At 45.9% G+C, this 70435-nt stretch overlaps 2 protein-coding genes across 2 annotated transcripts; both read right to left on the bottom strand.

Moving 5' to 3' along the window:
* Window positions 1–1335: 1335 nt before the first annotated feature.
* Window positions 1336–5703, bottom strand: LOC140213352 (uncharacterized). Its single transcript, XM_072284601.1, has 4 exons — window positions 5581–5703; window positions 1963–2175; window positions 1654–1666; window positions 1336–1526 (listed from the first exon to the last, which is right to left on the bottom strand). The coding sequence occupies exons 1-4, from the start codon at window positions 5701–5703 to the stop codon at window positions 1336–1338; spliced, it is 540 nt and encodes a 179-aa protein (XP_072140702.1).
* A 22646-nt stretch (window positions 5704–28349) lies between these two features.
* LOC126529637 (uncharacterized) lies at window positions 28350–58005 on the bottom strand. Its single transcript, XM_050177151.2, has 5 exons — window positions 57812–58005; window positions 51185–51353; window positions 43423–43515; window positions 38167–38214; window positions 28350–29905 (listed from the first exon to the last, which is right to left on the bottom strand). Exons 1-5 carry the CDS (start codon window positions 57975–57977, stop codon window positions 29629–29631), a joined length of 753 nt encoding a protein of 250 aa, XP_050033108.1. The 5' UTR covers window positions 57978–58005; the 3' UTR covers window positions 28350–29628.
* Between the last annotated feature and the right edge of the window lie 12430 nt (window positions 58006–70435).

Here is a 70435-nt window from a genome sequence, read left to right on the forward strand (position 1 = left end):
GCCTCATACGCAAATCGTGGTTTCGACACCTGAAACCACAGAATTCAATTCAATTCAGTACAGAGAAGCTAAGCGAGAAAGAGTAGCCAATATCACCTATGGCGCCAACTTTTTCTACACCCCCGTACAATAAAAAGAAGCTAAGTTCAACTCTCTTTATGTACTTTGTTCTTGAGGCTCAGTCGACCAACCAATCAAACTTTATTTCAATTCAGTTTCAAACATAACTGGGGCTTGAGAGGAAAAAGCACTCTAGACCATTTGGCTAAGCTATCAAAGCCAAAAAGCAGGATTGACATTTGCGAGAAGCATCAATAATTAAGAGACAAAACATAGCACAACAAGCCCTATACAAGGAATACGATCTGTTGTACATTGAAGGGTTCGGTCAAATAAAACACTTCATTCTGAAAAAATAATATACGCTGCAATTTAGCACAGGTATAGTATGAAAAAGAAAAGATCTACGCATATAATCGTTGTGCACTTGAAAAGCATTGTTTTGTCTTCAATCAAACATTTATACAAAACATTTACTCATCATAGTTACAAAAAGAATGTAGGTGAGCTAACTGACAAAATAATCTCGGAAGAGAGAAAACGGCAATGTCTAAAGGGACTGACAACCAATTTTCATGGTACCAATTTTTTTAATGCAATAGAAAGCTTACCGGTCGGAGAGTCTAATCATGAAGTGGTAACGCAGAAAACGCCGTGGAACATTTTTTATCGGAATTTTTCGATCCGCAGAGAGGACGAAGTCGTTCACTGGAAACATGCTGAAAACGGTGATACGTGAGCGCGATGGCGATTATACACTAGCATTAGTGAGAGGCATAGAAGTGCGGCCGTTACTGTGAGAAAGTATTATTTTGTTTATCAACTCGACATTCGTGAATTTTATGTTTTCCGAAGTATTAAAGTATTTCTGCGATAATAGATATATGTTTTCGTGCTTTCCCGTCCAACTGCTTTGTTATTTTAACCAGTTCAAACGAAACAGTCGGATCGAAAACGAAACGACGCTTTTACGTGTGATGCGCAGTTCAGTGTGTTGCCGTAGCCATGCGTGCGCTTTTGATTTCCGAAGCATAGAATAAAGCGCAGGTGTCTAATAACATGGCAACTGCACTTTTAAGCAATAATTATGTTGTACTTAATAACAATCGACTTACGTACAGTAACCTCAGAGACAACATCCGACGTACGAATATTTCACTTCCAGGTCACGCCACTTACTGGTTTTTGAGATTTTACTTGCCCATCTAAATTTATAATTACAGCATGCTGGATTCTATCACTATGAATCATGGCCATTTCATTTCCATCAAGGTCTCACAACAAATTCTGGCCAGTTGTCAGTCCCTTTAAGTTGCCACACAATTCAGGATTCACGCATTTAGTTAAAATATATCTCAACATAATGACGCTGTAATTAGTTCTACATCGAGGTAAGGCAAACATTTTATATTTTCCAGTGTTGTACGGTGTTTTATGTGGGGTCAGTGTAACTATTTGAAGTGTAACTATTTCGCGTTACTGCCTTTTTGTAGAAGCACGCAGACCAGTACTCAAACATTCACTGTACAGTCACGCAAGCACAGGATGGCAGTATTGGATGGAAGCATCGATACTTCACTCATTATACCTTACTCAAAAGGATATGCTACGTGATAACTGCATTGCTTTACAGTAAAACCATTAGCTCCACGAGATGACGAAATGACAATTAATTTCTTTCATTGATCATTAGGTACAGCGTTTTCTTATTCGTTCTGTGCTTTATTCTTCGAAACAGTTTATCTACCACCCCTTCTATGATCTCTCTGCAATCGCAGTATTCATAAATAAATATAAATAAAATAAATGAACTCGATTCACCGATTCACTGGCAGAATTTTGTACTGCAAACGTATGGGATGAGTTAAGGCATTATGAGGCGTGTTAAGAATTATTCTGAGCGTTTTTTTTTTTTCTTTCGAAGAACGAGTAATTTATTATGTCTGATAGAGGGGTGTCACCCCTGAACAAAAAACAATAATTTAAGTAATGATAAAAGTAAGCATAGTATAAGGTTAGCTTAGTTTCAGTCGGTAAAATGTGTTTATTGTGCGCCGAAATTCTAACAAACGTGGAGATAATGATGTATATTTTATGCCATAGTAGCAGTGAGAACTATACCTAGGGAAGTAAATTTCTCAGCTTATTCAATATCGATTTCCGGAAGATGCGGCAGGTGCAATACTTGTTTGTTTCTTGGGTGAACGATGACAGACTTTGCCATTGCGTCATTTATTTTTAAAGAATTGTGCGATTACAATTAGGTTAAAGACGCAAGAACTCCATTATCTGTGCCTTTTAGCACGGTTATGTAATGGGAAGGAAAAAAACATGGAGGTGTCGTCCGCGTCCATGAAATATTTAACCTCCTGATGGGCGTTAAATCATTGACGTAAACATTAAACAGACTGCCTTGCGGAGCGCCATGTATAATGCGCAGACATCAGGATGAAAAATGACTGACCACGACATACTGAAAGCGAGAATTAATTTTAATTACGTTAAGCGCATGCCCTGCGTGTGCTATAGGGTTCAAGCTTTGTGAAATGCAAGTGTCGTAGTTGAGTGTATATCGAACGCCTTGCTAAAGTATAGTTCACAAACACGCCTAGCCTGAGAAGTTGTGACTCAAAGCTAGGTAATATTAACTTTTTTTATCGACCACAGCGTTTTCCATCGAGCTATTTTTGGTGAAGCCGTATTGGGCAGTGAGGAATTACGGAATGCTTTAAAGAAAGACTGAAGACTATAGTGCGAATCACTTTTTCGAACAGCTTAGTGAAAGAACAGAAATGTAGATATAGGCCTGTAAGTCCTGAAAATATTCTTATCTCCTATCTTGCAAATGGCTGCAACTGTTGCTAGCTTTATGTCGACTGCCGGGAAACGTGCACTGACCAGTACAGTACTATACGTATGTGTGTTACACATGGCACTATAAAGGATAATGCATGCTTTACCGGCCTGCTTTGTACATTAAGCGCGACAGAATCAGAAGTGTCTCGTAATCCATTAAACATAACATAAACCTCACTTTCATCGGTGGCTTAAAAAAAAAAGTTCCGAACGCGATATTCAATCGCCTAGAAAGCGATAGATTCCAGGATTATAATGGCTGTCACCGACCCGGCAAAACATTTTTGCAAGCAGCCGCTAAACTCTAACCACGTATTTCCTGTATAATTTTCATATTAAACTACACAGCACAATCAATATCCTGGCTTGTATCTTAACGGCAGAGATATGACCCAGCCTGAACCAGTGAAAAAAAAAGCGTACTTGTTGGCAAGCACATCACAGAAGTGAGCCAAGTTTTCAAAGCCGGCCGCAGTGCATTGTGCACGCACGATGCGGACCCAGTTCGGTTGCGAGCTCCGACAGTAGACTTGGCCGTGAAACAGGTGTGCTTCCCATGGCTTCCTGTTAGTGCGGATATGTCCCCTGTCAGTATTTCTTGAGGCAGAAATGAGTTATTATTATCATTATTAGCATTACGAGACATGTCGGAGCATAGAGCTCAGCAACAGTGATTATTTGGTAGGAATTGGCGTTGGCAGTTTATTTATTTATTTATTTATTTATTTATTTATTTATTTATTTATTTATTTATTTACAGGTTACCCTGTGCAGCGCCGAATCATTAAGCAGAGAGTGGGCTCATCAGACGAAGGGTAAACAGTTAGATACAGAAATAGACATGCAGTATTGCGTCAAAACTGCGAACGCAAGTACGAGGTAAAAAACTAAAATAAATACGACAAATGGGACAATCGGTTAACATGTGTGCATGGTACACTCAGAACAGCCAAGGAAAGTGCCAAAACAAGGAATCATTACCATGTGCATATAGTTACTGTTGAAGATATCAAAATATAACCAGTCACAGTCTCTCGTAATCCATTAAACGTAACATAAATTCACTTTCATCGGTTGGCTAACAGAAAAAAGTATCCAATGCGATATTCAATTGCCTAGAAAGCGATAGATTCCAGGATTATAACTGAGATTTACACTATAATTCAGTCACAGTTCAGACAGTAACGTAATAAAGGTACCGCAGATGGCTGTTATTACACGCGATGGAATGACATTCCTTGTGATTGCTGGGGTAAAAAAGAGAATTTCATATAACTGGCCCTGCACAATATTTACCGCAGTTTCTATTCATGACTTGTCGACACATAGCGCGTCAATGTCCTCGAAGCCTGAGGGCAATAAATACGATTATCCAGGTCACACAGCTCCAAAGCGGGCATCCGACCACGTAACAGAGATTAATATTTTATTTAATGCTTTTCCGAGATAATTTTTTAGTGATAGAAGGCGGCATGCATTCTCATAAGTGCACAAGGGGCCTCGCGAAAATACTGGCAGGCGGTCTACAGACCGAATTCACGAGGAGTTTCATTACAGCGCCGTTGTCGCAAAGAATGCCGGTAGTAGTACATTCCCTGACAGACGAAAGAGCAACTATGGCTCGGAACATCTGGTTTCCTACTGATGTAGAATTCTCTTCCCTGACCACTTTCTTGTTGTTTTTTTTCTTATCGATGCCAATTAATCGGTTTAACCTTCGAGATTTGAAGACCAACTGCAAGAAAATCTCACTTTCACTAAATTTGTTGAAATTGGTTGTATACTCTACTAAAGCAATCTTGTCAAAGCCGCAGGGCTCATGCTTGGCATAGTTTCCTTGTTAAGCCGACTCTAAACAGCACCTAAGCATACGTGTGCCCCAAGTGGTGGTCGCTGCGGGAAGCCGACCATATCTCGCAGGTCAAGCCATGCGTGACGCGGTCATGCGTCACTTCTAACCAGTGGTAATGGCGGCGTTTCTCTTTTTTCCCTTCATTTGCAGTATCAAAAAATGGCTGCTCTTGCCAGCTTTTAGTGACTCCTTCGCTCATATTTCAAACTTTGCATGGAGGCCCCTCTAAATCTAAACTATATTAAAAACTAGGCTATAGTAAAGCTAGGCTTTTTACATGGTCAAAAAATTTCGTTTCAGTTGACCTCTAATCTCAAAGAATGTGATCATGATGTACAGTAAGAACAGCGCTGAGAACCCGAACCCCCCCTCCCCACACCTCACCCCATCGCCCCAAAAAAAAAAAGTAAAAGAGGACGCTCGCAAAACTTACAGTGTAGATCGTTGGAAAGAGTTCATGTTTGATAGCCACACTTTTGAAGTCACGCAAGAGCGCAGTGGCCCTTTATAACTGACTTCTTCATCCGTACAATATTAACCTGATCGTTGGTTTACCTTCCTTCTTCATAGTCTGCGTCACGATGCGGCATTATTCGATTCGGCGAAGCACCGATCAACGGGCGTCAAAAGGGTCGTAGTAATAGGAACCGGCGAGCAAGACGGGTATTGACAGCCACTCGGACAAGTGGCCGAAAGAAGCCGAAAGCAGGTTTAGAGATTATTGTCTTTTTATCGTCGGCGCGACCGTGACGCCCCGACGGTTTTTTGTAGGAACCCCTCTGCCCCGCGCGTGCATTGATCGAGAAGCTTACTAAGAAGGCAGGGGTGCGAATGCTCCGAAGTGTGTGGTGTCTGTGCAATCCCAAGTCCACGAATTGCTGCCAGTGCATGTGCGCCGACAGCGTCGTATGGCCAGCTGCCGTAGTTTCTCCCATGTTTATGAACGGACAGTGGAGGCCCGGCACGGACCAAAGGGTGTGCGTGGGTGGCGCAATACGAGTGTGCGAACTCTACCAGCAGGGGGGAAGCACCCGTTCCCTCGCCCCTAATTAAACGGTGCGCTGGCAAGACCTTCGGAGGAGTCAGTAACAATTGGGTGAACTTGATTGGATCGTCACCAATATCTACCGTCCTCCCACCCAGGTCACTAGGGAAAGTAGTAGTTATTTAAGCGCAGGTTTTAGACCAAGCTAGGCAGTCTAGAGTCCAGAAGCTGAACCTACAATCTGCGAAATAGCGTCAAGGAGCTAGTGCCGCCCGGTATAGCCTGGGCCGCCTAGCCGCATCTGAACTGCGAGTTACTAGAATGTGCGAGTTAATAGAGTTACAGACGACAAACCCACGTCTGCAACGAAGCTCACGGTAGTTCTCCTCAAGTTAGCTCCAGCTGCTCAAGGGAAGACGTCAGACCTAGAGTGCCGGGAAACCCAGCCCAGCAATCACATCCATCGCAACAAGATCGGCTTGCCAGCGTTCTTCGGGAAAGCTCTCCCGTCGACTCCACGCTTGATGGACTTGCTGCTGCTGCCCGGCCATGCGTATGCAATCATTTGTGTGTGTTTTTTTTTTAACTCGGTTTAGTGGATAACCATTGAGTGTATTCCTGTGTAGCGTTAATTTTTATATCCACTGTTAATTGTTGGTTGTATTTCTTTTGTATTCATCATTGATCTAGATTAAGTGCATGTGTGTTCTCGTGTTTTTGTGTTTCATGTAATCTTACTGTCATTGTCAGTGGATAAATATATTTTTTTCTGTCTTTCTCCCGACTCTGATTCCTTCGCTGTATTCGCTTGAGTACAGAACGACCAACCCGTTTGTATACCCCGTCGACAATTTCGCGCCGACAACGAACGGGTGACAAGCCGCGACAGTCTGTATGTACTAATCATGATGGTGGGCTCGTTTGGGGTTGTCGCCGAGTCACTCGAGCTCAGTAATAGGCTGCCCTAACTGCTGTCGCGTACATTTACCTATAGATCAAGTGTAGTAAGAGGGGTCCCCAGAAAGGACATTATCAGACGAACGTAAATGGGTTGGGGTGCATACGGCAGGCATTTCCCAGTCATGAGAATGTTTACCACTATCCTTGAAAAGGAAAGTCTACGATCATTGCATTCTTCGATCGTCATTACACATGGGGCAGAAACGCAAGGGTAATAAAGGAAGATCAAGGACTACACAGCGAGTGGTCGAACGATTATTATTAGCGTAATTATGTCAGGAGACAAGATGAAGAAGCTTTGGATTAGACAGCAAACGGGGGTAGCTGGTATTCTATGGTTGAGATTAAAAGGAGGCAACGAAGCTGGCATGCCATGTAACGCGTTAAACAGTTAACCGGTGGTCCATTAGCGAAACGGAAGGGGTACCAGGAGAGGAGAAGCAAAGTCTAGAATGGCTGGTGTGATGAGGCAAACGAACGCAGCATACAGGTCGGCTGACTCACGACATGGGTAATTGGAGACGGCTGGGGGAGAGTCTTTTTGAGCACATTCACACCGGCGATTTACAGAGGTAACGTGACCGCTAGCGACAGGCGACCAAAGAGCTACTCGCGGATGCCAATGTTCGCGCCGATAAGCGCGACTGCCCGTCGCCACACCGAAATGTATACCGATCAGGCACGTACCCAAGGCGGGACCCGGGGGGCCCGGGGCCGCCCCCCCCCCCCGAAATTAAGCAGCATACCGCCCCCCTCCCCGCACACGCCACCACTCCTCACAAGCATTCATAAAGCGCCGATAAAGCAATCTATTTGGCGGTCAACATTTTGCTGCCTTTCGCAGCGAAAGCGGCATATGACTAACCTTCCGTAGTTTTTTCGGTGTCCGTCAACAGAAAAAATCGTCATGTGGGCCGATCCTGGTGATAGTGCAGAAAGGGTCCAAGCTCAATGGCACATACCCCTGTGGGCTCGGGAACTTTTAACGCGCCCTTCGAAATCTTCGGGATGGCCCCACGTATGGGGAGTGCTTAAAAGGACATTAAAGGCAAATATTAAGTTAAGCTAAAGTGATAGTTAGTCCTCGAGAATCTTTAAGGCGTCAATATTATCCCGAACAGAGCCTTAATAATCGAAAAATTGGGGTAAATGCAGGACATGATTAGAGACTCCCCCGGGGCATGCAATCACTAGCCTAATGACGAAAGCACTCCAAATTCTGTCACTAGTACTCAACCAGTCCTTGCACACAACATCCTTGTATCGTATTATAAGACGAAACAAAATGCCACTTGGCCAGTTCTATTTCACTTTTAGAAAAAAGAAATTGAAATAACCCTGACAATGACGCGGGTGGTTGAAAGGTCTCCTTTTCGCTCGACTCTGCGCCGCCCACGATTTCGCATTTCAATAGTCATCACGTAGTGCTGCGCTGGTTTTATTGGCTCGCGAAACTCGCACAAACTGCAAGTATTAAAGGATTCAATTTCCATGTGATGTCGCGGGATGCCCGAACGGTCTACGCCACTTGACCAAGAAGCAGCTGCAGAGGCGAATCCACCACTCTGTCTTGGCTCGGTGCCGCCGTGTGTCGGGCGCCGCTTTAATCACCGACGGCAGCAAAGAGAGTTGATGGCGTATGCAACGTCACCAGTCCCCCAGTTGGGTAGTGGGATATTTGAATTGTGATAAAAAGTATTCGGACCCTTCAGAGGCAATTTTCTCGTAAACTAAGCATTTTCTTGGCACGAAACAACCGTTGCGAGGTTTCTGGAATGGTATTTAAACAGTCGACGTCGACTTAGCATTTGCCTTTAGTGTCCCTTTAACGCCTGCTTCATTTCCGCCGCGGGTCCGCCCGGTATTGCACTATCTTCGGGATCGGCCCACGTAAGGGGAGTGCTTAATGCCTGCTTCACGTCCGCCGTGCGTCGGCCCGGCATTGCAATAACGTTGGGATCGGCCCATGTATGGGGAGTGCTTAATGCCTGCTTGCCCTCCGCCGCGTATCGGCCTGGCACTGCAATACCGTCGGGATCGGCCCACGTATGGGGAGTGCTTAATGCCTGCTTCAACTCCGCCGTGGATCGGCCCGGCAATGCAATACCGTCGGGATCGGCCCACGTATGGGGAGTGCTTAACGCCTGCTTCCCCTCTGCCGCGTATCGTCCTGGCACTGCAATATCATCGGGATCGGCCCACATATGGGGAGTGCTTAACGCCTGCTTCACGTTTACCGCGGGTCGGCCCGATATTGCCCTATCTTCGGGCCGACCCGCTGCGGAGGTGAAGCACTTTGCTTTTCATTTGAGAGCTGTGACTGTCGTCAGCTCTCGCTGCCATTGCATCTTCACAGAGTGGAATGGTTGTCAATTTTTTCACTCTTTATTTTTTGGATGGCGGTAGTTATCGGCATCTCCTGGGGTGTTAAGGCCAGTTTTCTCATCGATGCAATGTCTCATCGATGCAATGCCGTGTCCGCACGATTAACTCGAGATGAGTTCAGTTGTCGCCATCAATTCACGCGCATCACTGTTGTTTCGTTAGTTCAACTTTCTTTGTTTATATTGATCCAGGGACCAGGAAAGCGATTCGGTTCGTAGTGGGCTGGTCTGTATGCTCGTGGAACGAGTTGCGGTCGGAGAAAACGCCAGTTGCGTTTAACTTTTCCTTTTGCTTCATTATTTTCTCGAGTGACGGCTCGTCGCGTCGCTGGCAGACCCTGGGCACCATATATCCGCGATATCGGTTATATAACGTGAAAAATAGCGTAATGCGAAACAGCGCCCATCATCAGACCCTGCAATAACCATTAAACCCATAAACAATATGACTGTCACCCGTGACCTCGTCTGGTTTTTACATAACTGTACAGCAAGCACTTTTCGGTCAATATTGGCTACTGGAAACAAGAGTCGCAAGGAGTGGAGAAATTCAGTGATCTACTAAGGGAAAGAGCCAAGGCAACAGCGAAACAGGAAGGAAAAGCAAAAATTAACTAATGTAACGGTTGTTCGTAAAAATATTCATGGATTAGCATCTTTTTATCAAAAAGGAAGCAGAGAAAACGCCACCGGAAGTGGTGAATAATTTCGTCCGTCTTGAATGACGCTTCTAAAGTTATCAGTCTAGCCGCCTGACGTAGCCACTTCCCTGCTGTACTAATGTGGGTGTTTTCCTAACCTTCCGCGGTGGGCGCATTACGTCTAGAACCGCAGCATCTTGCGCTCTAAGCGGTTGTACGGGACTGGTGACCACGCATGGTTACGCAACTTTCCAAATAACAACACGAGTCGGTTTTGGCGCTTAAATTGGTAGAGCAGTAAACGAGGGATCCGAAGAACTCTGATTGTTCCGCAAATATATATATACATATACATATATATATATATATATATATATATATATATATATATATATATATATATTGTTACGCCCACAAAAGGCGTTACTTTGAAGCCGGGTAGAGTTAGAAGCGATGGCCTTGGTCAACTGAGCGCCTGTCGAGACTCAGCCAGCCAGCCACACGTCGTCGTCCTCGTTCACTGCCCTTCGGTGCCCCCACATACTGTTTGTTGAGGCGTGAACCCACTATGCACCTAAGCGCGTCACATTCGTGAACCCACTATGCACCTAAGCGCGTCACATTTCCCTCCGCGCAGACGAAGCCCGCCGGGCAAGTCAAACAGGCTGTCGAGAAATAAAGGGCTTTAAACGGGCGACATGCGAAAGTTCAGTCTTTGCTGACCGTCGGCCATTTGATGTGAGACGTGCTATGCGGTAGGTTAATTCGCTGATGCGCTCCGTAATAACATAGGGTCCAACATAGTGGGCCAGCAGTTTTTCACATAGTCCACGTTTCCTGGTTGGTTTCCAGAGCAACACTAAATCACCAGGGTCATATATCACGTGTCGGCGTCGGCGGTCGCAGCGTGCCTTTGAGCGGTCTTGTGAAACAAGAGTGCGTAACGAAGCAAGTCGTCGGGCTTCTTCAGCAAGACAGACTGTCTCTGATATACAAAGATTATCGTGGCTGGAAAACGGGAAGATAGTGTCTAGTGTATAACGAGGCGGACGAGCGTAGAGAAGAAAGAAGGGACTGTAGCCCGTAACTTCATGCTTTGAGGTGTTAAATGCGTACGTAATGAAAGGTAGCACGCTGTCCCAGTTCTTATGATCTGACTCAACATACATGGACAGCATGTTAGTAAGAGTTCTGTTCGTGCGTTCCGTAAGGCCATTTGTTTGGGGATGATACGGGGTGGAATGTCGAAACCTTGAAGCACATAGACGAAGCATCTCTTCGACCACGTCTGCAGTGAACTGCCGCCCACGATCGCTGATGATGACTCTGGGAGGTCCATGTCGGAGAATGACAAAACGCAGCAGAAAAATACACACTTCGGTTGCAGTAGCCGATGGTATTGCAGCTGTCTCACAGTAGCGTGTCAAGTGATCGGCACACACGATAATCCATCGATTCCCATCGGATGAACGCGGGAAAGGACCGAGGAGGTCGATGCCAACTTGCTCAAAGGGAGAGCTGGGAGGTGGCACTGGATGGAGTTGACCAGGAGGAGCACTCGTCGGACGCTTATAACGTTGACACTCGCTGCAGCTGGACACATACTGGGCGGTCGTCTGGCGCATTTTAGGCCAGTAGAACCTTTCTTGGAGGCGGTAGAGAGTTCGCGCAGAACCCAAATGTCCAGATGTTGGATCATCATGCATAGCGCGCAAGACGGAGACACGGAGACTCTCCGGGACCACCAGAAGATATCGTGGGCCTGTAGTAGAATAGTTCTTTTTGTAAAGAACCCCATCACGAACACAGAAACGAGTGGATGGTGCTGATTGCCTTGCAGTAATGAGCAGTGGTTCTAAAGTTCTGTCTTTTTGTTGCTCGACCTTGAAGGTATTTATATCAGGAAATCCCGGCTCCAGTGATGCGATATAGCAGTCGAAGTTGTCCGCGTCGCAGTCCGTCGTTGGAAGCGGCATGCGCGAGAGGCAGTCAGCGTCGGCGTGTCGGCGGCCGCTTTTATAAGAAACGGTAAAGTTATATTCCTGTAAACGGAGTGTCCAACGCGCAAGCCGGCCCGACGGATCACGGAGATTAACCAGCCAGCAGAGAGAATGATGGTCTGTCACCACAGTGAAGGGGCGCCCGTACAGGTACGACCGGAAGCGCTGTACTGCGAAAATAACTGCAAGACATTCTTGCTCTGTAACGGTGTAGTTACGCTCGGACTTACTTAAAGAACGACTCGCATAGGCGACGACGTGTTCTTTGGTGTCGACGCGTTGAATAAGGACGGCGCCGATGCCAATACCGCTAGCGTCCGTATGAACTTCTGTGGGAGCCGCATGGTCGAAGTGTCGGAGAATGGGATGAGACGTCAGACGAGACTTCAGCTCACGAAAACTAGCTTCACACTCAAGAGTCCACTCAAAGGGAACGCCCTTCTGGAGGAGGCATGTCAGCGGATACGCGATGTTGGCAAATCCACGAATAAACCGGCGGAAGTACGAGTAAAGCCCTAGGAAACTGCGTAGCTCTTTTACATGGCGAGGTTGCTTGAAGGCTTCCACCGTAGCAGTCTTCGCTGGATCAGGCCGTATACCGTCCTTATCCACTAGGTGTCCCAGAACGAGTGTTTGGCGCTCTCCAAAATGACACTTCTTCGAGTTGAGCACCAAACCCGCTTTGTCCAAGCAGTCTAGCACAAGATCGAGACGTGCGTTGTGCTCACTGAACGTGCGCCCGAAAATCACTACATCATCTAGATAGCACATGCATACTTCCCACTTCAAACCACGCAGAATGTTGTCCATGAAGCGCTCGAAAGTTGCAGGCGCATTACAGAGCCCGAACGGCATCACATTAAATTCAAAAAGTCCATCTGGTGTTACAAATGCCGTTTTCTCCTTGTCTGCCTCGTGCATAGGAATCTGCCAGTACCCCGACCTCAAGTCAACAGACGAAAAGTAAGACGCTGATGAGAGGCAGTCGATAGCATCATCAATACGCGGAAGAGGATATACGTCCTTTTTAGTGATGGTGTTGAGGCGGCGGTAGTCAACACAAAATCGCCATGTACCATCTTTCTTTCTAACCAGGATCACTGGCGCTGCCCACGGACTACAGGATTCTTGGATTACATTCTTATTTAGCATTTCGTGGACTTGGTCATTGATCACCTTGCGTTCGGACGGTGAGACTCTGTATGGTTTCTGTCGCAGCGGTTGGGCAGATCCCGTATCGATGCGATGGTGTATACGAGAAGGAGGAAACAATGGTGGTCCCTCTTGCAGGAAGAAGTCAAACAGTCGGGCATGTTTTAGCAGAATATTCGCCACTTCGTGACGCTGCTTAGTGCTGAGCGACTTGTTTACCATAGTCAGAAATGAGGAGTGCGCCGCAGGGCAGACATTAGCGAAATGGCGCTCATCCGCAGAATCAAGGGCCTCTGTAAGAATGGCGAGCGATAGCACGTGATCTTCATGGTAGGCGGCAAGTTTCAGACCCTGTGGTAGTATTGCAGGTTCACTCGAACAGTTTACGGCCCATAAGTTGGTGCGTCCCTGAACAACTGACAGCGTGCAATACGGTATCAGTACATTCCTCTTGATGCAACTCAGGTGAACGGGCTCCACGGTAGCGTCAAACGTTCCGTCGGTGGTGGGGAAACAGGCGACTGAAACACACGTTGCGGATAACGGAGGCACAACTGTATCCCGGGATACACAAAGCACACTTTCACGATACGGTGGGGCTTCCATAAACGCCGCAGCAAAGCTCGTACCTACACTGATTTCACCCGTTTTGCAGTCGACGGTGGCACCACACAGTTTCAAAAAATCAAGACCCAGGATTACGTCATGCGTAGAATGAGGTAGAACAGCGAACTCCGCGTTAAATATTTGACCACCCAAGGTAACGTCTACATTACATACGCCCACAGGATACAACAACTCCCCACTCACTCCGCGAAACGTATTGGCACGGTCCCAGCGAAACATCACCTTTCGTCCTAGCAGGCTTTTAAACGCAAGACTCATCACTGAAACGGTTGCTCCCGTGTCCACTAAGGCCATGGATGAAACCCCGTCAATTAATACAAACACCTTATTCTTAAACATACAAATGGTTGGAGCTATCTCTGTCGATATCGAAGATTGTCCAGTGACCTCACCTCCAACGGCCGCGCTGGCTAGTTTTCCGGAGGTGGCGACGGGTATCGACGCCGCGGAGAGGGCGACCGGCTTACACGAGGAGCGGGTGGTGGTGTCAAGCTGCGATCGGATGCTGGAGAACGGTTCCGTAGCGGCTCCGGGTGCTGGTGAGGCAAGCTCCCTAAATATGTGTGCGAGGGCGAATATGTTTCGCCCAGAGGAGCGCGGTACCGCCTAGACATCGTCGATCGGTCGAACCTCGGTGGTTGGCGGCGATTGCAGTACCTGGAAATGTGACCCAAGTCGCCACAGCTATAGCACACAGGTAAACGACGATCGATGAACTGCCCTTCGAAGCGCTCAGCCGTGGGGGGTCGTGTAGCAGAGCGGAGCGGCTGAGCCTGCTGCACAGGAGGAACGGTCGGTCTGCGTGCAAACCTGCTGGGGCGAGGGTGTTCTGCTGGTCGGTGTTCGGGCGTAAGTGTGTCCTCACGTGGCCATGGAGCACCTCTGTGGTTGACGTCTGTGACACATACCGCTGGTTGCCAGGAAGCGCAGGGTGCGGCAGGCGCCATGTGTTGCGGGTAATAAGCGTCAGGTTGTCGTATGACGTCGCGCGCAAGTTCCTGGTGCCACAGCAGTTCTTCACGCACGATCTGCCGTATAGTAGACGAAAGATCGGCAGACGGGCTCTCATCGACGCTGGCTATGGTTGTCACATTCGCCAGGCGTCCAAACTTTGGCACAATGCGACGTGTTTTCAACGTCTCAAACGTACGGCAATGACGCACGACATCTGAGACGGAATCAACGTGTTCCCGACTTATGAGGAAATTGTACACATCTTCTGCAATTCCTTTGAGGAGATGTCCGACTCGGTCTTCCTCGGACATCTGCGGATTTACGATTTTGCACAGCTTGAGGATTTCCTCTATGTATATAGTGCATGTTTCTCCAGGAGCTTGAGCTCTTTGAGCAAGTGTTCTCTCGGCGCGTTTCTGTTTGGCGTGGGTGTCGCCAAAACACTTCTTAATTTCCTCAACAAAGTGTTCCCACGTTGTTAGGGAGTCTTCGTGGTTTTCATACCACATCAGCGCTGTCTCGCTCAGAAAGAGTGCAACATATTCAAGCTGAGTGACAGAATCCCAACGGTTGTAGCGGCTCACCCTTGCGTAGTGCATCAGCCACTCGTCGACGTCTTCGCCCACTTTTCTCGCGAACGAGCGTGGTTCCATGTAGTGCCGCAAAGGTCCAACTGGCGCTGACCTTTGAGAAGGTGGAACTATAGCTGGCATTTGTCCACCTCCGTCCTGAGCCATAGGGAAGGTCGTTGGCAAGAGACCGGCAAGACGACGGCTCCGGCGAAGTTCTAGATGTTGCGACTCCGTGGTACGTTCTGTCGTACCCCGCACCTCCACCACTCTGTTACGCCCACAAAAGGCGTTACTTTGAAGCCGGGTAGAGTTAGAAGCGAGGGCCTTGGTCAACTGAGCGCCTGTCGAGACTCAGCCAGCCAGCCACACGTCGTCGTCCTCGTTCACTGCCCTTCGGTGCCCCCCCATACTGTTTGTTGAGGCGTGAACACACTATGCACCTAAGCGCGTCACATTCGTGAACCCACTATGCACTTAAGCGCGTCACAATATATATATATATATATATATATATATATATATATATATATATATATCTGTACCTTTTCCAGAGCTATTAAAGAAAACGCTACCAAAAATCTTTATTTTACACTTCCGCTTGTTTACTTGTTCTTGGCAGTGTTCTTCCTGAGCTTCTGTCAGGCGCGACTCCATTTGATGTGGTTCCTTGTTTGCCAAGTAAAGGAGAGGTGTATCTCACAGGCGTATCTGTGAGGTACACCTTATTTCAATTTTCTTCTGCGGGTTTACGCGTCTTTATGGCGAATGGTAAGCATTATTCACATTTGTACTGGTAAAGGGACCTCCCTCCCCCTCATTTGCATAGAAAAGTTACCTTGGGTTGCCCCCCCCCCCCCCTCCCGAAAAGAAATCCTGGCTACGTGCCTGATACCGATTAAAACCGCTCACGTCTGCTGACACCTCAGTCGCCACTTGTAAAGTAAGCGTCAGCGTACACAGACGTCCTGTACAGGGTTGTTTTAGTAGCTTGCGAGCCCGAGTGAAAAATGGAACATTGGACCAGTCGCTTTTCGACCATTCGATCTGCGACCAACATGTCGCGCGATCTCCGCGAGTCGCCGATGTGAATGTGCCTTCGTCCTGCTAGTACAGCAGGTGGGATGTAGTCCTGCAGCGGACATAAATACTGCTCGATGACATACTGTAGTCAAGCGCTCGACATTCGCGCTGAACCGCACCTATGTTTCGCCAGCCACCAACGATGTATTTCCACAGCCGGGCGAAGCTATCAGCTGTCACCCCGGGAAAAAGAAAGTCCATTGTTCGCTGCACGACGAACAACGGGCTGGAATCAATGGCGCTTCTGGTTCTCCAGCGGCACTGCCTGTACAGCATGCAAATGGCATCCGTGCGACGGTTCCACGAGAGCGATGTCATCGTGAGTCGCAACACGCACGCAAACGAGTGGCGCCCATGCAAACGAAAGTGGCGCGAGCAACTTGTTGAGCACCAGTTCTTTATTCGCTAACGGCGGAGGTTGAAAAGGCACACGCACGCACGTGAAATGGGTGCCCCACCGTCAAAGGACAAAGACATAACACGCCAAAAGGGCTCACGAAGCTACTTCTCCACAGATCAGGGATGCAGCGTTGGAGCTCAATGGGTTACACAATACCTTTTTTGTTGACTTAAAGAGACCATAAATATATATCCTTTATCAAGACAAGGTACAAGATCAATAGGCCAGATGTTATTTGAAAAGAAAAATATTCGTGGGTCCGCAACATTCATATGTGGGACGAATTACCCGAGAAGCTGTTGAGGATGCATACATAGGCTGCATACATTATGAAATCATACTCTTTTTTTTTATTACAGCGTCACACTATACGTCGAAACAAGCGCTGCCGCTGTTACCGCACCTGCCATGCATCTGCCGCAACTGCTGCCGCAGCCGCGCCGGCACCTTCGACGCGCGTGACCTTACAGCCACAGAAGCGCAGGCCACGTGTACAGGCGCTGTAGCCACACTCTTTCCTCTCTCATTATTCGTCAAACAGGATTTAAAACAAATAAAGCGCACGCCGGCCAACTTGCTACAATAAGTGCACTTTCTAATTAAATAAGTATTTCTCTTACAATGTCGAAATTATGCGGTTCTATTTGGACCCAGGATATTAAACTGATCTTTGGAAGTTAGCGGATTGCTTGAAGCCTGCTTCACCTTCACCGCAGGTCGGCCCGGTATTGCATTATCTCCGGCATCGGCGCACGTTCCTGTTGCCTATATGGACGTAAGCCGGGAACGCATGCGGGGGATGCAGACAAGGGCTAGAAGTAAACAGCTTCGCTGTAGAAAATGATGGCATCATGTAGGCGTTGACGTAAGCTAAAGCTTACAATTTGTTAAGCCAACAGTTTCCAGAATGGAACTCTCTTTGTCAGGGCGGGTTGAAAGTTTGAAACTTCCAAACTATCAACTTCCAGGTCACCGAGCGTAATCTTCGCGGGACACTATGATAAGAGACGCGCACAGGCGGGAAACCCGTTGAAGCTATGCGAACAGAACAGAATAAACAGAAGCTATGTGAGGCGGAAAGCATCACGTTTGCACTTGTTCGGACTTTCTTCGTATACCCAGTTTCGGTATCGGAGCGACAAAAGTCGAATTTTTCGTAAACGAATGCCTAACAACGCATGCCGTTTTCAAAATGGCGTAAGTTGTTTTTGCCTCCTGCGGCGTCTTCCTCCGATAGTATCATTGCAGTGTTTGGGTTAAACCAGTAGTTAAACAGTTGACAGCCACGGCTGCGTCCATCATGCTGAAAGAACGAATATCAATTATAACATCCTTAAATCGGATAAATCCTGCGTTTTAAAACCATTTCCATTAATAATGATCCCGTGAATAGTATAAAGGCAACGCTTTGAAATGTTATATAATTACACGCCACTAAAGTTCTTCCTTCCAACTCCTCGAACGGAACAGCTTCGCTGGAAATTGGGTTGTGATTATGTATGGTCGCACAAACCTGCTGTTTGTATTTTGCTTCACTTCAGTCATATTTCTTATCGCCACCCTAAGCCGACGCTCTAGAAAACAAGGTGGCGCGGCTGCTTCCCGTAGCAGCAGCCGACAGCTAAGACGTCGTGTTGTCATTCTAACGCCATATATGCGTAAAGGGCCCCGTGTCGCAGCAAATACGGTGTCGGCGTCGGCGGAGGTGTCCGTGAGCGAAAATTTTCGTACATATTCAGCATATCTATATGCCTCGCCTCCCTGTATGACATGCGGTATATGCGGGTAATGTTGCCACACCATTCCATCGCTAAAGTTGTTCATACGTTGTCTTACCTACAAAGTTATTCCTCGGAATGTTGAGATTGACAGCCCACAGACAAATGTCATGAAACAACACACCGACAGCGCTTGCCTTTTATGTTAAATCTTCTCAGACGTTATCAGAGTATTAGAAGTGCGAATAACGGAAACCTGAAAATGATGTAATCTTTTGGGCGCGGCTGAGTACTACCTCCAGGATCGGCCCACGCAAGAGGCCGCGTTTCTACCAGAAAGCTGGCTTTCGTGCATAGCGTTCGCTGCCAGCGTTTCGCGGTAAACGTTACGGTTACATACGCTGTAGTTGCCGGGAAGCGTGAGAAGCAGTCGGGGATATTTCAATGCTATCGCGTTCCGCACTTAAAGGCGAATTTAAGCGTCCTCCAAGTTTTTTTTTTCGTGGTCACCAAGTCAGCCACTGAGTTGATTCGTTGAAATTCTTGTTGAGAGCGCTGCTGTCGCGCGCAAAACGGGCGCGCCCGCCTTTACTCCGCATTCTGCTTCGCAGTTTTCGCCACAGCACTGAAACGTGAAAAAACGATAAAACCGAGGAAAAATGTAGAGCATTGTAAGCTGTTGAATATGACGTTTTGTAATGCGATGCACACGCTGACATTCAAACTTCCACAATTACGCAATTGTAAACTTGGGAAATTACTTGTGACTATTTCCGTAATCAACGTTAGCATAAAAATTTACTATTTACGTAATCAACGTTAGCATAAAAATTTACCAGCGTGCGCAAGGCGGCGGCAAACAAAACACCATTGTTCACATTGTCGTATATGTCGTAGCACTTCACTTTTCTGTTTTCTTAAATAGCTTGGCCAACGTTATAGTCAGGACTATTCCTTCAGACTCAGTGCCCAACACAAATCCAGTTATCCCCTTCCCTTCGTAGCAGCCCTTCCCAAAGCCACGCACGTCCTGCCGAAATGCTGACCAAGACGTAACAAGTGGCAAGGCCGCTGGATAAAAAAAACAAAAAAAAACTGTCTTATATCCAGCGGCCGTGCAAGTGGAAACACCAAATTTGACAAACTGTGCTGTATTTAAAAGAAAAAGTTGATATCTAGTGAATGTACGAAGCAGTAGTTTATTTATTTCGTCCATTCTTTTTATAAGAGGTTGTTCAAGATTACAAATTTTCGGGGGAAAAAGGACACTGTGACGTTTACATATGCAACACAGCGATAAAAAATATGACGATCCAAAGCAGATAAAGTTAATGCATTGCACACTGCTATAAAATATGCCATTACTATTTGAGTAGGACAATTGCGAAAATCCCGTAAAGGATGAAATACACTCACCTCAACTGCAGATTAATGTATCAATTCTGCCCGCTCTAGATGCTCTAACGGATACAGCTTACACACCTCCGATATCTGTTTTGCTGCAGAGTTACAAATTTGCAAAATTCGTGCTTCCTTTTTTTAACATACCGATTTTCGGCAGTTTTCCTGAAAAATTCTAGACTCTGAATCAAACTTTTGCTTCCTATTGTCAACTCCAGAATCCGCTGCTTGAGCTGGAAACGCTGTCCAAATAAACAAACATGGCTATGACATCTAGGTTCACGTCGGCTCTTTCGCTTGGTGCTGTGGTCCCGTTTCTGCTTTGTTGCGTCGAATCGAAGAGTTCCGTGGAAGCTTCGGAAGTGTTTGTGCATAGCAGTCCTCCGAAAGGTGCAAGCGCTTGTTCGCGGGGTTGCTTCAATGCTACAGTTGGGATACCTGACTGCTTTCGACCTTCACAGGCACGAGTGCATGACAACTAATCGGACCAAGTTGAGTTTCTACCAACATGTTTCCAAATTTTAGCGAGGCTTTTATTTTGGCAAAGTCAGTTGTGTTAGTGTAAATGCCTGACTTGGAAACGAATTGAACCAGTTGTAATGGTATTTAGCTGTGTGCATGTGGGACAGCAAACTATGGCGGCGCTACATGAGCGCAAGTCGGAAGCTCCAAAGCTGGTACGAGCCCTGTTTACAGTTGCTTCTAAATTTTTTTCGAGCAAATCAGCTGACAACTCACCACGTTGAACGAGAAAAGAGCGTCTTCTTGTATCGCTAAAGTAAAACATTCTATGAAAACGATACGTCGCTCCGCGGTATAACATGTGTAATGATCAGTTTAAGGCCTTCAAAGGCAGTTATCATTCCTGCTACCATGTGTGCACACAAAAGCACATTAGCGAGAATATTCCTGCAGCTTAAGCCATTAGTAACACCCATTCCGGGGCATCATCATCATCAGCCTGGTTACGTCCACTGCAGGACAAAGGCCTCTCCAATACTTCTCCAACTACCCCGGTGCTGTAGTAATTGTGGCCATGTCGTCCCAGCAAACTTATTAATCTCATCCGCCCACCTAACTTTCTGCCGCCCCCTGCTACGCTTCCCTTCCCTTGCAATCCAGTCCGTAACCCTTAATGACCATCGGTTATCTTCCCTCCTCATTACATGTGCTGCCCATGTCCATTTCCATTTCTTGATCTCAACTAAGATATCATTACCTCACGTTTGTTCCCTCGCCCAACCTGCTCTTTTCTTATCCCTTAACGTTACACGCATCATTCTTCTTTCCATAGCACGTTGCGTCGTCCTCAATTTAAGTAGAACCCTTTCGTAAGCCTCCAGGTTTCTGCCCCGTAGGAGAGTACTGGTAAGACACAGCTATTATACACTTTTCTCTTGGAGGGATAATGGCAACCTGCTGTTCATGATCTGAAGATGCCTGCCAAACGCACCCCAGCCCATTTTTATTTTTCCGATTATTTACGTCTCATGATCCGGATCCGCGGTCACCACCTGCCCTGAGTAGATGTATTCCCTTACCACTTCCAGTGCCTCACTACAGTTCGTAAATTACTGTTCTCTTCCGAGACTGTTAAACATTACTTTAGTTTTCTGCAGATTAATTTTTAGACCCACTCTTCTGCTTTGCCTCTCCATGTCAGTGAGCATGCGTTGCAATTGGTCCCCTGAGTTACTAGCAAGGCACTATCATCAGCGAATCGCAAGTTACTAAGGTATTCCGCATTAACTCTTATCCCCAATTCTTTCCAATCCAGGTCTCTGAATACCTCCTGTAAACACGCTGTGAATAGCAGGGGGGGGGGGGGGGGGGGGGCATTCCTGGGCAGAAAGCTATAAATGACCAAAAAGCAATTGAAGCTTAAGCGTACATCACTGTAAGTCATCAAAGCGCCTGCCTGAAGAAAGTACACTCCGCGATTTGAAATGCCAGCAAGATGTTTAAAGAAGGCGGCCTGAGTGAAGTGTTTCGAGAAAAAAAAGCGGTATAGTATCGGTCACCTTTCCCCAATGCAGAAGTTTCTTATCCATGTCACACTCCGATGCGCGTCGTCTGCTTCTTCATAGAAGCAATGAAATCATACATAGCGGTCTTTCCACCGCGATGACACGTATAATAGTACACAACAAAAGTATTTCGGTATCTGCCTTTTTTTTTCATTTTTCGGCCCTGTGTGTAGCGGCATCACGACGATTTGAGAACTACGAGTCATTCAGCGCATGCGTGCACGTGCCGCGAGAGGAAACCCTCTTTCGCTTCAAGCCTGAACTTGGATAGGCTGTTTTCCGTGCGGTAGCTAGGTGGCGAGCGTTTGCTTGGAGTCGCGAATAGTCAAATGCAACAAAAGTTCAAATCGGTGCAGCGGGTGTTTCATGAACGCGTCTCTGCGTTTTACATATTTGAGTAAAGGACATCGGAGTTGCCGTCGAGCGAAAGCTTCCCCTGAATAGAAACACAAAATCTGTTGAGACTGATAAAGTATTATTCAAGAACTCTTATGTATGTCCTCTTTGCGATAACAGGTTGATTACCGGAAGAGAAAGTGAAGGACAGAATTCCATTCTTTGAATTTCACGCCAGAACGCCTGCATCGAGCCGCCATTGTGACGGCTCATATTTCAATGCATTTTCTCGTACTTGGCCGCGTTGGCTCCGTGAACATTTCTTAAGTTGGTCATGTTCAGTCTTTGGCTTCTGTAGAACACAATTATTCCATCGTTAACGATATACCAGTCCCCCGAAGACGTCATTCAAATCAATGACGTCACGGCGAGCTGGTGTGGGAACTCCAGAGCAGCGTCGCCCCGTGCCTTTTTTCACACCTTTTCTGGCTTACCAAGGTAGTAGTGTTTTTGGTAACGCAGAAGGGTAATATACAAATGCAGGTGAACTCATTTTCCATTCAGTGTCCTTCAACAGAGTTCCACCAGCAGCAGTTCACAACAACATTAAGAATTAGAGGTACTTTGCGTGTGTGTGTGTGAGAGAGAGAAAGAGAGAGAGAGCATGCGTGCGTAAAGTTGACGTGCCCCAGATTCATGTAATAGTTCTGTGGAAACTCGCAAGGTGGAGAGAATTAATAAAGGGAAAATGAGACATCCACCCAATTGTAGCACTTGCTAAAGTGGGATACAACTTAAAAAAAAACAGCAGTTGGCAACCAAGGCACAAGGAGAGCGCGGGATTCTTACCCTGCCAGCCAATCACAGAAGCAAACAAAATCGTCGTCATGCAACCAGTTCAAAATGGCGTCGTACTTGATACCTCCGGAGAGTCTAGTGTTCTTAGTGTTTTCATCTGCGGAAGCGACAAGGTGTGCAAGAGTCACGGACAAAGTGTATGAAGTCCGACCTTTTCATTCTTCAAAAGTCTGCGGCACAGTTCATTTCACTGCTGACCTCGTTTTATTCATGAAACTTCACTGCCAACTGAAGTGGAACTTGACAATAGATAGTTGCAGCGAAGCATGCATTTTATTTCAATTCAATGAAGAGTTAGGCTTTCGCCATTCCACTATAACAGACGAGTGAAAACGTATGAAATTACATCCTTGTAATTTTATTTTTGTGGCTGCCACCTAATTTAGGTAAGGAAAGTTTGAAGTCCGAACTATTTGCAGCCTCGCGGAGGAACAGTGGCTGGCGGTTATGAGGGCACGGACGAAGACTTGAGTTGTATCCGACTATAAGAAGGAAACCCATACAGGTTCCTAGAAAGAAAAGCCTTGCAGTTAAAGAATTCGTTCTGGTCCGGGACTCGAACCCTGGACCACCGCCTTTCCTGGAGCTCAGATGGGAGAGCGGCTACCCCAGAAAGGCAGTAGTCCCGGCTTCGAGCCCCAGACCAGGACGAACTTTTTGAACTGCAGTGCTTTTCTTTCGGGGAACCCGTATGGGTTTCCTTTGCAACAATTGCTACGGTTGGATGGATGTCTCATTTTCCCTTTATTTGTCACAGATTTAGGCAACAGGCGAATTCATGCAGCTCTAAAGGATTTGAGGCGGGTCCACAGGGTTGGCTAGAAGAGGCAAGTCAAGGCGAAGCGAGCTGGTGGAATATTCAATTAGGGCAAAATGAGTGGCGAGAAAATCCTGACTGAGAATGAGTTCGCGAGGGCAATGCTTGATGACGGTGAACGACGGTATTTCTCTCAGCGATGCCGAGTCAGGCAGAGCACATGCCACAGTCAGTGACTCGTACGGCTCGGTTCGGGGCAGGCATCAGAACTTTTTTGAGCTGATGGCGAATAGTAGCACTCATAATGCACACGTGCCCCCGGTTCAACGAGCACACAGGAACGTTGTCAACGAAAACATCAAAAGCTTCTGGTTCATGGGTATTGGTCAAGCGAGGATTTCATCAACACAGCTCCACCTTGAGAAGCTGCACTGTCTAGTTTTCTAGTCAGGGGCACTGTGAATCGGTTGAGAATAACGTCACTGGAACCTTCAGTTGAGAAGGAGCATGGTGAGGCGGAGGTGAATGAGATTGATGGCGGGAAAGCGAAGGGCGCAGCGGGGTCTTGTCAAAGGTCACATGAAGGGTTGGTCATACAGGGAGCAAATGAACGAACTAGAAGGAGGAGGGCGCACGTGGTCGGCAGATGAATAGCGTGTCGGAGAAGTCCAGTGGCTGCGGCGAGCGATGCGCCCGATGCGTCGGCAGTTAAAACATATATCGGCTTGACATCTATAATGGTGCGACATTTGGACGGGTTGCATTGTCCATTAGTAAGAGCTGCGAAGTGGGTAGATAAAAGAGGTTCAGAGCGCACAGGACGAACTGAGGGAAGACGACCATTTGACCATTCCTGGCGGAATTGTTAGTTACTTTTCCAGTTACTTTGGTGCTTCAAATGCATAAAACAGCGGTTTCCTTAAAGTAACTGGAACCCGTAATTACTTTGTTTTGTGCTAAACAAAGTAATTATGGATTCGCACCAATTAGCCCATCAACGCATTGTGCTGAGTAACTAGAGCGCCAATGCATTTCGTCGGACACATTGAAAATTAAATCTCGGAACTGGTGCTGTCCAGAGAATTCGTTCCTAGCAGATTCGCCGTGCGAGCTCAGCGGTTATAATTCATAGATTGAGATATGTACCTTAACGTAATTAAATAAGATGTTATTTAGCATAATTAAATGAATTATTCAATTGAACATTTTGATTCCTCGTAGAATTGATGGCCGCCTCATCGAGCAATTTGTAGATCAAGGGTTATAATTGTGTTATCTGCCATCGGTAATCTTTAAAAATTTGGTGCAGCTAAAAAAAAAACGTCCTATATATATCAAAGCGCCAGCGCTGCCACGTTTCTGAACTATGTGGATATGCATAGCAAGTCCAAGGCAGGGCAAAGCTGCGATTAATTGTACGTATTGCCATTGAAGACACAGATAAGGAACATCAAAAAGATAGATAACAGCAGGCGTGCACGAGGGTTTGTGTAGTTGTCTGCCTCCCTGTCATACCGCCACTACCATCCACAACATTATTGCGCACATTGCGTTCCACTCATACAGAAAGGCATGCCTGCCAACTCTCATGATTTGCTCGGGAGACTCCCAAATTTCGACCAATCCTCCCGATTATGGACATGGCCATAAATATCTCGAAAACTGCCCCAACTCCACCGCGAATAAAAAGGAAAAGAATGCATCAAGCAGCACTGTCGCATCGTAATTCGCATTATGCGATAACCAGATAGCCGAAGTCAGATTTAAGCCATTTGTGTGTAGACAGTGTAGTTCTAACTAGAGCACTGCACAGGCTCAAGCTGGCCCGAAAGCCCAGCCCGATCTGACCCGCGGGCCTGTTCGGGCCGGGTAAGCAATTGTTGAATCGGGCTCAGGCCTCAGCCAGGCACGGATATGCCATTTGCCAGAAAACTGAAGACTCTAAAATTGGCAGCCCTATGAATATTTTAGGTCAGTGGTGTCACTCAGTTTCTGCGAAAGTCGGGCCAGACAGACCACCACGACAAAGCAGCGATAGGCTGCACAGATTAGTGTGTGTTAGCATAATTGTCATGGCGTCGTCGCACCTCGACCGTTCCATCGACCTCGTCCTTGTTCGTGATTCTATCGTAATCATGCCGTGGTCATTCAACCACGATTACGCAACGACGGCAAGCGACGGCAAACAACCTTACTTTGGTTCTGTCCAGCTACGTGGCATCTTTAAAGTTTGGCTCAAGTTACGTGGGACACCTGGTATACTGCCTCAGAACCATTTGGAAAGTGTACTGCGGTATCATACTTTAGCACACGAGCACGCTGAAGATGGGAAGGGCTTTTTTTTTCTTTTTAGAAGCAACCCCAGCAGAAAACATGATGCAGTGAAATCTGCATCTTGCTATTTTTTCTTTTTTTTTTATGCGCCTTCCTTAAACATAGGAATGCAGACATTGTGCCCCCCTTGAAGGCTGTTGCCAGCTTGCTTCTTCCCTATCTCCCTCTCTCTTCATTGTATCTGTGTGTGCTCATATCGAATAATAATCTCTTTGTGTGTTAGGCTAGTATATTCACAACCGAACAAGATCTTGGGACCAGGGCGTCACACATCGCAGCTACAAAAGGCTTTAAAAGCACTGCTCCAATTTTTGAAGGCTACCAGATTGAGCGACCGTCTATGATTCAGACTTAGGACCGTCTACGATATCGAGCGGAGAACTGTTACTACTTTGGCGATATCCACGGCGGACTTCCCGTTCTTCTCTTAATCTTTCCGTCCACTTTTTCCTTCCCCTAATTGCAGGGCAGCCAACTGGGCTCAGTTCCGTTAACCTCCCTGCCTTTCATTTAACCTTTTTCTTCTCTCTCCCTCCCATACAATAACTGAGAACTCGACGATGCTTTGTTTATGTTCAAAGGCTAATGGGTCGAACCGAACCGGGCCAGGCTGGGCTGGGAAGAGGCCAGGTTTGAAATCACCGGGCCTGATTCAGGCAGACCAACACATGGCACTTTCGAGCTCAGGCGAGACTCGAGCCTTAAAAAAAAAAAAATAAAAAATAAAAAAAAAGAGCTGTGCAGTGCTCTAGGCCTCAGTTCGGTTCAGATGGAGACGGGCATTGAAGAGTGCACATGAGACGAAGCTCTTACATGATTTGAATAACGACTGGTTCTCTTTGCAGGATTTACCAATATAGTCTTCTTATGCAATGAAGCATATTGAGAGTGGAAAGGGTCCACTGTCACGAGAGTTACTATGTGTTCCTAAATTATACATGCACCATTTCAGGCCACAGTAAGAGCGCCGAGAAGTTCGATAACTCTACTGGTAGCCATTCAGAGCTGTTTCTGATGTTGTTGTGGCAATTTGAGCCCTTCTTTCATTTACCTTGCATGCCTCCGATATGGCCCAGTACGCCTTTCTCAATTACTATATATACGCACAGATGCACCACTTCTGGTAACAGTATGAGCACAGATATGTCTAATAACTCTACAAGCAGCTATTAAGAGCTTTCCGATGTTGCTGTGGCACAGGGAAAAAAAGAACAATTTTTTTCTGGCAGCACCTGCACATAAATGCCCCATACAGCTGATGACACATGGTACAGAGACTGCTTATGTTTGTAGGCAGTCTCCCTGCACCACCACACATCCAACTTTCATATCTTTATCCCATGGAATTGCAGCCTTGTGACCACTGTTTCTAATTGCTTAAATGGTTTTCTTTTCGCATTTTCTGTTTTTGCATATGGTCCTTCTGCAGGGAGCAAGCAGGATTTCCCACTCTCTCTCTTGATGACCACCGCAATAAATGCTGCTGCTATCCTGCTTTCAATGAAGCAGAAATTACTTCCACATCGGCACATACACGACGGGCCAAAGGGGCCCGGCCCCCTTTGGCCCTATGAAATTATGCAGCATACCCCTCCTGCCCCCACCCATGCCACCACTCCTCCCACACATTTAAAGTGCTGCCAAATCAATCTTGAGACCTGACAGCTATACGGCAGTCAACATTTTGCTGCCTTTTTCACTCCTTTTGGATGGTGGTAGTTATCGGCATCTCCTCGGGTGTGAAGGTTCTGTTTTATCTTATGAAAAAAGAACTGACTGAAATTACCTGTGGCAATGACACAGGCGGTCAAAAGGTTTTGTTTTCGCTAGACTCCGTGTCACCCATGCTTTCGGGTTTCAGTAGTTTTGTTATCGCGTAGTGCTGCACTGGTCTTGATGGCTCACGAAACTCGCACAAACTGTAAGCAACAGAGAATTCAACTTCCATGTGATGTCGCGGGATGCCTGAACTGTCTACGCCACTTGACTAAAAAGCAGCTGCAGTGGCGAATCCACTTTGCGGTACCGAGCCTGTCTTGGCTCGGTACTGCAATCAGTCGGGCGCCGTTTTACTCAACGACGGCAGTAAGCAGCAAAGGGTGGTGATAGCATATGCAACGTCACAACTCCCCCAGTTGGTGGCAGGAGATTTGAATTTTGAAAAAGGTATTCGGACCTTTCAGATGCAATTTTGTCTTAAACTAAGTCTTTTCTTGGCACGAAACAAGCGTTGCGAGGTTTCTGGAATGGTATTTAAGCAGTCCACGTCGACTTAGAATTTGCCTTAGTGTCCCTTTAAGAGCATAAGCCAGGAAAAGTTTGTCATGCTGTGTGTGCAAATACTGGTAAGCAAAATCATTCTAATTCAAATGCATAGAATAACTACTTAATCTGCACAGCTACAATCACATACTTTATTAAGGACACAAGCCAGTAAACAATTTACATAAATGGATGGTTGATGCAGCAATTACTTTAGTTCAATGCTATTCCTTTTGGTCATAAACCACTTGCCATATTTACTCGATTTTAATGTGCCTTCAATTGTAACACACACCCATTTGCCATGACCTAAAACAAGAAAAGTCATTTACAGTACTGCGGACCTCATTCTTTCATACAGAAATACAACTTTCTCTCATTTGGAAAAACAAAGATTTACTCGCAATGCGCTAAAGTTGCAATAAATAAAGAAAGCTGCAGTTTTGCCCGAAAGGCAAAGCATTGATAGCAAACTAGTAGACAGCTAAAGCAAACGTAAGGATAGTAGTTTTATCGGCCGCATGAACTTTTGAACATTTGCTTACTAGCTAAATTAACAAGCATGGTGTCACATGCACACAAGCAAACATGAACATGTCTCACTCACTGACCGCGGAAACTGTTTATCAGAACGCTGGAGTGAGGAAGTGCAGTAGCAGGACTATGCGAATTGACCTTTCTGCGACCTCTCACTTCAATGCGAATTAAGCGACGAGAACACAGCACGGTGCACCTAGAGTCGTAGACTCTGTCTCCATTGCAGATCGCTTCCAAAATAGGGGCTGCATGGCCGCACTGTACACGGCAGCCACCAGAGTAGAACGCTTCTCTGTTTGCGCCAGTCCAGCACACAAGTTTTGGGAATTCCGAACGCCTGTGATGCGGCCCGATTCTCGTCCGTCTGCACATGTAATCACTCCTTTTAATTGCAGCATCGTGATGAACTCGGCGTGTCTTTGCAGTCGGCACTTCTGTGCTGATAGAGCAAACACAGAAAACAGGAAGACGGACAGTGGACTAACATAAGCACACGTACTACAGCACATGGAGGAAGCTACGGCAGCTAGGCTTGAAGCACGTACGAGGCAGCCATTTTGAGATGCCGATGGCGATTTGGTAATGCAGATTTAGAGTCGTACTTGATTCAAACGCACACGCAATTTTTGGACCCGTTTTATCAGGAAAGAAGTGCGCGTTGGACACAAGTAAATACGGTATGATCGGTTGATCATGGCGATAACGTAGGCAGGGGATCACTTGGACCTATGATGGAGCAAAAAGAAAAACATCTTAAATAGAATTCTTGCATTAACCTGGTCAAGGTTTGGGTGACAGCAAATGTATTTTGTGATAAAATCATGAAGATGGAATGTGACAAGAAAATGAAAATGATTATGATTCACACAAACAGATCACGTATCCTCAAGCTGCTTTTTCTGGTATTTATACATCACAGTGTTGATTTCTTGCATGGCCTCCAGCTGATCACTTTTGTTTAGTCCTCGGATGCAGCTCGCCACATACATGCAAAATTGGAAAACCTTGTCCTTTTTAAAACCGTTTTCTTTGCGCTCATCGTGAAGCATTTTCAAATGCTCCACGCATGTTGCCATAGAGTTGGCCATGGTTGTCTCCACTGACGAGAGGTCCTGGTTCGTGTCCTCTGTGTTGTGAGTAGGTGGTACCACACTGAAACAGACAGTCAAAGGATGAGTTATCGACAGGCAATTGAATGACTGATTATCGGGGTTTGTGTACCAAGGAATCATAATGATTTATGGTGTTTACTGACACAAAGACCACTACAGCCATAGAGAGTCAGAGCAACAGTGATTGGTTGGCTCAAGGTAATGGTAATAAGCAGACAATCTATGCATTGAAGTAGAAATAAAGACTATGTATAGTCACACGAACAGAAAAGAGCACTAGGGTGATTCCATGTAAAATCAAACAAAGGATGGCTGGTCGGCCTTTTAAATTAGCTTCAAAATTTTAAATACTGCTGCCTGATGAGTGGAAAGAAGAGATCCGCAATTGATTTTGCTGCCAAAATTTTTTCGAAGCACCAGGAATCAATAATGATGAAGAGGTGGAGTGTTGCACTTACCTGCTTTGCTAAAAGTTGTGGCCATCTTTGGTTATGAATTAAACAAAATATATTAAAGTTAGGTAGCTGACATTTCTTTAAGTAAATATATGCATGCTTGTGTTCAGTTATTTTTGCTTTTTATCATTAGCTGTTTTTATAAAATACCTGAAAATCGGCCCAGGAAACATTTTTCTGTCTACTTCTCAGGTATTTATCTCAAGAAAGGCTTGTGGCAGGGTGGCAACAATGCCACATTACATTCGAAGCATACTTATTTATAAAGGTGCTAAAGCTTATGCTTATGTAACTTTTCAATCAAGAGATACGATAGGGCTAATTTCACGAAAACACCAAACAATGGGAATTTCTGACGACAATAAAAAAAGCCCCATTTTTGATATTTAACTTTGTCCACTTATTTTCCTCCACATCAGCTTTCACAATCATTAAAAACATATTGCATAATCTTGTTCCAGTAGTAGTTACGGCCCATGAATGAGACCCTTACGCAAGGATAGGCAGTTGTTGCAGATCTGACTTCTTGGCCGCTAAGAGTATAGAATGCAGGCTGGATTGGCTTCCTGCTTCTTAAAAGGCCAGCAGTGCCGGGAAAGGTGTTGCCAGCACTGAGGACGTCAATTTTGAGATGATTTGGTCACCGGAGCCGCCATGAGTGCAGGGCAACAGAGCAGGCGCACCCCAGATGCTCATTTTAAAGGGAACCTGAAGAGTCTGTCGAATTCAATAAGACGTTCATATACGGATGCAGGAACCTTATAAACCATGCAGGTAAAATATTGGGCGGGATTTTTCGCTTAGGAGCGACGTAATCGCCGGTTAAAATTGCGCTGTTGCTCTACCCCCCGTGGAACGCCGTGCGCAGCTGCTGACGATGCGAGCGGAGACCGGAAACCGCGGCGTAGTGACGTCAGCACTGGTGTTCCGTTCTTTCGCAGTCTCCGCGACCGTGCCTGACCGCGCTTCTTTCTGCGTGCGTGCCGTCATAATCTGCTTCGCTCGGCCCGGCATTCCTTGGTGTGTATGTAGAGTGGTAGTTGACATGCGCAGCATCAATTGAAATGGTGGGCCGATCACGCCGGCGTTCTGTGCAGCCTACGGCTGCACGAACACTAGTGGCCGCGACAATGTTCCATTGCTTCACGCAAGACAAGAAGCTTGCAGCTAAGTGGGAGGCTGCTGCGAATCGAAAGAATTTCTAGCGCTCAAGAACAACAGTGCTGTGCCCTAACCCCTTCTGTGACGACGGTTACTACCAGAGTTTATAAATAATGCGTGAATGAGTGAGAGTACAACTTGCTGCTAGCAGGCTTTCTAAATGCAGCGCGAAAAGGTCGGGGCAAAGAACGCACAAAGGCGGGACGGGTGTGGGCTGACGGATGGTAACTGGTCTTGGAAGACCTCATGAATACACGAACTCGTCCAAAGCTGGATTTTGATTTACCGCTAGCTCCTTCGTGTTAGCATGCTGAACAGAAGGTATGTTTATCTCCCACCCTTGATGCAGGTTTCGTCGCAAACCGCCGTTAATTTTCTATTCGCACGTGTGTCATGAAACAGCCTACATGCAGCTACCATAATGCAGTGCAAGTGTAAAGTTTGCATGTTTGAAAGCCGGTGCATGCCAGGATGCTGCGTTCCCCCTCGTGCACAGAGAAGCCGGCTGTCTCACCTAGCCAACGGAATTTGCCGCCTTTACAGCTCGGGTTACGAGTAGCGTCTGGATGGCGCGCTGATGAAGGTCACTACACGTCCTACAAGAGCCGGAAAACTTTTCCTGCATGTAAACTGTCTGTGTAGGTTGCCAACAGCTTTGGGGCAGCGCACAAATGCCGACGATTGCATCCCTGCTTATGTTCCACGAGGATGCATGCAGGAACATAACAGTGCAGTTGTTTGCCCCGAAATGAACTCACTGGATCGCTGAATGCAGCTTTGCAAAAAACATACTCACCAAAGAACATTTCTAACACGAGGAGATGCTAACACATCGCTTTGGTTCCCATCGAAAGCACTGTTTGCTACCAGCATATATTGCTTCTTGGAGAGGCCGGCTACGTACATGTAGGGAGCAATGCCGAACTCCTCAGAGAAACGCAAGCTCTTGAAATTTACCATTGCCGTCTCACCAAACCACAGCGCCAAACCACCTTGCACCGTGCTTAATGTGCGGCGGCAGCGGTCAGTCCAGACGAACACCATCGTTGATGTCGCGAGGCGCCCGACCAATCATAGGCGGAAACGAGGTGCGCAAGCTGCCCCGAGTCAGCTGCTGCATTTTTGCATCAAAATAAAATCTGTTTGCGCTTTCTTTCGCTCAATTTCGATGCAATATTCGAATTCGGAGGGTTGAAAACCATTACGTACAGCTCTTCACTCATTTTTTCTGGAAAACTCTTCAGCTTCCCTTTAAGAAAAGGCGCAATGAGGGCTCGTTTTCGCGTTCTCAGACCGATAGAGTTCAAAACAGTCACACCTCTCGGGTAACTCCCACGCAAGTCCGCTGGAGCTTACCTATTCTATCTGACCTTTGTTCGCATTGCAGCCAGACGCTGATAACACGGAGGAGATGGAAGCAAGATCAAAACGCTATCGGAGAGCTATGAGCGCTCGCTTCACGCACGTGGGCGACAGCCGCTGGCGCCAGAGAAACTGCGCTGCACCAGTTGCGATCAGTGGAAAGCATGAATGTGGCACTCCAGTGGCAAAGCAAGATATGGAACGTCAAAGGAAACAAAAGCAAAACTATCGGTAGCCAGACGCCTATCTCAGATGACGGCAGCAGACGACCTCAAATGGCCGTGCGTTCAATCCGCTGTTCACGCTTCATTCAACACCGATAGTGCTTGTGCTTTGCTCTTACTCTACTGCTCTTGTGCGTCTCATGGCGACAAAGTATAGCTCTGAGCGAGCGTATTGTGCCGACTGCTTTTCGAAGCACAAGAATCTCATTGCAAAGAAGCGAAATTTTCAGAGTTACCGACCTAAACATCAATGTTTTGAAGCAACTTTTAACGTCTGAAAGATCAGTGACTGTCAAAGAGACGGACTACTTGTACTACCAGTGCTTCCGCTACTTCTGCAATGAAATATCTTCACGGAACACACATTAAGCGATGACATTTTTATGGCCCCTGAAGAAATCGACGTCATCAACAAGAGCATTGCGACTACTGGCGTGTCCCCTTTGAAACTTTCAAGCGCAGTGTGAAGTCGGCACAGGCCTGCTTGCATCAAGAGAAAACAAAGGGAGGTGCAGAAGGCAGTAGCCGAAAATGTTTGCTGCAACACATCTTGGGCGTACAACCAAGGTGATGCATCGGGAAATTCAGCCAAAGGAATGTGCTCCTTTTGTGCACAGTGGCCGAAAGCTTTCCGCAAGCCTATACAGCATCGACAACACACCGGAACGTTGTCAACTTCTCATTCTCCTGCCATCAACACTAACGAAAAATGAGATTAAGAAGCTTATTCCTGAATCGATGCATCAAATCAACAAGTCCAGGAAACTGAAAGAAAATCACACTGTGTGGTACCGACCGGATCCTTTCACCAGGCATGAGGTGAGCCCCGAGTGCGTATCTGCGGCGAGTGAGTACCACACGAAGGATGAGTTGGAATGTTCTAGACAAAGCCCTAACAGAAAGGATTTCCTGTCGGTTACAATCGATGGAGTAAAAATATTAGTAACAAAGTGTCTCATTACAAGATCTACTAGAGGCATTTCGCAAGGATGACCATCCTGATTCCGGCATTGGCCTATCAAAATTCTACGGTTGCTGGGTAAAATGTTATCCGCAACATGATGTGTGTGTTTGTGTCATTTGCACCAACTGTAAACTTTGCCTTGCCGCTCTTGAGGCTACAGGATCGATGCTGATGATGTTCAATCAGCAGTCATTTGCACTGTCACCAGCACACTGCCTTTTAGGCGAACACAATCAATGTCTAAAAAGCAGGTCCCTGACAGTAGAGGAACTTAATATCCCAGAAGACGAAGAAATACTGCTAGCGACGTGGGAGGCAGGCACCCTTGTGAAAAGGTTTTGGATGTGCACACTTTTTTTAATCATCTTCGGGTGTTAGTGACAAGGTGGATCGTGCACAACCACATCAGGAAGAGACTCAAGGCAAAGCTATTTAAGAGGAATAGCAATGCACACAGCATGGGAACATTGTATTTCACTTTGATTTTGCCGAAAACGAACTGTCGTGCTTTCTGACGAAGTTCAGGCAAACCACTGGCAAAAGCAGCAAGTATCCGTGTTCACATGCGTGGTCCAAACGAAAAAATCTAAGAAAAGTTTCGCTATTGTTAGTGACGACTTGAACCACAATTCCGCTCACACCTGCTTGGCTCTAAAGAAAGTGAAAGAATGAGTGGACGATAACCTGCCGGTGTACTCCAAGGTGCCATATGTGAGTGACGGAGCCGCCAGTCATTTTAAAAATAGATGCCAGCTTTTCGAGTAGGGATAGAGTGATTGTCCCAATACCCAATGGATATTCTCAGCAACTGTACAGGCTAAAATGCTTGCGACAGAGTTGGATGACTCATCAAGCAATGCTCAACAACTTGAGAACAAACCCTAAAAGTGCAATTCGAGCAGCCAGAGACTGTAACTATTTTATCAACAAAACTGTGCATCTATTTCATCTTGAAGAAGTTGTTGCTTTCCATGGGTTAAAAAAGGGATGAGAGAGCCCGCCTTCCGTGGCATTCAGTCTTGGCAGCTATGCGGGTCAACGGAATTAATTGTACGTGGCACGCATAGCCGGCTCTGTATGGAACAAACTATGTGTACAGGAATGAAGGCAATCTGCATTGTCAAATCATTTCAATTACAGCCCAGAAACAAATTCTGTTTTAATGATTCTCCAGGAGCTTTTTCATTTCGCTAAAGATTATTTGGAATATGTTGCTTGCCTATTGAATTTTATCCTCTTTTTGGGTAATCTAAGCTGCGTATCCAACTCTGACTATGTTTTCATGGAGGTGAAATGCCGATTCCAAATCATTCACTACGGTGCCTCTCCCAGCTAATTTGCAGCGTTTAGACATAAAGGACTAGATACAATATCATGCCAAAATTGAAAATTCATAAACGATCACAACAGTCAGAATCTTCATACCTGCATGGTGTGCTGAGCCTTGCGCAAGGGCTTCATTGAAATGGGCATAATTACTAGTGCAACAAAATTATGCAATATGTTTTTAATGATCGTGAAAGCTGAAGTGAAGGAGAATAAGTGGACAAAGTTTAAGGAATATCAAAAATGGCATTTTTTTTTGTTGTTGTCACAAATTTCCATTGTTTGGTGTTTTCTTGAAGTTAGCCCGATCGCATATCTTTATAAAAAATTTATAGAAATATGACCTTTAGCAGTTTGACAGGTAACTATGCTTAGAATATAATGCAGAATTATTGCCGCTCTGCCACAAGCCTTTTCTGAGATAAAGACCTGCAAAGTAGACAAAGAAACGTTCCCTGAGCCGAATATAGAAATTTTATAAAAACATCTACGCTACCCAGAAAAACCACAAATAGCTAAACGCAAATAAAACCTTGCATATATTTAGTCAAACAATTTTCAGCTACCTAATTTGAATATATTTTGTGTAGTTCATAACTAAAGTTGTGGCCAAAAAAGCAGAGCAGGTAAGTGCAGCACTCCACCTCTTCATCATTAATCCCCAGTGTTTCAGAAAAATTTCTGGCAGCAAAACCAATTGCGGATCTCTTCTTTTCACTCATCAGGCAACAATATATAAAAATGTGACATGTACTTAAAAGGCCAACTGGGCATCCTTTGTTCGATCTTACATGGAATCACCCACTATAGACCATTATAAAACAGTTACAGTCAACTACCGATTTTTCGGACCCTCTAGGGAACGTAAAAACATCCGAAAATTCAGGCAGTCCGAAGAATGAATGCATGGAAAAAACGCACTTTTTTTTTTCTCGGATCTAGAGGTAAAGGGCTAAGTACCAGGTTTCGGAAACCCTGCCAAAGTATCAGTGGAGTGGCTATAAAAAAAGCGCCTTCAAAAACTCTGTATGCAGCCGACTGCTGGTTTATTATGTACATGAGCATCGTCGGGCAGCCGCTTTTATTGCTGCAGTGACTTGAAGAACTTGTTGATTGTTGTTTGGACGGCGTTCCGGTTGCATGCGATCATATTCACCTCGATCTGAGCAAGGGTCATGTCAGCACTGTAAACCGATGAAAGATTCAACAGTGCTCGCGTCAACTCGGTGCTTGTAGGCGGCGCAGGCATTGGCTCCTTATTTTCAACATCGCAGTCTTCTGAATCCCCCACAACCTGACTCCTTGCTCCATGCCGAACTCCTTGCTCACGTCAGCCTGCGATGGGCCGCTCACGACTTGCTTAATAATGGCGGCTTTCTTCTTCATCATTAACCGACGGTATTGCTTCCGTGCTTCGATGCCATCGGCGAGGACGATGAAGACGGAGTGGGGGCCATCGAAGGCAAGCGAAATCCTCAAGTTGCGAACAGTCGAGTTCGCAGACGAGTGTCGAAGCACCTAGGCCTAGCGTCGCAGCGCACACTTGACACAACAGCACAACCACACACCACGCTAGCCAAAACGTGGCCTACGCAAAAAATGAAATGGTGCCGCTCCGGAAACTCCGCCGGGGCGGAAGTTCGGTGATGAACATAGCCAGCGTGGCCAGACCAAATCAGTGTGTGATGGCTAGATTCGGCTAGTTGTGGTTCAAAGCGGTGATATGCTTCGGCTGCAAGTCGATTTGCTGCTCAGGGGCGCTGCGCGAGGAGCCGAAGGACCTTCCGTCGCGTCAAAAAGTCCAGAAAATTGGACGGCGGGGGGTTCGAGCGCCCGAAACTTCAGATGTCCTTATACATTGATTCTATGGGGCTCGTGGCGGTGCCGCGAAGACGTCTGAAATATCGGGCATGTCCGAAAATTTGGGCGTCCGAAAATTCAGTCGTTGACTGTACTGGAGATGTGTATGTCTGATGGCTAAAAGGGACGTGAGAGGTATCAGAGTGAAGGGTTCCAGGTTAGTTTTGACTACTCAGAGTTCCATAACGTGCCCTAATAGGCATTGCACAATGCGTGTTTGTTTTTTTATTGCGCTCCCACCAGCAAGTGTCTGTTGTGGTGTGGAATTTAACCCACAACCGCATGCTCACCAGGACCTTGCCATAGCTACCGAGTCACCATGGTAGGACATGGTAGCCGGGGGAAGTAGCTGAAGCAACGGGTGGTGCACATCCACTACGACTCTAGACGGCACAGAAGACACCGCGCATTTGGCATTACCATTTCTCCACCAGGGTTAACAGCAAAAAGACTACCGGAAGTATGGCACCATACTTGACCTTCAGGCGCTGACACGCTGACAAAACAGCATGGGCAAAATGGCACAGCCACGACGTAAACAGGTTACCCATCCCGCAGCTAAGGTACCCAAGAGATTTAGCTTTTCTACTATTTACGAGCAGGATTTAACATGGTAGCATCGAGAAGTTGCACAGAAGCCTGGCCAGCAGCAGTCAAACAAGGGTTGCCTTAGGCTACAGCCCGAACTGGCTTCAATCCAAGACATCCTTCGTTGGACTACAATCGACCGGTTCGAGTAGTGCCACCTCCACTGCCCTCCTCCAATCCGCACTTGGTTTTCACTCTCCCATGCCTACACCTCGAAGGTGGAGGCATGGGAGAGTTGTGAAAGTTTGAAATATTGGGCATTTGGAAAATCAGTCAATGATTGCAATCGCTCAAAGTATCGAAGGCCAATGCATTTATCCAGGGAGAAAATCTGTCAAATAAGAATGAGAGCAATACATACCCATTGCATGTAGTTTCAGTGCCTTGACTTTTCACTGGCTTCTCTTCACTGCATTAAGAGGAAAGCGCAAACAATTATGCAGTGTATCTGCAGATGCTGTGCAGCATGAATGACAAACATTAGATCAGGCCAAAATAGAAGATTATTGCTCGTATAAGTCCAAAGTATCATTTTTACTTGGAGCGTATGGCCCACACCGGAAATCATTGAGGCTGCCCCAAAAAAGTATTGTGAAGAAAGGCGCATCAGTTATCGTTCTAGATGAGACACCATCCGATAAACAGCCAACGTATCTGGCACATGTTGCCGGCAGGTGTTTACAACGAGTGCACCTACAAAGGGTGTCCTAGCTAACTTCAGCCAAGCTGTTCAATTAAAACAATGATTTAAAGAAAGCATGGTGCAAGATACAATTATAATACCTAAGGCGTTTGGTCGTCAGACCTTTGACAACCAAACATCGTAGGTTTTATAATTGTATCTTTCACTGTGTTCTTTTCTTTTTTTTTTAAATAAAACAGCTGGATAATCTTAGCTGGGACACCCTGTATATGACTGACTTCGCACTTCTTCTCTGTTTTGTTTGCGTTTGCATGTGAACATGTATGCATCCTGGAGCCATTATTTTTAATGACTTGCAAGAATCCACAAGTGAGAAAATTATGTCAACAAAGGACCGGACTGGTCTTGCTACCGTGAAAATGCAGTGCCAGCCGCAACAACATAGCATGGCCCACCCTCGTGTAGTATCTGACAAGAAAATACCTTCATTATATCCAAAATTTGTTAAGAGGTTACAGGCTGATGTCAACAAAAAAAATTGCAAGCAGGTCTCCACAAAAGCCACAGAATCACGATGTCTCTGCCAAGCCAAAAATAAATTTCCTGCGAATTTTGATGGCTTGCCGACAACCTGATATGCCACAATGTGGCACAGGAACAACAATAAGTTACATACACACGCTTTGCACCATCAATAATATGCGGCATGCGATTAAATGGCATCGCCTTGTTGGCTTCCTGCTGCACTCCAATTAGGCCAAATCACGTGCCAAAATCCACGTGCACATTCCAAATTTGCCACTTCTCTGCTCCTCCTGAGTACTGACACTGGCCAATTTATTGGGCATGGAAAGGGCCACACACGGACACATCAATCAGAAAGTTAACAGGCACGAACATATTAATGGCGAGCACTCGTGCCCCAGCTTGTCATCAGCCACAACTGCCGGGCATCTATAAATTTTCATCAAAGCCATACTGGCTAGAACCACAGGCCTAACCAGCGCCACTTCGTCGGCAGTGGGGAACCAAATTTGTGGTTTACTGCAGAGTCAACTGGCAGCCACTTTGTTCATGGCCCTCATGACAACCTGTGGACACTGAAATACATAAAATTGCTCCTGGATGTGGCAAAAGGTGGGAAGAAGGGCAGCAAGCACTTTTGTTTATGTTTTCCCTGAGCTAGGTACAGCAAAGACTTAAAAGCAATACAGTGCTCTATGACCACAGTGACTTTCTCAGCGGCCTTGCTTTGCCAATTTATCCAGCTTTGGGAAGTTGTCTGAACAAACTTGGTTGAAGCAAGCAGTTCTCTGTTTAGTGCCTTGTATTGCCACAAAATGGTGACGCAGATTCCATCACAATTTTTCGTACACACATCTTTTCTTTAATCTCGCTCACCCCATCTGCCAATACCTTTAAAGGAGCCCTGAACCGCCCCTCGGGCTTGGTGAAAAGCATAGTCCGTGGATAGCATATGCTGCTCGGAACATCTCGGCCAAGTTTTGCAGTCATGCACAGTGCGTGGAGCTCGCAAGCGGAGCACGAGGTCACCTTTCTCTAAAATTCTCTATTTTCAACAGAAGCCTGCTCCTCACTCTTTTCAGGATGCTTTATTTCGTAATATGGCAGATAACCAAATGCAGGTGCTATTGGCCGATAGCTGACATCAGTCAAAAGGGTGTTTGGATCAGTGCGCTTCTTCTTACTGTTACAGTGTATATTTATTGGCACTGTTTAATGAACAGACTGAAGTAAGCGAAAATCCGCTTTCGAATTTCGGTAAGAATTACACACTTCAGGAAGAAGCCAACTATTGTCTGCTCAAGGTTGGCTGCGACCGCCCGTGTACGACTGAAATTTCGGCCATCCTGCTTTTATCAGTGTCGTAGCCATCGGGCCTCAATAATTTAGATTAGTTTTAAATTCTCAATTAGCCTCAAACCATATGGTACTTAAGGCTAGACAACACACACGCTTGCCAGTGTGCGCTCACTCCTGGCCACTCCTGGTTAGACAACTTGGCAGACTTCACTTCGCACTGAGCCATTGATAGTGCTCAAAATTCACAAGTTGGATGAGGCTTCTATCCGTCGGTCAAGCTGGTGCAGGACAAAGCCAGTCCCCGCACCACGTAGCACAGCCAGACAAGGACACACGGGTGCGAGTGCACACGCAAGCCCTGTCGTGCACAACACAAACACTGTGCATACGCACTGCAGTTGCATGCAGCTGCGGTCTGCTATGTAGCGTAGATACCACGGCCACCACGGGGTGCCGCGACGAGTCCTCTGGCCGAGCACACTGCGGCTCATTGAGGACAGCTGCATTTTGCTACCATATTTATTAAAATCTAGGTTGATAGCTTTTTTTTTTTTTTTTTTAAATAACCACATACAAAACTGTAGGCTCGGCTTAGATTCGACGATCTTAAAAAATGCGCCAGTTTGTAACTGAAAATGATAACTATAGCGCATAGCTAGCACTATATAGAAAAGTCAGTATCGTAGCCGCTACTAGCGGGGCCAGTAGCCAACTGAAGTACACGAGCGATGTCGTCGCTTTGACCTGTGTCGTATCGGAGCTGGTTCTTTATTCTGGGGTATCGGAGTGCGGCGTGGCGTTATCCTAATGGCACCTAACAGGTGGTGCCACTATAGTGCCGCTTTCAAACAAAACGTTGCGCTAGCCGCAGAGGCATAGTAAGCCAGGCGGGACTTCAGCATCGATGAGAAAAACGTCCGTCATTGGAAGGGGCAATGGGAGACGCTTTTGCGTGTGCCGCAACAAGCAGATGAGAGCGATAAGGAAGATAAGCACGCAACAACAGAGTGCTGTTCACCGAGATCACGCATTTCGACACGTGCGGTGCTGCACTGTCTGCGCATGCATGGGCGCGTGGACACAAGCTTGCATGCGTGTACAAGCTTATGTGTGGGCTGGGCTATAGGGACGAGGCTAGCGGCGGTGACAACGTAGTGAGGTCGGCATGTTCATATTAAATAAATGCTGTTATCATTTTGTGAATGCTTTCCTTGCTTTTTCTGTTTGGCTTACACTTGAGCTCAGTTTTTTTATTTTTTCTGGCTTCGGACATTAGGGGGATGGCTCAGGATCGGGGCCGGGCCAGATTCGATAAATATGGTATGTTTGGCGTGTCGTAAGCACTGAAATCGGAAGTAGTGTCCACGTGAACATCCAAATCAAATTTGAACTGCATGCCATGGTGACGTTCAGTAAGAGGAGCATTGTGGGCATGCCCCGCTCAGTGCCCCGTGCAAGGCATTGAAAAAGGAATGGGGGCACAGCGAATGGGATCACACATGACCATTGACTGCCAATAACTCCGCTTCTGAACACATCCTAGTACTTTATGTAGCAAATTATTTCTGAAATATTCTATTTTAAATTCAAATGCATTTCTCAACTTCAATTTAACGTGGTTCAGGACCCCTTTAAGACAGTGTAGTGAACAGAATCTATTTTCTGTAAAACATGGCCCAACATTCGCAACATTGGAGAATGAGCCCAAATTCATAAACCTTATGTCAAATTCGAGAGGGTTGGCAGGTATGGCCAGCACTGGGCATGTAGACCATGTCAGAAAAAACAAGTTGCACATCCTACGGCACCTGAAGTTTCAGTTGCAGTTATATATTGCTCCAAGAGGTAGCTGGCAGTGCAACAAAGTCCGTGTTAATTGTGTGAGTCAAGGTAAGCTGGCACTTGAAAAAATCTGAGGACACCTAAGCACTTCCTATGAGTTGAGAATGCAAAAGCATTAATGTCCTATTGAACGTTGCTGAGCTTCAAGTTTTACTTTGCAAGTAATGTTTTTGAGTTTTGCTGCAGGGTATGAACCTCGAGTTTTTAGATTAAATTGGTGCAGGTTATTTTACAGTTTCTACATTAGCATGTTGGCTGTGGACCGCAATCATTTGGACAACACTGCTGAGACAACAAGAACGCCGCATCCCGCCAACATCCTGCACGAGAGACCAAGGAAGCAGCAGCGGCCACCAACGGGGTATCAACGCGATGCCCCACGGCGCTGTATCCGCTCCGTCGAGGCCCGAGCGAGCAAGCATGAGCCAGCGTTACGAGCGGTGCTGTTTCGCTGCTACAGATGCCATCGGCTTTTTCACTCAATGGGCCATTGACACTTTCGCATCAAAAATCAGTCCACGACTGTATTTGAGGATTTAGGTACCAAAATACAGTATAACCTCATTCATGTTCTGGGGAAAAAAAATTCAAGAAAGAAAAGCTACTAAACAGGAGAACACACAATACAAACTCACTAAGAAATCTGGCAGACTCAAGTGTAGATGGCATTTATGTAATGCAAAGCATTGCGCAAATTGTTGTGGCAAGACATGCCAATGTGTACCAAGCTGGTGGGGCCCAAGCAGCCAAAGAAGTATGCTATGATTTTTTCGGCTTCGACAAGCTTACGTCTGCGCCCCTCAAAAAAAAAAAAAAAAAAAAGAGGCATTTCTGTAAGAATGTGCAAAGAAAACATCAAAGTTAAAGTACAGAACCAACATTATCACCTAATCACACTACAGGCAACTATATCATTAATGTCACAAAGTGTAAGCTTAATATTTAAACAAATTTCCTGATTAGTCAGCTATGAAATATATTTCTCAAGTAAGTAACGTCAACCTCTTCCAAAACAGCACTTAAAACATAAAACTGTGCTATCTGCACTTTAGCAGGGAAGAAGTTTGGGCGTGTTGGTGGGATAGATACAAACTGGGATACACAGCACAAGAATGACGTGTTCCAGCTTGTCCCTGTGTCATTCTTGCGCTATGTATCCACAGTTTGTCTCCTATCTGCCACTGGCAACTTCTCAAAACCGTCTGTTAAGATTGGCAAAACAAAAACACCTTAGATATCTCCAAGTGGTTTCCACTTTTGGTTTCAACGTATGTGCGCAATCCGTATGAACCAAATAACCATACTAACCATGCATCGTCTGGCTCATAGTCAATGGTGATGCTGCCAAAGCTCATAATGCTTTCGCTGTCATCAGCGCTGGGCACGTCTCGTTCAGGCAACCTGCAATACATGTACAAACAACCGGCCAATAAGTCACAGAACGAAACAAGTGAGTAAAAGAGAACAGACAATGCTGGATTATAAGACCCAGCAATTACATAAATCACTGACAGAGACAAAACCTTTATCAAAAGTTGGCTCTAAGCCAAAACTCAGCATGGGTCCACTTTTAATTAAATCTTAATGTTCCTGTGGCCCTTCTGCCTTGCTTGTATTTAATTTCATTTATCGCACCTTAAAGGGACATTAAAGGCAAATACTAAGTCGACGTGGACTGTTTGAATACCATCCCAGAAACCTCGCAACGCCTGTTTCATGCCAAGAAAAGACTTATTTTAGGAGAAAAGTGCATCTGAAGGGTTGAATACCTTTTTAGAAATTCAAATCTCCTGTCGCTGAATCACAGAAGTGGTGATGTTGCATATGCCATCATCACCCTTTGCCACCGTCGGTGAGCAAAACGGTGCCTGAAGACGGCAGTGCCGAGCCAAGACAGAGCAGCAAATTCGCCACTGCAGCTGCTTTTTCGTAAAGTGGTGTAGACCACTCGGGCATCGCGCGACATCACATGGAAGCTGAATTCTCTGCTACTTGCAGTTTGTGCGAGTTTCACGAGCCAGCAAAACCAGCACAGCACTACGGGATAATAAAACTACTGAAACGCGAAAGTGTGGGCAGCGCAGAGTCGAGCAAAAACGATACCTTTCGACCGCCCGCGTCGTTGTCAAGGGCAATTTCAATACACTTTTTTTTTTAAAGGTGAAAAGAACAGCACAGGTAGCATTTTATTTTATCTTATAATACAATACAAGGATGTTTTGCAGAACGAGTGGTTGAGTCGCCATCGAGCAAGTACTTGAATATCCCGGAGGAGTTTTTAATCATGCTCTGCATTTACCTCAACTTCTAGATTATTAAGGCTCTGTTCACGATAATATTGTTACGGTGAAGGGAAAGAAGAAGGCGACAAGAACTAGAGGAAGACGAAGACTGGCCGTTGCCTGAAGACCGAATACACCAGTTGTAAATATACATTATTTTGCATTAGTGGGCCTGCTCTCTTCCTGCAACATGAGCACGGCCAGTCGAAAGTGCTTGCGAACGACTAGGAGGAGCTCCGGGCCATCAGGACGAACAATACAATGGTATAAAGTTCCATCGTGCAAGGTCAACATCTGGAAGGATGGGTCATTGGACGAGGAGCTTAGGCGTTCGATAAGTGTTCGAAGAACAGGATCTTGGCGTTGCTCATCGCCAATATGGAGGAAGCCGGAGAGGGATAGAATATTGATGTCCAAGTCTGCATCGGTATCGTCCAGTTGATCCACGGGACTGCGGGACAGGCAGTCAGCGTCTTTATGCAGGCGCCCTGACTTATACATAATAGAAAATGTATATCCTTGTAGACGCACTGCCCAACGTGCAAGTCGTCCAGTTGGGTCCTTCAAAAAGGAGAGCCAGCAGGGGGCGTGATGATCGGTTACGACGCAGAAGCTCCTACCAAAAAGGTACGTCCGAAATTTCACGACCACCCATACGAGCGCGAGACATTCCCTTTCAGTAATGGAGTAAATTTGCTCGGGCGTGGAAAGAAGCCGGCTGGCATAAGTGAACACACGGTCTTGGCCCTGTTGATGTTGAGCAAGTACAGTGCCGATGCCACGACCACTCGCATCAGTTCGTACTTCAGTGGGCGCAGAAGGGTCAAAGTGTGACAGAATCGGGCAAGTTGTAAGCCACTCAATCAAGGTAGAGAAGGCTTTCTCCTGTAGTGGTCCCCAAGAGAACGAGACATCATCCTTAAGCAGGTCAGTAAGAGGGTGAGCGCTGTCGGCAAAATTTTTCACAAATCACCGGAAATAAGAGCATAAGCCCAGAAAACTACGGACATCGTTTGTTGAACAAGGTACAGGAAAATTTCACACGGCGTGAACTTTCTGTGGATCAGGTTGAATTCTGGCGGCGTTTACGAGATGGCTGAGCGTGTTAATTTCACAGCGACTGAAATGACACTTGGAAGAGGTAAGCTGAAGGCCAGCCCTGCGAAACACGGAGAGTATGGTTGTGAGGCGCCACAGGGGGCTCTCAAAGTTCGGCGAAAACACAATCACATCGTCAAGGTAACAGAGGCATGTAGACCACTTCAAGCCATGCAAGAGAGAGTCCATCATGCGCTCAAATGTAGCTGGCGCATTGCATAATCCAAAGGGCATGACTTAAAATTGGTACAGACTGTCCGGTCTGACGAAGGCGGTTTTCTCGTGGTCCATCTCATCAAAGCTAATCTGCCAATAGCAGGAGCGGATGATGAAATTTCAATTGATGAAAAGTATTGGGATCCGTGAAGGCAGTCAAGAGCGTCATCAATGCGAGGTAGGGGATAAACATCCTTCTTTGTTATCCTGTTGAGGTGACGGTAGTCAACGCAGAAGCACCGCAAGTTGTCTTTTTTCTTTACTAAGACAACTGGTGATGCCCACAGGCTACTGCAAGGTTCAATGATGTCCTTGTCCATCATCCTGTCTACCTCTTTCTGTATGATGGCCCTTTCTGTTGCGCAGACGCGATATGGCCACCTATGAATGGGGCTGGCGCCACCGGTGTTGATGCGATATATGACAACAGATGTCTGGCCCAGTGGACGGCCATCCAAATCAAAGATTACCCGATAAGATGACAGGAGGTGCCGAAGAGCTGTTGTTTGCTCAGAAGAAACGTCAGGTGCGATCATCTTATAAACATCGTCCGCAGGTGTCGGGCACGAACAAGGAGTGGGTGACGAAGGTTCATTGGTACTGAGGCTGATACCAGAGGTCAAAGAAGAAATCTCATTCTTCCAAAGGAGCGATATGCGCTATGGCGACACCGTGTGGCAGCACATGCGACGAAAATCCGCAATTGAGGATGGGCACGCGAGCGCAGTTCTCGCGGATCCGGACTAAGGTGCTCGGTAGGGCAATATTGCGCGACAAAACCACGTCAGTAAGTGGCGACACGACGTACTCGCCATCAGGTACGGGAGGACAGGGCATCAGGAGGACATTTGTAGCCGCTTGTGGAGACAGCCTTGCAAACTCAGCAGAACATAAGCGGTGTGAAGCACAAGTTGTTGCGCCGGCAGGAAGCGGCAGATCCAACTGTACAACACCTGTGGAGCAGTCAATTTGGGCAGAGTGCTTCGAAAGGAAGTCAAGGCCGAGAATTAGGTCGTGCAGACAGTGCTCAAGGATGATAAATAAAACAACAGTATAATGGCCCCCAAAGGTCACATGTGCTGTGCACATTCCAAGGACAGGTGAAGTAATCCCATCGGTGACTCGCACAGTGCATGGTATGGCGGATGTCAGAACCTTTTTGAGCCTTCGGCGGAGAGCAGTGCTCATAACTGAAAGCTGCGCTCCTGTATCAACGAGAGATCTAACAGGAACGCCATCAACTTCAATGTCCAGAAGGTTTCCACATGTAGGCAGGGTCAACAGAGGATTTGTGTGCTGGGTTGGAGTTGCAGCTACACCTCCAAGAGCTGCACCGCATAGTTTCCCGAAGCGGAGCGACCGGTTGCAGAAGGGGACAAAGAGCGGTGAACGAGAGACGAACGGGACCTACAACCTTGCGGGGACGGGGTGCGGCTGTATCTTGGTGGAGCACTGTCGGCGTTGATGTTCCTAGTCGGCGTATAGGGTGAAAAAGTACGGTTGTCTGGTACTTGGTGGTAGTGACTCGGAGACGACCACCAAGGAGGTGACGACCAGTGGTTGCGACAATGACGAGCGATGTGTCTAATACCGGAACAATTAAAACAGACGGGTTTATCATCTGCTGTGCGCCAGTCAGCTGGGTTGCGACGAAGTTGCGGAAAACTTTGTGTTTGGGAGTTAGCGGCCGGAGAAATCTGGTAGGTGGACTGAGCAGACAGATGGAATGCCAAAACTTGCTATTTCCTCCCGAACGACAACCTCTTGTATAAGGGAGATAGCGGGCACGCTTTCCCGACAGTCAGAACGAACAGGAGCCGAAGCCATGGCCTCAAGCTCATGGCGAATGATGCGCGTGATATCTTCTGGTCCTGTGGGCTGAACTAACCACGGCGGGTCTTCGCAAGATGTCGCGGCGGTATTGGGCAATCGGTCAAAAGGTTGAGCGACACGGTGACCCTTCGCTTGTTCGAAGCGCCAGCACTCCTTTATAATTGCATCCACAGTGGCACAATTCTTACACATCAGGAGATTGAAGGCACTGTCTGCAATACCTTTCAATATGTGACCAATCTTGTCTGCCTTGGTCATGTTGTTATCAGCCTTGCGACTGAGGGCCAGCACATCCTGTTTGTACACAACATAGGATTCTGTGGACGTCTGAGAGCGGCACGCAAGTTCTTTTTTTGCTGCCAGCTGACGACCGACAGGTCTGCCAAACAGGTCTCGCATTTTTTTGTTTGCAGACATCACAGCTCGTTAGGTCAGCTTCATGTGTGTCGTACCATTGCTTCGCAGTTCCTCTCAGATAAAATATCACGCTTGCTAGCATTATTGTTGGATCCCACCTGTTGTTGTCGCACACTCGCTCGTACATCGTAAGCCAGTCCTCGACGTTGGCGTTGTCCGTGCCACAAAATGTCCCCGGGTCCCGAGGATGAGGGAGGATGACCATTGGCATGGGCTGCTGAGGCGTTGTCACTTGTGTCGGTTGACTTGCCACTGTGGTGGCAAGTAGATGACGTCTGCTGCGAAGTTCCGTGATTGTGCCCCGCACCTTCCACCAAAATGTTGCAGGAAGAAAGCAGGCCCACGAGTGTAAAATAAGGTATATTTACAACTGGTGTATATGGCGTTCAGGCAACAGCCAGTCTTCGTCTTCCTCTAGTTCATGTCACCTTCTTCTTTCCCTTCACCGGAACAATATTGACACTTTACAGATTCTCAAGCACTAATCCATCACTTCAGCTTGACTTTATATTTGCCTTTAGTGTCCCTTGAAGGGCCCGAGGGCATTCCGTAACGGGGCATACTATTAGTCACCCAATTCTAACGTGTACATTTTTTCGAGGAAAATAGGTTCAAAAATTTCATGCAGGTTAGAATCCAGTACAAACCGAAACCAGCCCCTTAATTTCCCATCACCATTACAACGTGGTGGCAGTTTACTTGTCGCTGGCACCATGGTATCATGTTTCCTCATCTTTTCCCGCAGTCGCAGCAGCCATTCTCAATCGACTGGAGTGCTGCCTTTGTAACAGTGTGATCTACTGGTGCATTCACTTCGCAGACTGTCTTGCTCAATAATTTCCAGGCAAATGGATGCAGCGGCCACGAAGACGCATTGTTTTTGCTATGAGAATGGCTTGAGAAAGTGATCCTATGTGCGAAGGGGAGTAGAAACAGAGCTGCAGAACACAATTTTGGCATACCGGAGACTATACACAGACAACATCGATACTGCGGTATAACTGTTGATGACTACATCAGCTGGTGGCTTGCTGTTAGGCCTGTGCGTGTGTCAATCCCCTCTCTCCTAAAATATGTGATAGCACTGACCGCTCACAGCAGTAGCTGCAATCAGCCAACTGCCCTGCGAGCATGCCACACAACAGTGCTGTCCAAATACTGAGTGGTTTGCCTTTGGTCAATGTTTCACCGCTACTAATTGCTCGGCTGGAGAAATATCACGAGTGCTTCTTTGAGAAATACTAGACCTCCCAAGATTCAAGATTACCTAATTTCAATGTTAGAAGCAGTGCAAGAATGGCGAGAACACAGCACACAAGAAGGTATGAGCTGTCTGGAGATCCTTTTCAAGATACGGCGTGCGCAACCGTGCAAAGTACACACCTGTTGGCGGAGTCAAAGTCACCGTCCTGTGCTGCCTCCCCACTTTCCTCTCTATAGTGCGCGAGATTGAATCATGATCCTCAGCTTCCCTTGCGTTCGGTCGCAAAATACGCAGTTGCTGCGGAACACAAGGCTGCTCACTTGCTCCCTCCCTCCCTCTCATTTCCTCACGGCCTCTCGCGTGATGGAAGATAGCGCATTTGCTCTCCAATTTCTCTAAGCGTGCGAAATTAAGCTGCGATTGTCGGCTTCCTTTGCCTGCTTTCACTCGCACATATCGCACATACAGCATACGATGCGCGGCAACGGTGTTATCGTCCTGGGACTTTATATGGAACATCACGACGATGGCGACAACAAAAATGCGCCTGGAGTGTCTATATAGTTGCTATCACAATGAAAAGCGAGCCAGCGCACGCGCTTTTGTGCCACGCACTGGATGCAGCAGGATTTCGCCACATCGCCAGCCTCTCGCCCCTTTCTCCCATCTCCTTTCCACTCTTCTGAAACACAAGTCCTACAGCACCAATGTAGAAGGGCTGGAAGGAAGACAGAAGAAGGCACGAGAGGGCATGACTGCAACAAGGTCATGCCGTGCAGGGTGAAGAAATTTGAAGGTTTTCAAGAGGAAAAAAATTCCACGGCCTTCAAAGGTTTCAAGGACCTGCAAGCACCCTGCAACATCTTCGACATCTGCGAAATTATTAAGCATCAATATGGCGTTGAAGTACAATATCCAACATTTGTAAGCATCTGATCCACAGGTTTGCAACGTGTATTTTCTATACTACCAACTTCCCGCACTGGCGAGGCCAGTCAAGTGGCAGTGGTCTTTCTTCTCAACACCTAGGCACTGAAATAAAGCGACTCAGTAGACTTGAAAAGATTCCGAAAAAGCAAAAGGAAGTGGGTGGCAGAAGTGTGATGACAAAGAATTGGAAACAGTGAGGCCATGCACCACTCAATTTGTGAACATTAATCCTGTACTACTTGCTCTTGCCAATGCTGCCCTGTGGCAAAGTGAATGCATTCGGTTGTCTGAGCATATACAAAATGTTAATTAGAAATTACATGGTCCGAACAGAAAAAAAACGATGGCTGAATTAACCAAATGTTTCATTATCAAGGTTACCAAGATAACAATAAATGCATTCTTACTACGTCAACATGCTTTCGTTTACTGAATGAATCAGAAAAGCGCTTTTTTATTTTGTACTAAAGCAGTGCAGAAAATGTAATTTTCATCATCTTGGGACTGATTTTATATACTGGCATCCCAAGGCACTTTTAACCCTTTATGAACGAATCTGGGCAGCACACCAAAAAAAAAAAGGAAAGAATTCTTTTTGCTTGAGTTTCGACATTAAGTATGAAGTTTTTCACTAAATGTTTTCTGACAACACTGCATGACTGGCAACAAGCATCATTTGTTGAGTTAGAGCCAGAACACAGGAGAACAAAGAGGCAGCTTGGTAAATGACTCGCTTTCTTTTTGAAAGCATGGTCAGAGTAGGCATACCAATGCAGGATCGCTGGCTGCAGTGATATCGTGCGGGCAATGTAAAGCAAATGAAGCATACACCTGTTTTACAAGCAACAAAAACTGTCTGTACAAGTTCCAATAGAAGATATAGGTGGCTTGGGGTGTAGCTTGCTTCTAGTGTTGCCCCCCTATTGCTGACGAAGTTTCCGCAATATATTTCTCCTTTTCACTGAGTATGCTTATTCATGGTGTATTTTGTGCATTCAGAGTAAAAATAAACATTTTGTTTGTGTATTCATGTGTCTCGTCCTTAACTGATCAATGCAATTCACTTTTGCAGCTTCAGGTTGACACTTACCCCAATGGAGCAGTGGGCGAATCTAGGAGTTCGTGCATGATGTCAAAGTGCTTCCAAGATGGCCAGGGCTTGTTCCCGTGTTTGCCATCCACGCCTGGCCGGGGCTTAGAATTCTTGGCCCTTTTGTAGGTGTCTTTTGCATTCTTGAACTTCGACTGAACCTGGAACCCTGGGACAGAGAGTGTCACGTCACTCGCGCCAATTCTGAGGAATGCAGCATGAGGGCACTTCACAGAAATGTGATTTGTTGATTCCGTGTTGATTCCAGGCAAGCATTAAAAACAATGTTAACAATTTATTTCGCAAAATAATCCTTTTCACGCAAGCTTGCACATTCATCCTGTATAACCAGAAGCACAACATACCGCAGTTTTAATTTACTTCCGATTCACATGATGTACGGGGACGTCAGTTTACAACTATGGGAGCCAGAATTTGAAACAGTTTTCCCCGGGATATGAAAGTACCTAATAATCTTAATTCTTTATCAAACAATACTAAATGACCTTAGTTTCATTATGATTACATATTTATTGCCTGCATGCCACTGAATTTTATAACATTCCTATTGCACTTGATCACTGTACTTGTTTTTCTTTTCACAATGCACAACATTGTATAACATTGTTTTGAATGCTTATCTCCTATATGCTTATGTTGCTATTGTATCCCCAATGAGTTGACCAGCTTCTGACTAATAATTACTAATTAGGCCCACTGCTCACCTCTGGTATAGTTTTAGAGAAAGAAATACAAGAAAATAAAAGGTAGTATCACAGGTCCTGATCTTTTACTAGCCACAAGAATATGAGGTAACAGATAATAAAGGAAAAGAAGCATAGCGTAAGTTCATTGTTATCTTTAATTGAAATGTAGAAATCTTAACTTAAAGGGCCCCTCACCAGGTCTCGCCATATTGAGCTGACAAGCGCAGAGCATGCATTGTGTGATAACGATCGTGTCTGCAAAGTATTATACCCCTGTCAAGCGGGCAAGTTAAGTGCACTTACGGCGAGTGCACTTGGTTTTTAAGTGCACTTTCCCAAATCTTAACGTCACAGCGGAGTGTGCTCTCACATGAGTGCACTCAAGTCGGAGTACGTTCACGGAACGCACTTTGCTGGCCGAGTGCGTAGCCTCGCCGCCAATGGTTTGAAGGAGCGCCTAACCTCGCCACCAACGCTTTCAACGACGCAAAATGTAATGCATAGAAAAAGGACACAAAAGTTCATTTCAGTTATTGAGCAGCTTTTTACAATATAATTTGTGTTTAGCGAGAAGCGAAACAGCACAATAAAGAAACGAATTTATCATGTACGCAACTAACGGCGCCAGAATGATGCGGCACTGCGGCGCCACCATGTTCATTCAGTTCGTGTTTATTTTGGTGTGAAAGCGTGCTGACCACACCGGTCGTGCTTTGAGCCGTGTGCGTGGCATTTTGCACTGTAGCTAAATATCGAACTCGCCGTCTTTGCTCATATATACTCGCTCATATTCTGTTCTAACAGGATCAACTGCCGCACGCCGCCGTGTTTTTTGGATTGGCTAGGCATTCGTCTTGGCCAGCATTGACTTGCAACACACTTATAATAAAAACATCTTCGTTTTTTGTTGAGAAAAATAGATGAAGTTTGTTTTTATATATAATTCTACTTAAAACAATCGCTTTTTAGCAGCTTTCTCTTGTTAATTTACATATTTAAAAACGCGCTCTTAGACTGTCGCCATTTTTTTTTTTTTTTACTGCGAGTGCACTCTGTTTTCCCGTTAAGAAGCGCGTTGCCTAAAGTGTGACTCAAGGTCCCGAAGTGCACTCCCCGTAAGTGCACTTAACTTGCCCGCTTGACAGGGGTATTACATCGCTACACGCGGCGGAAAGATCTGAAATTTCAAACCGAATGCCACTTTTCCTTCTCCTGGCAGCCGCTGCGCTCCATGGCGGAGGATGAAGTACTTGCATCTCTGCGCCTACGTACTCGAGTCCGCAGTGTGATGGCACTCATTGTGACACGCGACTTCAAGAATTATTCAAGGCACCATCTGTTATTTGTGTGATCTGTTGCTTGAATTGACGAATTGAAGTTTAGAGAAAGATAAAACACACAAACGGAATGTCTGCGTATTTTTTGCTTTACGTCGCACCGAAGCAAGAGCTGTGCTTCCGCTTCGTCTGCTTGTACCCATGGTCGTGCGGTCACGTGTGCAGGTACCGAAACTGTGCCATTTTCTACCGTGTTCCAGCACATGATCATGCTCTGCGATCTGCTTGTTCTGCCTCAATATTCGTGTAGCACTGAATTATACCGCTAGTCATGTGTCCTCATGCACAACACGCAAAATCGTGCGCTGCGCAAAACGATAACAGCTTGTGCGTAACGCCGCCAGCAGAAGGGCGCATCGCTGAAAAAAAAAGAAGTGAAGAGAAAAAATAAAGTGAAGGCGGGGCCTGTGACGTATGTGTCACGCGATCCTCGAGGTCCGACATAGGAGAACGCAGGGAAGGAATTTCGCTTGCGGAGGCTAGACAAGGTGAGTGGAGAGTCTCGCTATGCAGTGGAGCCCGGCTACTGAAATCATGGGTTCGCAACACTGAAATATATTTATCTCGGCTATTAATGAGCAAACATGAAAAATTTTAAAGGCAGAACGCTCCCTAGCGGACACGTAACCACTTCCAGCGTGTAACGAAAATTTGCTATGAGGCCTGGTGAGGGGCCCTTTAAAGGGAAATCAAAGTGAACAAAAAGATACTTGCCACAGGTGGAGTCCGAACCCACTGTTTGCCATATTATGCGTGCAGTCTTCTACCAATTAAGCTACTGTGGTGCCATCTTCCCCCTCACCTTCCTATGTGTTTGTGTACAAGATAGCCCGTGGGTGTGTCAGCCAGCACCACTCACAGCCAAGGTGGTAAACTAGAACATCTTTTTAACTGCAAGTAATGCTAACTATATATTGCGGCTATTCGTATTTCATTAAGAAAGGTTACAGACGCAACAAATCTACAAACACAATCCTGAGGATTTAAATAAAGGGAAAAGAAGTATGGTGACAAAATAAACACAACTCAATTAGAAGTTAGAGCAAGCGGATTTCTAGCACAGGCTCACAGATTAAAAGATACAGGGCAAAAGGTTTAATGATATGAAAGGCGGAGGGCTGGGCTGGGGTACAACGCTCCTCTAGCCACCTATTCTGTGCTTGGGGAAGGGGAAAGAAGGAGGAGAATGATTGGTGACAATGACGAGAAAAGGAAGATGCAAAAGACATAGCCGTCATAGAGTCCAGACCCACACTCATACTTATTCAGAAGTCAAGCAAAAATCTTCCACAAATATTTGGGTCGCTTTTGTTTTAGTGGGAAACCACCTTTGGCATCACATTCTTCATACAAGGGTAAACCTGATTTCTGCCTAAAAACCTGACTTAGACGACGTAATTGTCCAGTGCTACATTTTTCTTGTGCAGCTTGTCAACTGGCATGGATGGTTGCTTAAATAGACTCTCCTGATGTGGAAATTCCAGTAATGTGTTTGCAAACTTATCGCCTGTAGCGACTGGTAGCAGCTGCCAATTCACCATGCGGCATATGGCATGGAAGCCTCTGACTGCTACCCGACAGCCAAAGTGAGACCACGGTGCATGCTTTTGTTGCATGCCGAGTGTCCTGGTAACCATGTAGTCACCAGAAGAGGAGGTACTTCGTTGTCGTCAAAGGCTGGCGTATTGTCTGCTGCACAGTGAACTGAAAGCTGCTACAAGCTGCTGGAGTATGTTTATCTAGGTCAATTACTCATAAGGGACCCTGATCGTGAGAAGGAACTTAATAGAAAAAATAAATATGGGTTGGAATGCATACAGCAGGCATCACCAAATCCTGACTCGGAGCTTACCATTGTTGTTGCAATGCCTCCTGTACTAGATGCCTGCCACGTTGTCCGGTAAAGTTGGTTTCGTGCCCTCTCCCTTTTCTCGTCTCCACGAAAAGGCAACGAGCGCCTCTCAAGGCGATTGCCTGCAACTTAGATCCCGTGCTGCAGCCTCTGAGATTACTATGGCATCTGTCACCATCTCAGAGGCCCGCGAACGCTCGCTAACAGACGCGTGCGCATATCGGCGCTACGAATGCGCCGGCGGAAGCATTCGGCTGCCGTTTCTGCCGCCGCCGGAAGTTGAAAAGGCAACGAGCACCGCCTCACGGAATTTATGCTGAACTAAGGGAACCGCCGCTACAATGACAAAGCGAGCGACGCGGCGGGCATCTAGTAAAGGAGGCATTGGTTGTTGAAAAGATAAGTGCACAGTCACTGCATTCTGCCAGTGCTAACATATGGGGCAGAAGCTTGGAGGTTAACAAAGAAGTTTGAGAACAAGTTAAGGACCATGCAATGTGCTATGGAACGAAAATGCTAGGCATAACTGTAAGAGACAGGAAGATAGCGGTGTGGATCAAAGAGCAAACAGGGCCAGCCGACATTCTAGTCGACATTAAGAGAAAAAAATGGAGCTGGGCAGGCCATGTAATGTGTAAGGCAGATAACCGGTGGACCATTAGACTTGCAGAATGGGTGCCAAGGGAAGGACAATGCAGTAGATGATGGTAGAAATTTAGGTGGGGTGAAGGAATTACAAAATCTGTTGTTGGAATTAGCTAGCGCAATACAAGAGAAATTGGATCTCGCTGGAAGAGGCCTTAGTCCTTTAGTGCACATAAAGACAGGCTAATGATGATCAGCTGCTACACGTCCATGAACTGCCTAACCTGTTCAAAGTTTTACAATCCTTGAGCAGCCCTTGTTGCTAGGCAGAGCTACAACAGCTGGTGAATTTCCCGCTGTAGACGTTATGGAGTTACAGTACGGTAATGCTAGAATCTTCAAATCAAGTCATTCATCACCGACATCGGTGACGTCTGCATCATTTATAGCAGTAGGAATATATTTTACTGCTCAAAAGAGTAGGCAACATCATCGCCGTAAGCAACATTTATAAGGGAACTATTTTATGAAGTGCAGATGGATGAAGACTGGGGGGATTAGACATTTTGGGGAAAAGCCTGGAAAGCTGTCAGTGACTATACTGAAAAATGCACTCTGTGCTGCTATTCACGAAAATGCACGTGCTTTATTTACCATATGCTCTAAATAGACAGCATAGTGTTGTGTGACAAGTCTTCCCACGAAATCAAGTACAGTTTTCTTAATGTGAGATGTGAACGACAACCTGCTTTGACATGTTACGCAAGCATTCTGCAAGTATGTCGTTTGATGCAGGTTCACCGACATCTTGCTAAGGAAAATGGCATAATGAAGTGAATGTTGGTCAACAGCTGTCAAATGGCACATGTAATGGCAACAGGCTTTATAGCATGAATACTGTGGCTCATTCACGCAGCTGCACCTCAGGTGTTCCACTACAGTGGCTGTGGTGCTCTGCTGAATCTTGAGGGATCTATTCCCAGCCACATTCCTCAGTAGAATAGTTGTTATGCCCTAGGTGCAAGTCATTTCACAGTGCTGCAAAAAGATTTCGGGCAGTTTTGACATCAATGCTGTTTTCCTACTATTGAAAAAGTTAGAAAAGCTTCTGCAATCAAAGGAAAGTCCAACCCTGGGGTAACATATCTTGTGATGTAAAACACCGAAATCCGTTCGCAGCCTGTGTCACCCACATTGTGCATCATACACACCTGTCATGGGACACAGGGGCTCTTCCGTTGGAGGATGCACAAGCGCAGGTTGGCTTGCTGCATTTGTTTGCAATTGATTTTTCGGCTGTTAGTGAGCTCTCGTTCTTGCATGCTTCTATGTTTGTTAAATTAATTAAATTCTGGTAGTTGTTTTTTCTTAACGTGCGAAATCCACGACTATGGGGCACGCCGTAGTAGGGGTCTCCAAATTAATTTCGATCACCTGGGGTCCCATAATGTGCACGCAAATCTAAGTATACGCGAGCGTTCTTGCATTTCACCCCCAACGAAATGTTGCCCCCATCGAAATGCGGCCGGGATCGAACTCGCCACCTCAAGCTTTGCAGCGCATGCCAGGCCACTAGGCTACTGCCAGCAAGTGTTCTACATTTGTGTTTACTCTCATTTTTCTGTAGCAAGGACAATTAACCACCCATCTAGATCTGTGCTAGTCAGGTGATAACAGGCAGGCGGACACTTGATCGACAGCACTGAAACAAAGAATGTCGCTGTAGCCGAAGTTTCGAAAAGGGGACTTGTTTTCATCACATCCAACATGCTTTCCTTTGATCCGTTCTTTCAGCTCACTCTGCCCTACGACCAGGGGAGGAGATGAGATAAACTGGTGTGTAAGTAGAACGAAGGCAATCGAAATGTTCAAAACACGAGGAGAGTGGGGTGTGTTGTCCTGACGGCAATTGTCGCTCCAGCGAAGACAAGTCGAACTTTCGAAACGTTGGCTCCAGCGGGATCCTGTGATCCATATCTATGTATTTTCAGTGCTCTCGGGTTCAGCAGAGCAAGTATTAGACGGCGGTACGCGAACAGTTCGCGTACGCAAGCTACCTACGTCTCAGCGAGACCCAAGCAGAAACTGTTGGTTCTCTTTTCACCACCGCGAAATCCGTAGCTGGCTGGCAGGCGCTTACACTTACCAGTGATGCCGAAACGAGCGCCGATGCTGTTCCACACTTCTTGCCTGCGCTTGTAGTCCTTGTACGACGGGTGTCCACGGTAGTAGAGGCAGGGAAACTCTTTGACGGCTTCTAGCAACGACTCCGTTGTCAACCGAAGAGGACGACTGCCCGTCACGGGCGCCATTTTTGCCCTTCTGGCATGGCGCGGCACGACTCGGAGTGGATTGCATCAGAAGTCAGATTGCATAAGTAATCCAGAATACAAAACGGTTGTGACCTATCTTCGGTTATTACAGCACATGCAATAAAGTTTATAAATAAATACTTAGTAGTATAAAACTATATGGCGCCTGCACTTCGTAAAAGCATAGCCTTCGAGATTCGTTCCTCTAACTCGCATTACTCGGAGCCACGGTGCTCGAAGCCCTTGAGCATGCCCTCGGAGCATGGCTACGAGGCTCTCGGAGGGTAGCGTTACAGTGATTGTAATAGTGAGTATTGAACCGTCGCTGGGTAAATCTTCTATCGCATAGTAATGTTTTTATTTATTTTGTCTGTAAAAAAGATTATCTCTGACAGCGCACCCTAGCCTAAAAAGTTTGCGTAGGTGGTGTCCAAAATCTAACGTCCTTTGACGTAGTATCGGCTCCCAACCTTACTTCCGTCGTATTCAACTAGCAAAAGCATAGCCTATAAGATCTGCAGATGGATGGAAGTGGTAAAGGAATACATTTACTTAGGGCAGGTAGTGACCACGGATCCGGATCATGAGACTGAAATAATCAGAAGAATAAGAATAGGCTGGGGGGGGGGGGTGGCAGGCATTCTCAAATTATGAACAGCAGGTTGCCACTATCCCTCAAGAGAAAAGTGTATAACAGCTGTGTCTTACCAGTACTCACGTATGGGGCAGAAACCTGGAGGCTTACGAAAAGGGTTCTGCTGAAATTGAGGACGACGCAACGAGCTATGGGAAAAAGAATGATGGGTATAACTTTAAGGGATAAGAAAAGAGCAGATTGGGTGAGGGAACAAACGCGGGTAAATGACATCTTAGTTGAAATCAAGAAAAAGAAATGGGCATGGGCCGGACATGTAATGAGGAGGGAAGATAACCGATGGTCATTAAGGGTTACGGACTGGATTCCAAGGGAAGGGAAGCGTATCAGTGGGCGGCAGTAAGTTAGGTGGGCGGATGAGATTAAGAAGTTTGCAGGGACAACATGGCCACAATTAGTACATGACCGGGGTAGTTGGAGAAGTATGGAAGAGGCCTTTGCCCTGCAGTGGGCGTAACCAGACTGATGATGATGATGATTATGATGGATAGGTGGATGGATGTTATGAGCGTCCCCTTTGGAACGGGGCGGTGGGTTGCGCCATCAAGCGCTTGCTATTATACTGCCTAATATCCTACCTAAGTTAAACAATAAAAAAAATATAATAAACACTATGAACTTCCACACCCAAATTTTCTGATCCCCTGTTGCTAACTGTGCTTTTGTACGTATCCGTTTTTTGTCGTTTCCCTACTTTTCGTCCACCAATCCTCCAATCGCCTCTTACTAATGCGCTTTAAGCATATGCTTTAACTCTGAAAGTGCCACGTCGTAGGGTGTGGGCTTTGTCATCACACCTGCACGGCGAAGAAGCCGTGTCCGAGGCGAGTTTGTTACGTTTTGTTGCGACGGTAGGTTATTAAATTCTGATAGTCGTAGGAGGATACGTTTGGAAGTGAAATGTCTTCTCGGATGACTTTAATGCCAAAGCATTACATCGTGCCGATGTATCGTCCATGAGTGTAGTTGAGCGTACCGCACACTTCAGGAGATTCGCGTGGGAACGGAAACTGCTTGAGTTGAACTCTTTGCACTTTGTATGTGAAAGTAAGGAAACTGAACCTCGCCATGCAATTTAATAGCCGTATATCATTGTGACTGATGCAAAACAGCAGCGGCAGAGTATTACGCCGTGCCGATGCATTACTTCTTAATGTAGCTGAGCGTGCAGCACAATTCAGGGGATTCGCGGGAATGGAAACAGTTTATAAATTCAACTGTTTGTATGTAAAAGTAAGAAAACTGAACGTCGCTAAGCACTTTAATAGCCCTAGATAATTTTGACAGCTGTACAGCAACACTGACAAAGCATTAAGCCACGCTGACGCTTCGATGCATTGAAACACCTTTCGTATCAGGTATGTTAAAGTGTGAAAAATGGACGTCACCGCGGTGACGTTCATTTGCAATGTTTCATAGCTCTATATAGATCCTTGCTAAAGCTGTACAGCATTAGCAAGGATCTATACGTACAGCAACACTCATCAGGTACGCGTTACAGATTCGTAGTTACTCTGAGGCGCGTGTGTGCTTGTATATAGTTAAGGAGGGCGTGCCGAATTCCCTTACGATCTTGTATACACAGCGGGCTAGGTTGGCGAAACAAGCGCTCAAATCACCACAGTTAGGTCCGAAATATCTCTCAAAGCCTGTCAGTACAATTATCAGGCGTCTATGTGTTTGTACTGTGACAGAGGACGTGACGGCGAGCGCCTCGAGTATCGCACTATTTCCAGCAACAGTGGCCCCTTTACACTCTTGAAATGCTTCACCGCAATACTTTGCGTATGTTTGATGGCGTAACACCAGTGCGTTATGGCGAAGCTAAAAGTTGAGAACCGGCATGTTGCAGCGCTCGAGCCTTCTCAGTGACTGCGGATCGAAAACACAAACACGTTCAATAGCTTTTCATCGATCTTTACACCTCTTTATTGAATGAAAACGATAATGTACGCCTGTGTGCAGACGTCCATGCTCCTGTAAGAAACTGCAGTTCAGTGGTGACCCTGTGGAGCTGGATCCGGCCTTTTGGAAACGCGGCTGGCTCATGAGTCGCAAAGTAGGAGCTGAAGGGAATAATCTAATGCTGACATATAGACCTCATTCTTAGTGCTTAATTTGTGGTTGGCCATTGACAAAGTCATTTCACTAAACATGAGTCATAATACGCAGCGCTTATGCGACAAACAGGATAGCAAAAGGTGAGAACGAGATGAGGCAGCACTGCCTTCACCTGTTTATTGAAATCGTGTTTATCTGTGTAACGTCAGTTAAGCCAAAGTTTTCCTCTGCTCTTTCAGTCTTTTTTGAATCTGGAAGATCTGCCTGAATGCATGTGTATCAGCGTTTCTACCCCACCAGACTTAATGGTACATTTAACTTCAAGATAACCTACACACTTTCCAAACCACAAGATAATACACGTAGTTCAGTGAAAGTAAGCACTGCGAATTCAACTATTTTTATGAAGCAGCTTGCTCTTGCTGCTCACAAGGCTAGAACAACAGCAAAGTGATTGAGTCGTCCACTTGTGGAGCATTTTTTTTTTTTGCACATGTTATACATATAAGGCCTGTGCAAACAGTTGCAGAAACCACAACCTCTTGCCTGGCATGCGTGATCGTGTGTCCATATCATTTTTTTCTCTGGGTTTCTTTTTTCACCCTATGACACCACACCCTTATTTTCTTTTGTTTTTTTGTTCATGCAAGACCCTCTCAATGCTGTTTCCTGTGCTTTCTCCTTTTCTGTGGTAGTCACTGGCATAAAGTCTCTCTTGCCTAGGTTTACGTCCCGTTGACTTGATAGAGCTGCCATAGACAATTTAACCACAGGTTATTGACTCTCGAGCATATCAAAATTAGGGGAATTATCACTTAGTTTTTCTTTCTCTTTAGGAAGGCCTGACTCTGTGTGATAAAATTTCACTTTGGTACCAAACAACTGATTTTACTTGACAAGTTGTTTCCAATGGCTAAATTTTTTGTACATCAAAGGTTCACACTGTTGCCACATGCTTCAAAGAACTTCACAGAAGGTTTCATTCTTTGTTTACTTTATTTATTTATTTAATTATTTACAATACATCACAAAGAGAGAGAGAAGGGGGAGGAATATAAGGAAGGCAGGGATGTTAACCAGTCAAGATTCTGGTTGGCGACCCTACGCTGGGGGAAAAGAGAAGGGAGAGGATATAGAGATGTGCACAGACAGTCATTGAGTCAAAGACGCTCGTGCAAACCAGACGCTCTCAGAAAGCACAAAAGGGCCTTTATTGCCTTCTGAGACAATGATCGCTGAAGACCGGTGCTCCACTATTGTCTCTTCACTCAGAGCATGATCATTTAGTTTCCTCAATGTGTTGGACAAAGATTGTATTTGTGCTTGAAATTGAGGACAGTGGCACAATAAGAGGCCAATATTCTGCTCGCATCCGTAAACGTCACATGCAGGACTATCAGCCATTCCAATTAGTGTCGAGTAAGCTTTCGTAAAGGCAACTCCCACCCACAGTCGACACAGAAGAGACGCTTCGTGTCAGTGCAGCCCGGCCGGAGGTCTGAGTTGCAGTGAAGGGCTTAGGTAGTCTGTGCACTCTGGTGAGCCTTGTATGTGCGGTATTCCACTCTGCTAAGGAAAGCGTGTGTGCTAGAACGTGAAGTTGTCTCACAGCGTCGTTCCTTGAGAGAGTAATGGGGTCGCAGTGGTCTTCTTTGTTTTATGTCCGAGCTGCCTTATCTGCTTCATGATTTCCAATGATACCGCAATGACCTGGTATCCATTGAAATAAAATATCATGTCCTTGAATCGCAGAATAAGCATTGAGTGAAGGGGCACAGAGTAATAAACAGAGTTATGTCAGCAGGCAACAAATAAAATCACTGGAGTGTTATCAGTGTACTAAACAGATCTAGTCAGTATATAATACAAGGGAATGTGGAATCCTTAAACAATTTTAAAATGCCTGCCCAGTTGTTCCTGAAAGTGGTTACGGTCAGTGGTCGTGACGATGGCCTCGGGAAGATAATTCCAAAGAGCAATGGCGCTTGGTAGTGTAGAGGAATTAAAAACCTGAGTGCTTCCAAAAATGCGTTTGATGCTCAGGTTATTATATATGTAGACATCGTGATCTGCACGTGGGAGGGCGAACTGGTAAGCGATGAGACGGCTGGGTATGAACGTATTTATACAGTAGATATAAAAGTGAAACAGCGTTGGGTATCCAACGGCTGGAGGCCAAGTTCTTGTTTAAGGTTAGTAACACTGAAATGGCGGTCATGGTTAGATTATATGAATCGAATTGTCCTATTTTGGATCGACTTTATCTTCTTAACAGGTACTACCGATGAGGAGACCAGGCCGCTGAAGCAAATTCAAGCTGCTGGCAAACGACAGTTATATAGGTTAATTTATTTACATATGAGTTAGAATTATGCAAATTATGATGCGAATAGCCAAGTGTTTAGATGCCTTAGAGCAAACGGTATTTATGTGCTCCTTCCTGGAGAGGGCAGGAGTTATCCTAAATAGGTGTATGAAGAAGCATGATGCCATCATCATCATCAACCTGGTTATGCCCACTGAAGGGCAAAGGCTTCTCCCACACTTCTTCAACTACCCCGGTCATGTACTAATTGTGGCCATGTCCCTGCAAACTTCTTAATCTCATCCACCCACCTAACTTTCTGCCGCCCCCTGTCACGCTTCCCTTCCCTTGGAATCCAGTCCGTAACCCTTAATGGCCATCGGTTATCTTCCCTCCTCATTACATGTCCTGCCCATGCCCATTTCTTTTTCTTGATTTCAACTAAGATGTCATTAACTCGCGTTTGTTCTCTCACCCAATCTGCTCTTGTCCTTTAACATTACACCTACCATTCTTCTTTCCATAGCTCGTTGCGTCGTCCTCAATTTAAGCAGAACCCTTTTCGTAAGCCTCCAGGTTTCTGCCCCGTACGTGAGTACTGGTAAGACACAGCTGTTATACACTTTTCTCTTGAGGGATAATGGCAACCTGCTGTTCATGATCTGAAAATGCCTGCCAAACGCACCCCAGCCCATTCTTATTCTTCTGATTATTTCAGTCTCATGATCCGGATCCGCAGTCACTACCTGTCCTAGGTAGATGTATTCTCTTACCACTTCCAGTGTCTCGCTACCCATCGTAGACTGCTGTTCTCTTCCGAGACTGTTAAACAATACTTTAGTTTTCTGCAGATTAATTTTTAGACCCGCCTTTCTGCTCTGCCTCTCCAGGTCAGTGAGCATGCATTGCAGTTGGTCCCCTGAGTTACTAAGCAAGGCAATATCATCAGCGAATCGCAAGTTACTAAGGTATTCTTCATGAACTCTTATCCCCAATTCTTCCCAATCCAGGTCTCTGAATACCTTCTGTAAAGACGCTGTGAATAGTATTGGAGAGATCGCATCTCCCTGCCTGACGCCTTTCTTTATTGGGATTTTGTTGCTTTCTTTATGGAGAACTATGGTGGCTGTGGAGCCGCTATAGATATCTTTCAGTATTTTTACATACGGCTTGTCTACACCCTGATTCCGTAATGCCTCCATGGCTGCTGAGGTTTCGACTGAATCAAACGCTTTCTCGTAATCAACGAAAGCAATATAAAGGGTTGGTTATGTTGCGCACATTTCTCTATCACCTGATTGATAGTGTCCGTTAGATAGGATACCAGTAAACTATCGCAGGAGACGAAAGATCTGATCAAGAAACGCCAATGTATGAAATCCTCTAACCCCACAGCTAGAATAGAACTGGCAGAACTTTCCAAGTTAATCAACAAGCGTAAGACAGCTGACATAAGGAAGTATAATATGGATAGAATTGAACATGCTCTCAGGAACGGAGGGAGCCTAAAAGCAGTGAAGAAACTAGGAATAGGCAAGAATCAGATGTATGCGTTAAGAGACAAAGCCGGCAATATCATTACTAATATGGATGAGATCATTCAAGTGGCTAAGGAGTTCTATAGAGATTTATACAGCACCAGTGGCACCCACGACGATAATGGAAGAGGGAATAGTCTAGAGGAATTTGAAATCCCACAAGTAATGTCGGAAGAAGTAAAGAAAGCCTTGGGAGCAATGCAAAGGGGGAAGGCGGCTGGGGAGGATCAGGTAACAGCAGATTTGCTGAAGGATGGTGGGCAGATTGTTCTAGAAAAGCTGGCCACCCTGTATACGCAATTCCTCATGACTTCGAGCGTACCGGATTCTCGGAAGAACGCTAACATAATCTATAATCCATAAGAAAGGGCACGCCAAAGACTTGAAAAAATTATAGACCGATCAGCTTACTGCCCGTTGCCTACAAAGTATTTACTAAGGTGATTGCGAATAGAATCAGGAACACCTTAGACTTCCGTCAACCAAAGGACCGGGCAGGATTCCGTAAAGCCTACTCAACAATAGAGCTTATTCACACTATCACGCATAAGGTAACATTGTATTATTTCTAGTATAAGGGAGTCTAGATGTAGAGTGCTTACGAATGAACGAAACTACCTTGCTTTTAGTTAAGGATTATTAGCCATTTATCGCACCAGGAGTTAATAGCGTTGAGGTCGTTTTGAAGGGTATGATGGTTATTAGCGTTTTTAATAACCTGGTAGACAATGCATTCATCGGCAAAAAGCCCTATATTAGAAGTTATGTTAATGCTAATGTCATTCGTGTAAATTCAAGATAGGACACTACGCTGTGGTATACCAGATATTTCGTCACAGAGGGAGGAAGAAACATTATTTGCGACTGTAACTTGAAGGCAACAAGATAAAAAGTTTCTAATCCATGACAGAGTTAAACTGTCAATTCTAAGGACTGATAATTTTGAAATAAGACGGCAATGTGCTACATCGTCAAATGCTAGAAATGCTAGTCTAGAAAGATACAGTCAGTTTGAAGGTTATCATCCATGTTATAATATGAATATGTGGTTAATTCAAGTATTTGCATGACAAAGTTGTCCGAAATCCATGCTGGTTAGTGAAAAACATCTATATATAAGTGTATACAACCGCCTTGCCATCTACCATCTATCCTCACTCCATGCAGGCCCTTCACTTCTCTCCGCTAATAGGCGTTCAGGTGTCAGCCATAAATTAGACATTTGAACTGCTGTCAGGAGGAATTTTTCTTCACTTCTTCGTTTGTACTCTGTTCAAATTAAAGCGATTACTGCTACGAATAATAAGTTGCAATTCCACAGCCGCCGATAGAGTATCTAAGCGAAGGGCAAGTTTAATTCAATGCGAAAAGGAGACATGCACGCCTGCGGTATAGCCCATGCGTGGCCAGAGCGCCTAGTACGTTCTTACCGAAGATATGTGAGAAATTAGGGCAAGAATACAGATGGCTTCCACAACCTCTTCTACAACCTCCGACAGGGCTGAAGGGCAAACTAACGCACGTGCTTGGTTACCCTCTTACAGCTCCTTCCCTTTTAACAAAGCACCGTTTATAACGAATTCAATGTCCTGTCCTGGTGGCTGCTTTATAGCGAGTTGCTTGTTTTCTTCGTCCTTAAATCTGCTCGAATCTAGCGATTGCACATCACGCATGACGCAAGAATATTCCTTTCGTTAGGCATAATGCCGTTTCTAGGTGCCCCTTAAGCAAGAGCACTGGTTAACAGTAGAAGATTATCCATCACAGGCGGGGATAAGCTCGCCAACGCCGAGGAGGCGACGGAGCTCGTTTTATGCAAACGCTCCCGGCGATCACTTCTCGGCGAACGTTCGCCAACCGAACCAACGCTTGTAGGGAACCACTTGGTTGGCAGCTGGTCGAGATCCTTCTACCTTCCAAATTGTCCCGCAGTTCCACGTCGCCGCCGGTGTTCACCTTGCGACGGCCACCGGACATATGCGGCGCTGTTTAATTTCAGCGCAGACGCGTGCCAATCGCCAACGCCGCTACCCAGAAGCCGACGCGCGATGTATCTAATTATTTCCGCTGGGAGAGGCCCGCACTGCTGCAGTGCCGTGACGGCCGCTTTTCCCGCCGCCGCTGCACAAGGTCGTGTGCCAAAACACGCCAAGTAACTGCAGCGTGCTTTTGTCTGTCACAGGAACTGCGTCCCTGAAATGTCGCAACAGTGCAGCCCCCGGGGCTTCTCTCGAATGTAGCTCTGTGTAAACTTGAATCATCATCAGCGTCATCGCGACGTTCTGCGCCATCGTCACCGTCATCCTGTTTATGTCCACTGCTGGGCGAATGACTTTTCCAGCGATCTTCAATTTATCCCCGCCTTGCACCTGCAGCTGACTCCACTTAATGCCTGCAAATTTCTATTACCACCAACCCCCTCCATTGACAACTCAGACGAAGACTGCTTTAACGAAACTCGAAGAGAAGTGTACTACTGAAAGAAACAAAAAAGTTTTTAAAAAGCTCCCAGATCTAAAAAAAGAGCGCCAACGAGAGCATCGAACATAATGTTTTATCACGATACAGCTCGCGGTGCCATCTTTCTAGTTTTTTCCGGTTGTACAGCCCTACAGAAGCGTGGACTTTCTATACTGTTAATTGTATCCCTCCATGCGGTGCATGCTGTGCCAGAACTTGTTGCTTAGGGGCGAGATCGATTGCCTGACATATTTCGTTGCAGATATCGCACGACCTGCCACTTTTGAGCCGAGGCCTAATACATACGTGATATCGGAGGTTTCCAAAACTGCCTCCAAGGGAAGGCATTCCCCGTTTCTGAATCCGGACCCAATGATAGACGACAGAATATGGCAAGGGGCGAATAGCTAGTTGTTGTGTAATCTAAAAGGTCTAGTTTTTAAGATAAATCGCAAATTAAAATGCAAGATTTTGCACCCGCTGTACGACCCCATAGCCTCAGGCTAGTAGCGGGGTCATTTGCATAAATGCTATTGGCACTCATCTAAGTGTCAAAGAAAACACTGCGCATATATAGCTTGCTCAAATATCTACTAAGAAATACTCAGATATAAACTAGAAGAACATGTATATTAAAATTTGTAGGCATTCGCGAGCGAAAACTCACTCACAATTCTAACTGCAATGCAAAGAAAAGCATAATACATTATTCACTTATAGGAGGAAGAAATCTGCATAATAATAAGTGCGCACATGAAACGCTTATATAAGAGTCATTGCGCGGATAATTTACCAATAATAGTATTGTAGAGAAGAGGAATGCGCCTCCCGGGTCACTGGCGATATGGCTGCAGCGCCGGAATTCCTCTTCACTACATTATGTTTAATCACTGTGACATATCTTAATTTGTATAATTTCCTATGCTATAATTCAACCCACCTCTAGCCATATATGTTTCTCGTAGGGCATATATTATATTGGCACGTGAACTCGTTTATCTTTTACGGGTGAGCGCTTTTACCGTCTAAGAAATGTTATCGCTCAGCACAGGACGCGGCTACATGTATCGGAAGCTTCTAGAATGCTAGCGATGCTTCAATCTGCTGTCTGTTGTCGCCGAACCTTGTGTAATCTGATTGCACGCATGCACGACGCGAATGGCGTAGAACTTTGTGGAAGGCAGGCGGGTCCCAGCGATCACTCTGGAACATTCGACGACTGTCAGGGCCGCTATTTTGTAGCGATGCCTTATGCCTTATTCTATGCTATTCTTATCATCCACCACACACGGCCACTTGATCCCGTTGATAATCTGGGCAGACCGTCGCTCTGATCACTGGTCAGGGGTGAAAAGCCTGAAAAAGCATAGAATCGGAAAAGGCATCGCTACAAAATACCTATAAAAGCCGACGTGCTTGACTTGAATCACGTCGGCTATAAAAGCCGACGTGATTTTCGATGATCGCCGACTGCGTTCGCCGTTTTCGTTGAGCATCGAGTGTAGCCTGTTTTTCTGGGCACAGGTTCGCCCAATAAAGTTAGTTTCGCCATTCACACTTTTCTTACTGTGTTCTTTAACGTCACTACAACGTGCCATTATTAAAGTTGCCAATATACTTATTCCGTGTTAAATGAGCCGGCATGCGAAGAATTGAGACATGCAATCGATGGCTGCTTTTGATTATGTTGGCAACTTGACCACGTTTGAGTCGCGTAAAATTTAAAACGGGAAAATTCGTAACTCGTCGGAAACAAGCTTATTAAGAGATGTAGATGTAGAGCCTAGCAATTCGATCAGCCCTCTTCTTTTTTTTTTTTTTTTTTTTTTTGTAGACGCCACATAGGCTCAAGCTGAATCTTTTTAAAAGTTCATCCCCAAGAATCGCTGCAACGTAACATATGACAATGAATGAAAAAGAAATACAAATTGCGTAGAATGTTCGTATTACGATGTTCCGTTATTGAAGAGGAGTGTAACGATGGGATGCTAGTTTGGATCAACGAATTTAAATAGCTATGGTGAAGGCAATTACTTTTCCGACCACAACATGAGCAACAAGAAATTACCGCTACAATATCCCTGTAAGCAAAAAAGAATAATAAATTATATATATATATATATATATATATATATATATATATATATATATATATATATATATATATATATATATATATATATATATCTGTGTGTGTGTGTGTGTTGACATAGTACACCACCTGACCAGCTTCCCACACTTAACACACACGTACGCCTTTTTCCACTTTGACACTCCTGTGCCAACGCACTAGACTGATTTCTAGTCACGACTTCTTTTTAAGTCGACAAGTCTTAAGTGGCTCTTTAGAATGGCTCATACTCACGTAAGCTAGCAAAGATGCAATGCCTGAATAAGAATGAAGATAGAAAGAACGAAGGAAAGAAATAACGAAAAAAAGAACTAAAGAACCTTTAAGTAGTGCGTTAGGTGCTTGCATGTGTCGTTGAGGAGGTCGGCCTAAAGAGCCATAGGTTTATTCACACTGCAGCTCGTTTATCTTTTGCAAGAAGACTGAGCCCTCTGATCGTATAACTTAATGCATTACCACGTGTGCAGCAGGCTTTAGCCTTGACGTGTTACAGGAGGGTAACATGCGGACGAAAATTTTTTTTTCAGACGCATTTACTATTTCAAGCATTTTTTGGCGTGCGAGAAGCGATGACATACTGAAACAAAGTTTAGCTTTTTCTCGTACCTGGAACATGCGTGGAGTTTGCCTCCAACGTGCGGAAGTCGTGTCTCGAACATTCCCCCCGAAGGATTCCCCCTGAGTATTCCCCAAGAACATTCCCCTGAAGCTTAGCGCGAACGAAGCGTTTTTATAGCATAACAATGTACAAGCGCTTAGTTCAAACGATATCATGAGCAATCCACGAAAGTGCGTCACCAGGCTGCTGCTTTTCGCTCGACGCAGCAATCAAATCAAAAGGTAGCTTACTTCTTTTGTAAATTAGATCGCGGAGTTTAACGCTCCTTAGCTGTACAGAGGTGCCATATAGTAGAGGAATGCTGATTATTCTTTGCCGCCATCTGGTTCGCGTAATGCTCACCTAAACCTAAGTACACGAGCGTCTTCTGCATCCCGCGCCCATTGAAATGCGGCCGCCGCAGCTGGTATTCCAACCCGCGACCTCTTTCTGAGCAGTGAGGCGACATGGCCACCGAATCCCACCGGCGGGTGCAAGAAGGAAGCTTTAGCTTTGTGGTTCGAACAGGGGTGACTCCGCCTACGACGAAGACGGAACGCGTCATTCTGTTCACGTGTGCCGTCCATGCACGAAAGAACCGCCGTGCTGGCTCAGTGGCTATGGCTTTTTTATTGACATGAAAATAAAGAAAGCAGACTGCCACTGCGACATCTGCTCCATTTCGCCTTGGTTGAAATTATACAATTGCA

This window comes from Dermacentor andersoni, chromosome 9 (genome assembly GCF_023375885.2).
Source record: "Dermacentor andersoni chromosome 9, qqDerAnde1_hic_scaffold, whole genome shotgun sequence".
In the NCBI taxonomy this organism is placed as follows: domain Eukaryota; kingdom Metazoa; phylum Arthropoda; class Arachnida; order Ixodida; family Ixodidae; genus Dermacentor; species Dermacentor andersoni.

Bases quoted from the DNA above. Each gene is read 5' to 3' on its own strand.
- LOC140213352 (XM_072284601.1), bottom strand. From the start codon at position 5,703: ATGGGAGAAACTACGGCAGCTGGCCATACGACGCTGTCGGCGCACATG. The intron at 2,176-5,580 runs GTAAGCTTCTCG...CCCTAGGTATAG, and splicing joins TTCGCACCCCTGCCTTCTTA to TTCTCACTGCTACTATGGCA.
- LOC126529637 (XM_050177151.2), bottom strand. From the start codon at position 57,977: ATGGCGCCCGTGACGGGCAGTCGTCCTCTTCGGTTGACAACGGAGTCG. The intron at 51,354-57,811 runs GTAAGTGTAAGC...TCTCTGTCCCAG, and splicing joins CGCTCGTTTCGGCATCACTG to GGTTCCAGGTTCAGTCGAAG. The intron at 29,906-38,166 runs GTATGTATTGCT...TGTCTGTTTCAG, and splicing joins ACTGAAACTACATGCAATGG to TGTGGTACCACCTACTCACA.